General features: G+C 33.7%; 2 protein-coding genes across 5 annotated transcripts; one reads left to right on the top strand and one right to left on the bottom strand.

The window, feature by feature from the left end:
• The first annotated feature begins 16,195 nt into the window (after nt 1-16,195).
• LOC129285367 (uncharacterized) lies at nt 16,196-40,262 on the top strand. Of its 4 annotated transcripts, none has more exons than XM_054921023.1 (4): nt 16,196-16,315; nt 16,433-16,532; nt 17,465-17,533; nt 39,693-40,262. In XM_054921023.1, the coding sequence occupies exons 1-4, from the start codon at nt 16,236-16,238 to the stop codon at nt 39,738-39,740; spliced, it is 297 nt and encodes a 98-aa protein (XP_054776998.1). In that variant the 5' UTR covers nt 16,196-16,235; the 3' UTR covers nt 39,741-40,262. The 4 variants fall into 4 exon arrangements, 2 of the variants coding, with proteins under 2 accessions (XP_054776998.1, XP_054776997.1); XR_008587172.1 differs by adding an exon at nt 16,657-16,703 and having other exon boundaries at nt 16,198-16,532; XR_008587173.1 differs by having other exon boundaries at nt 16,198-16,624.
• A 22,875-nt stretch (nt 40,263-63,137) lies between these two features.
• Nucleotides 63,138-65,803, bottom strand: LOC129286781 (peptidyl-prolyl cis-trans isomerase CYP95-like). The gene is made up of 9 exons (XM_054922819.1): nt 65,594-65,803; nt 65,265-65,369; nt 65,122-65,179; nt 64,894-64,984; nt 64,312-64,336; nt 64,047-64,085; nt 63,833-63,950; nt 63,639-63,749; nt 63,138-63,551 (listed from the first exon to the last, which is right to left on the bottom strand). The coding sequence occupies exons 2-7, from the start codon at nt 65,358-65,360 to the stop codon at nt 63,864-63,866; spliced, it is 396 nt and encodes a 131-aa protein (XP_054778794.1). The 5' UTR covers nt 65,361-65,369; nt 65,594-65,803; the 3' UTR covers nt 63,138-63,551; nt 63,639-63,749; nt 63,833-63,863.
• Between the last annotated feature and the right edge of the window lie 6,286 nt (nt 65,804-72,089).

Genomic DNA, 72,089 nt, shown 5'->3' with positions numbered 1-72,089 from the left:
TCCTTTGCCTTTTATTGATCAAATGCTTGAGAGATTGGCTTCCAAGTCCCATTATTGCTTCCTAGATGGGTTTAGTGGGTATTTTCAGATTCCTATAGCTCCTAGTGACCAAGATAAGACTACCTTTACATGCCCCTTTGGTACATTTGCCTATAGGAGGATGCCTTTTGGTCTTTGCAATGCACCTGGTACTTTTCAAAGATGCATGATGTCCATATTTTGTGATTTTATTGAACATTGCATGGAAGTCTTTATGGATGATTTTACTGTGTATGGTGAGTCCTTTGATTCATGCTTGCATTCTTTAGATAAAGTGCTTGGTAGGTGCATTGAAAAGAAGCTTGTGCTTAACTTTGAAAAATGCCATTTCATGGTAGATAAAGGAATTGTTTTAGGCCATTTGATTTCTTCCAATGGCATAGAGGTGGATAAGGCCAAAGTAGATGTGATTGCTTCTTTGCCATATCCTGTTTGTTTGAAAGATTTGAGATCATTTTTGGGACATGCAGGCTTTTATAGGAGATTTATAAAGGGGTTTAGTGAAATTGCTTTGCCTATGTCTAAACTCTTACAAAAAGATGTTGATTTTGTTTTTGATGATGCTTGCAAAAGGAGTTTTGACACTTTGAAAAGCATGCTCATTTCCCCTCCCATTCTTAAAGCCCCAAATTGGTCTTTGCCTTTTGAGTTGTCATGTGATGCTTCTAATTTTGCTGTGGGAGCTATGCTTGGTCAAAGAGAGGGCAAGTTATCATATGTGATTGCTTATGCATCTAGGACCCTAGATTCAGCTCAGGTTAATTACACCACAACTGAGAAAGAGTTGTTTGCTATTGTTTTTGCACTTGATAAATTTAGATCATATCTTCTTAACTCTAAAGTTGTTGTGTACACTGACCATGCTGCTGTGAGGTACTTGTTTAAGAAGACAGATTCTAAGCCTCGCTTGATTCGATGGGTGATCTTGATGCAAGAATTTGATGTGGAGATAAGGGATAGGAGTGGTTCTACCAATCAAGTAGCGGATCATTTGTCTAGACTACCTCATTTAAAAGCTACTATGGTAAACTCTAACCCTACTATTCCTTGTGATTCATTTCCTGATGAGGCATTGTGTGCCATTTCATCTAAGCCTCCATGGTATGCCTCTTTTGCTAACTATATTGAGTGTAGAGTCTTGCCTCCTTGTGCTTCACGTTTTGCCATTGAAAAATTGAAAAGAGAGTCTAGATTTTACATTTGGGAACCACCTTTGATGTGGAAGATTTGTAGTGATAAAGTGATTAGGAGGTGTGTTGATGATGTTGATGTGCCTTCTGTTCTTGAATTTTGTCACTCTCATGCATGTGGTGGTCATTTTAGCTCAAATAAGACAGCTAGGAAGGTTTTAGATTGTGGATTGTATTGGCCTAGCTTGTTTAAAGACTCTTATGAATTTTGTAAAGCATGCTTGAAATGTCAAAAGGTTAGTAGTTGGGGTAAGAGACATGAAATGCCTCAACAACCCATTTTATTTTGTGAGATTTTTGATGTTTGGGGCATTGACTTCATGGGTCCCTTTCCACCATCCTTTAGTTTTGAGTACATATTACTTGGTGTTGATTATGTTTCAAAGTGGATTGAAGCCATTCCTACTAGAACTTGTGATGCTAAGATTGTTTTGAAGTTTCTCAAATCTAATATTTTTTGTAGGTATGGAGTTCCTAAGGCCTTGGTAAGTGACCAAGGATCCCACTTTTGCAATAAGATGATGAAGGCTCTCTTGGCTAAATATGGGGTGCATCACAAAATCTCTACACCATATCATCCCCAAACTAATGGCCAAGCCGAAGTATCAAATAGAGAAGTCAAGAAAATCCTAACCAAGGTGGTGAACACAAATAGGAAGGATTGGTCTTTACACTTGGAGGATGCTTTGTGGGCTTATCGGACCGCTTATAAGACTCCCATTGGCATGTCTCCTTTTCGATTGGTGTATGGAAAGGCTTGCCACCTCCCTGTGGAGATAGAGCATAGGGCCTATTGGGCCATCAAGAAACTAAACTTGGATTTCCATCTTTCGGCTAAGGAGAGATTTCTTCAAATGCAAGAACTTGAGGAGCTTAGGTTGGATGCCTATGAGTCTTCTAGAATCTATAAGGAGAAAACAAGGATCCTTCATGACAAGCTAATCTTGAGGAAAAAGTTCCAAGAAGGAGATCAAGTCCTCTTGTTCCAAACAAGGTTTATTCATAAGCATGCCAAGTTGAAGTCTAAGTGGGAGGGACCATATCTAGTGACCAAGGTGTTTCCCTATGGGGTTTTGCAACTCTTGAATAAAGCCACGGGTTCCACTATGCAAATCAATGGTCACCTATGCAAGCTCTACAAAGATGCCAAATCACTTCAAAAGGAGGAGGACTTCTCTCAACATGTTTTTGAACCACCATGATAAGGTTGTATCTCTCTAACCTTGAGCTTTTACCTTCCTTTAATTGATATATTTAATGATAGGTATAGTTCAAGTGTGGGGGAGATGAACCTAGTAGGAAAATTAGAGTTTATTTGCTTTATTTGACTTCTTTGTTTTGTGTTTTAGTTTGAAAAAAAAAATATCTGCACCACACTTTTGTTATGCATTCATTATTGATCTCACCTTATTTTATCACTAGTCTATACATACATTGAGGACAATGCATGATTTAAGTGTGGGGGAGAGAAATAAACATTTTGTTTTGTTTGTTTGGTTTTGTTTGGTTTTGCAAAAAAAAATTCAAAAAAAAAATTTCTTTGTTTTGTTTTGTTTGAGGTTACTTAATTACCTAGCTCTTGAATGGATATTTTGATTCTTGAGATGTGGTAATTTTTAGGATTGAATAGGTGTGAAATGAACATTCTTTTACCTTGAATTAATGGATTAGAGTGGCATATTACCCATTCATGGAAGAGGCTAAACACTCATGTGTGATTAATTTCTTAGTGATGTTACCCTCTAGAATTTGTTTCACTTCTTAATTAAGACCATATATCTTGCACTTGTTTGATAGGAGATGAGAGATGGCATTCATAAAAAATAGCCAAGAGCCAAATAGCCAACCTATTATTATTTATTATCCTTTGTTAGCCACTTTGAGCCTTTGGTTTGATTCTTAAAAAAAAAAAATATTCACCCTATTTTTCCCCAAGGAATGCATGTTACACTTTTATATGTCTTTTTAATATTCATTGCATGTCCTAGATCAAATGAGTGGATGCCTATTATCATTTCTCTATCCATTACTTCCATTATTTTCAAAGAGTTAGGGGCAACCAAAAAAAAAACAACAAAGATAGATTTGAAAAAAAAAATATAGTCAAAAAGAAAAGAAATAAAGTTGCTAGAAAAAGAAAAAAAAAGAAGGAAAAAAAAAGAAAAGAAAGAAAAAAAATAAAAATAAAAATAAAAAGTTGCCTAGCTCATCCATTCCATTTGTTTTATTATTTCTTATCATTTCTTTTAATCCTCATTGTGTTAAGGTGTTCACTCAATTGAGTTAGGTTATGCTTTGCATATTAAGGGAATATATCTTGATTTAGCATTATTTTGATGCTAACCCTATTTTTTTTATATACATGCATTTCTTAGACATCCTTTCATTACCTATATCACAACCTAATAAAGTCCATTTGATTCTTGATTGCAAGTGCTATTTAGTGATGGAGATGTAGAAGGGTTACAAATTCATAGTAGGGTTTATCCTAAGAAATTTTGAGTGAAATTTAATACCTTATACACTTTGAGTGATGAGAGCAAACACTTAACCTAGAGAGGCTTACTCTTTGACATTGATTCTTGGTAAGGGTTTGTTTGTGATGTGCATAATTCTTTCGTAATTATTGCCACATTGATTGATAATTTGTAGAAGTTCATGAGCTAGTATTTTAGTGACTTGAAACAATGTTTTTCTCTTATTTCTTTGTCTTATAGTTTCTTTTGGGACCTTTTTCACTTGATTTTGCCCGGAGTGCAAAAGCTAAGTGTGGGGGAATTGATAGAACACATTTGTTACCCACTTTTATTTGTCAATTAGGACCATTTTATTAATGATTTATCACCTTCAAGTGCACACATTGCATTAGATTTGGAACTTTGCCTAAGTTTCTAAGATCAGTGCACTAGGGGCATTTTGGTCCAAAAAATGAACTTTTGAGAAAATGTACAAGAAAAATTGACAAAGTGCATTTTATGTCCAGTTGATGAATGGTGAAATTATATTTTTAAAATTCATTTTAGTTTGAGAGTAATTAAATAAAAAAGTCAACACTTTCTTAAGTGTCTTAGTTTGTCCTAGTTTTTGGTTTGCCTTTGTGTGAAAATTTTTATATAATTTTGTGCAGCCTGAAACTTGGTTAATTTAATAAATTCTCCCTTCTAATTATGAATTTAATTCTGGACATGAATTAGATTTTATTATATCATATGCTATTTAATTGAATTATGTGATTTATGTGACATAGGTGGCATGTGACTTGTGCATCAATTGGGCAATTGAGGTCAACACTCCTTGAGGACAATGGCTGATGGTTTGCACGTGAATTATGATTATTTTGAGGGATTAGATCAGCTAAAATGATGTGGATGACACATGGGAAATTAGGCACACATTGGAATCATCTACAAACCAATAAGAAGTTGCCACCTTGCAAGTGTGACAAGGCTCCCATTTACATTTTAATTTCTTTTTCCTTATTTTAATTAAGCTTCAGCTGATGGGAGACACCAAGGAGCACGCCATTTTAAGTCCCAAATGGGATCCAACACATATCTCATTCATCTTCCACATTCTCTCTCTCTTGTTCATAGTGTTCTTCATTTTCTCTCTTTTGTTCTTCATTTTCCAGCATCCTAACCTCCATTTTCAGCCACCAAACCTCCACAAAACTCATACCATTCTTCTCCTCTCTTCATTTTCGTTCCATCCCTTCCATTTTCACAAGGATTGAAGCTCATTTTCATCATTCAAGAGCTATGGAGTTTGGCCTTCACAAGCAATCACTAGGGTTCTTGAAGATGAAGATTGGCTAAGTTTCTTTGTGGAATCCTAGAGAGATGAAGATGGAGGATGAGTCTTGAGCTTCAAATTGGCTAAGTTCTTTTGTTTCCTATCCTCTTCTCTTTTTACTAGATGGTTAGATTCCTTAATCTAGGGTTTAATCATCTTAGCTTATAAATTCTAATTTGAATTTGATGTTGATGTAAAGAGAGAGGATTGTTTCATTTAATTTCTTCCTTGGACAGCCATGACTGAATTTTGCCACTCTTTGTTTGGCACATAATCTTGTGTTTTTCAATTAGTGAATTTCTTGTGTTAATATTGCATAATCTTGTGGTGTTAATGCTTGTGTTGTTGAGTAGCTTGACATAATCTTGTGGTTGCTCAATTTATGTGTTTGACTATGGCTGTTGAGAGAGGATTTTGAGTGAATCACTTGGCTAATGTCTTCACCAATTGGTTAATTGAACTAGGGACTTTAATCTAAGACCTAGGGAGGTTAGCTAATTAGGTTAATTGGCTTAGGATAATTTTCTTAAGTCATGACAGCTTTAGTCAAGAGGAAAGGGAAGTTAAACTTAGCCTAATCATGAGAAGATAATGAGTCCAAAATCAACTAATCTCTAGGGTTCCATTATTGTAAAAAAGGAAGTTCATTTCACTCACTTTCACTAGCATTTTAATTACTTGCATATTAGGTAATTAGTTTAGATAATTAGCTAGATAACTAAATTCCTACAAACTTTGGTTGATTTATTTCACTAGATAACTTTCAATTAGACTTAAAACCATTCCTTGGGAGATGACCTAGGGTTGGCCCTATATTGCATTAGGGTTAGCTTTAGTGTAATTTTGAGGATAAGCGACTAATTTTCTATCAGCCCTCTTCTAAGGCTATCCAAGGATTCAAAAACTAGATTAGTCTCCCATAAACCTTGCTAAATCAATAATTTATCTAAATTGACCAAATTACCCTTGAAAACACTGATAATTACTAATGAGGAAACTTAAGATGTTACACTTTACCACTGATTACCCCTCATTTCAAGCTTTAATATTTCTAACTAATTTTCTCTCACTACTCTCTCTAGATTGGAGCAAATCTTGCCTATAGCTTCAATACTTTATTGTTTCGACCCAAACTAGTCACAAAGTACAAGTTTAGCTTTGAAAAACCTTTCTATTACTATAGAGTAAAAAATCAACTGCTTAAAACTCCCGAATTCAATTTCTCACTAATTAGAACTAAGAGAAAATAGGGTAGATTCGGAGGTTAAGGTAGTATGTGACTTACCTGATAAGTAACAAGTCGAAAACACCTTCCTTGCTCCTGATTTGGCTTGCCCTAGCACATGCCCCACTCTTCTCCATGCCAGATCTCTTCTCTCATGCTCTCCCTTTCTATTTTCATGAGTTAGCATGTCCTTATTAATTTGATTTCTACACCATGGGCCGCACACATCCATCCCCTGCCACAGTACGTGGCACAGTAAGGGAAATTCTCACTATGCTCACACACTCTGCTTGGGGACTTTGCTCTTTTACTCATATTTGTTCATATAATATCCCAATAGGTCAACATAGCACTTCACTATTAATAACCCTAATCTCACATTAAATCACTAATTCATCTACTAATTAGTCATTAATACCGGATTAGAAATTCAGGATGTTACATTTAGCTTAAGTTTTGATGATGACAAATATAGATTAACTAAATATATGCACGCATGACATAATAATGTTTATATTTATTCCCATGCATAGTAATACTTGGACTAACCACTTTGTTCGTGATATATTATTGAAGGTTATCCAATGTGAGTGAGCATGAAGAAGAAGCCATTGTTATCATTAGCATGCTTCACTCAAGAATGAAGAACATAAAGATGAAAAGAAAGATGATCTAAAAAAAGCTTAAGTGAATGAAGACATACAAGCTTGGATTCATTATAGCCTTGATCTTGATGGGTATAATATCTTTAGGCTTTCTAATCTTTATGTTAAACTTATTATTTTTATTTATATTTATTTTAAATATCTTAACACGCATTTTTATTTTAAAATAAATGGTGATATATAACCTTAATCTTGTTTTTAATGAATTATATCTCATAAGATTTGAAAATATTTTCTCTTAAATATTATTTGAAAACAAACTCCATAAAGTTTCTTAAAAGTTATATTTACTCAAAAGTGAAGTTTTGTGTTTAACACTTGAAGTTTATGCTTTGAGCTAAGAGTTTTAGAGATATACTTTTTTTTACCTTTATTCAGTATTTTCTATATATCTCAATATACAAATCCATTTAACGTGAAACTTCTTTTATTTAAAAGTAGACTTGTGAATCTTCCAAATATGTCTATTTCATTTAGAATGGATTTTATATGAAATTGTTATGAGTTTTCAAGATTGGCCGTTGAAGCTTCCAATATATCTAAAAACGCTACTGACCTTTTCTCTCCTTTTTCATCATATCTCTTTATATACTTTGAATTTTCAAGTATGTTTATTTCGTTGAAAACTAGACATCTAGAGATTTCCAACCATAGGTCATTTGCCTAATTTGGAGTTACAATGAAGAAGTTATGACCGTTAGAAATTGACCCATATTCTATTCCGAATCTGTGTCTGTTATTCCAAAATAGCAAGCCTTATTTAGGAATAGCCAGTCTTATTTGAGAATAAGCAATGCTCTATTTCGCACATGAATAATAGGGGATCTTGAAACTCCTTCCAATCCTTATCCTTTCACCTTTTGAGTGTTGTGTTTACTCTATAACCTTTCTCAAATCCTTTTAAACACAACTTTGGTTAGGATTAAACTCTTAAAGCTTTTTTATCATCCCTTATTCCTAAATAGCCAAGAAACACATGAGCTTTTCTTTAATCTATTCATATTGTGTTTCTCTCTAAAGATTAAGAATTTGACTTGATCTTAATTCCTTAAGGACCTCTTGTATTGCTTGGAAGGTGTCTCAAGTGGACTTAGAAACAAAAATTCAAGAATGAGAGGCTTTTTCATTTTTCTATATAATGTTCCTTATTTCGAAAGAGCTTCCTTATTCCAGAATAGCTTATTCCTGTGTGTATTCTTTATTCCTAAGTAATCAACTTTCTTGCCTATTCAGAATTAGCTTATTTAGAAATAGTTATCCTTATTCCGGAATAGTGGCTATCTTCTTCCAAAACTATTCTTGCTATGTCATTCTAAAGTTTCTTATTCAGCAATAGCTTATTTAGGAATGGCTTCTCTTATTCCCAAATAAATATTTTTAAACCATCGTATGCGTAAATTTCTTTCAATATAAGAGTTATATTTTGAAAGAACCAATCCTGTGCTTCTCACTGTTCTGTTCTTCACCATTTCAGAATAAGCTTGTTTATTCAGGAATAAGCATGAAGAAACTTGCTTTGTTTTTCACATCTGTGATAGGAGAATTTTGATTCTCTCTCTAATCTCTTTCTTCTCACTTTCGAAGAGTTGTGTTAGTTATTTAATCTTCCTAGAATCATTCTAAACACAACTTCGGGTTGGATTAAACATGTCTTCATTCTTCCAAATATCCTTACTCCCAAATAGCTTTCTTTCTTTCAATATAATACTTAACGATAATATTCTCAGAGCATTAAATGTGTGAATGACATTATGTTTGCTTTTGGCTCCAACATGAAAACCCATTTGAAAAGCTACCATTTTCTACTATTCTTTTTGGGTAACAATACCATTGCAAAGTAACAAACCTGTATTTATATCTACAACATCGAGGATCGAAGAGCAATAAAAATTTGATTATGTCTAATGGATACCTTACAAGATATAGGAGAACTCTATCGAAAGCAATAAACAAACTTATACTTTATGAAGAAGATCATAAGAGAGAAGGAGACTATTCCAACGGCTGTATTAATGAGTCTAATGGATCACTTATCAACTCCAACTATAAAAGGACTTATTTATAAAGATCGAAGAGAGAAGTAATGGTGTACAAGCTATGATATTCAATACTCTCAACTACCTCTGTTTTTATCTTCAATATTTTTATACTTCAATATAGATATCTACTTAATGAGCGAGTTTGTATTAGGATCACTTTGTGATCAAATTCTCTCTATTATTTATCTGAGCATACTTAAGATCAGGGGATCTTAAGTGGGCGCTAAAATTACCTCTAGAAAGGTGAGAGAAATAGACTTGTAAGTCTAAGAGATTGTAGGTAGCTTTACAAGTACCCAGATTGAACTTGTGGGATTTTTGTAAAGGAGAGTGATACAGATGTTAAGTTTGAGATTGTACTATGGCTTCACAAATGCCCGGATCAAACTTGTGGTTATAGTGCAAATCTTAGGAGGTTCCTAGGGATTGGACGTAGGTCAAGTGGATTGGGCTGAACTAAGATAAATTCCCTGTGTATTACTCTTTATCTCTCTCATCTTTATTAGCTCTATTTATCCTATCAACATTTATATTCCAAGTTTCTTGATCAAGAGCTTTTGGTGAAAAATCATAGGACACCTAATTCACCCCCTCTTCAGTGACTAGCATATCTTTTATGAACCTCAGGGTGTCTCATATGTGTTTTAGAGGGTAAGAATATGCAACCTATTCTGTGTGACAAAACTTGTGTGTGACCCTTAGGTTCTCAAGTGTGATTTGGCTAGCAGCATGCCAATGCCAAATCTATGTGACAAAAATCATGTGGAACTAATAGACTATCACACGTGGAATGGCTTATTACAAACCTAAACCATTTGGGAAGATAAATCATGAGTGGAACACTGCAATACTCATGCATGAAATGGCAAGTTGCAAAACTTAAACCATTCTATAAGTCATATCACGTGTCAAACCATTATGTGCCCAAGCAAGGAATACATGATCAAAAGGATTTAAAATAATGATGACAAATCATGCAAGTGTACAATGTTGAAATAGGCTTGGAATAGCTTAAGACTCAATTTGGTAAAATTTATTCATAAGATTTAATGACATATCACACATGGTTACCTTCTGTTTCACGTGTAGAATATGCAATGGAACACAAGATGATATTTCAAGCATGCGTACCTAAGGTTAGCTTGCGTGAATGGAGCACAAAAGCAATGTCAAGGCATCACACAACTATAAGTGACAAATCATGTGTGGATCACTCTTGATTTAGGCATGAAATGTCAATTGGTATGTCTAACATGACAAATCATGTGTGTGACCAATCTGAATCATGCATGAATCATCAAATAATGAAAAGATCAACTTTTATGGTTTAATAGAGGCTAAAATGACAAAACTCACAAGCTTGAATGTACTAAGATGAGTCTTAGGATGCATGAATGAGACTTATAAGCAAAGATAATACATTCATTTTAATGATAATGATATGTAATTAAGATCTCAAAGTTTTCATATTGAATCTAAGAGAATTAAATAACTTATCCTATAAATCTTCATCTTCTCTTGATTCTTCATACTCTTGAGGTTTTATCTTCATTCATGATTCTTTATGTATCTGCACACATAACAGATACATCTTCTCTTAGCTTTGTAATCATCAAAACATATAATCTAACACATCCTTCTTTTCTGAGCATTGAGAAGATGTATCAATAGTGTGTATAGAGACATGCTCAGGAGTAGGCATTTAAAGGTAGTTGGGTTTGAGCATTATGTTGATTTCTTTCAATAAATCTCCAATACTGCTTACTTGAGCCTTAAGCAACTCAATATCAGATTTAAGATTTTGCAACTCAAATCTGTAACCTTCAACCTCCCTCTCTAAATATAAAGTAAACACTATAGGTAGGATTTTAAATCTTCTATCTAGCTATGTCACAGCATGAGCATCAATGTTAGGAAGTGGTTCTTCTTCCTAAATAGCCCTTAAGGGACCATGCATAGAGGGATCAACTCTTCTTCTTTCACTGGCAAAAGGTTGTACAAATGAACTAGGGCCAGTTAAAGCAATAAAAGATGAAGCTTCACCTTGTCCTTCTCTATTTGCTAAAAGTTGCATCTTCTTTAATGTAGTATGCCCCATGATATCAATATGAACCACTTTCTTCCTATTCTCTATTTATTTGATCTTTTGATCATCCAAAATTTTTAAGATGAAAGATCCAAACAAAAGAAACTTGCTAGCTCTCTTGAAATCTAGTGAGACAAGTAATCTCATTTTCTCCATACTTATAGCAGCTACATTGATCTTCATGCCTTTGATCATGACAGTCAGATAAACAAATTCTTCTTGAGTCAAGGTATTTAATCATGTCTTCTTCCCCAAGATAACTCTGGTTAGAATATGGTGAAGAATTCTATGATCTAGAGGCATTTATAGGCTTGGTTACAAAGGGATCAATTGGTTCCCATGAGGAAACTAAGGTCTTCTAGCATTAAAACATCTGTAAGAAATTCTAGTAGCTCAATAAGGTACTCCTTTGTAATGCCAAACTCTTGGTCACAGATTTTTGCCCTTAGAATCTTTCCATCATCAAATAGGTAAATTGAAATATAGAAAGATCTTACAACCTCATCACACATGGGGTAATTAAGTCAGAGACAAGTAAAGGAGTCTGGAATTTACCTTACAAGCCATTAATATGTATTTATTAAAATTGTAAAACATATACTTCTCTCATTTTGTTATCATCAAAGCTAAGGTTCAACATACAACAGTCCAAACATCTAAAATGTCAATTTACAATCTTGAATCATGGTTAAATTAATTAATCCACTAATATACTAAGTCACCTTGAAATTAGTAATTAGCTTTTGGATTAAAAACTTGGGATGTTACATTATTGCATTATCTTTTGTCTTCCTATCGATACACTCACTTTTCTCCATCTTGTAGTGGTGCGTCGCTAGAAGCAGGTTTGTGGGTCTCATCTATTTTACTTTAATGTATAAATTTGAGTGATATTGTCTACATAAATTTTAGGTGCCATTGATCTTCCATTTGATTCAGTGCATGTTCCTTAGTAGAGGTTTCCTCATGGGAAGTTCCGGTGTTTCATCTCAATAGTAGGTATATACTTCTCCCTCCTTTAACTTAATTTACTAATTTCATGTTTATTTACGAATTCCAATTTTTAGTTTATGTTAGACACAAAAAGTTTTGCCATTCTAATAGGTATTTACTTTATGCTTTTTGGTGTAATGGTATCATGTGATTGATTTAGAGCAATTGTTAATGCAATAATATCTCTTGCAATAATATCTTTGATTGGTATCTTTCACTTATGCAGAGTCATCTATACTTTCACTTATGAACAACTATGTTAAGATGAAAATTCATTTTTTTCTTAAGATTATTGCAGTTAACTAGAATATTTGAGGTGATTTAGAACAGCTTGCTAGTATGTTTTGCAAATATTATTAATTAATAAGTTTGTATAGAATATTTTTTATTAGGTAGTGGGGGAAGGTTAGAGTCATAGAGACTTGCACGCTAAGACAACAGAAACATGGGCACCTTTAAGAGTTTGGAGATTATGTTATGGTCTAATGTGAGTATTTAACTATTAATTGTGTTGAAGCAAGTTGACGAGTTTATTTGGTTTCTTGAGATTTGCTTCATTGTCCAGTTAAGCTTAATTCTATTCAATTATTTTATTTTGTTTTTTCATAGTGACATCTACTCAATTATTTTATGTTTCCAGTAAAATATAGCTTCGATATTTGAGAATTCAACAAGTTTACAAGTTTTTCTTTATTCCTATGATTTTGTGTGGTTTATAATTAAGTTTCTAGTAAATAACATGTGTATGGAGAATGGAGACTACATGTGTACACATTAGTTGAGTATTTTCTAATAAATAACTTGTATATATTATAGGTTGAAACTATTTGATGATTAGCTTTCTTGAAAAAGTTGCACAAGGTAACTTTTATATTTGTGTTTTCTTGTTGAGTGGGAATAGGAAATATGAGGCCACTCTTGTATATGTTTTTATTACTAAAAATCACAATCTTGTAAGCATAAGTCAACATATCTATAATATTTCCCTCAAGTTTTTATTATTTACATGGTGTCCTATTCATGACATTTTGTACCGTGTCAAGTTTGTATAAGAAGATACAAGACTGCATTAGAGTTCCACATGTTCATTTACAGAAATGGGCCATATGCCATCTAGATGACTATTTACTTTTAATGATTGTCCATGTCATTGCATAGGTGCCAAATCCTCTATGGAAGGCCTTCCACTGTTCATTTATGGAATCAAAAAGTTTTTGTTGACCTTAGATTTGAATTTACATCTTAGATAACATTACCATTTTAGCAAGAGGTGATTTGACTGTTGATACATGATCTGCTTTGCTAAGTAGGTTAGTATGAAGTAGAAGCCTTCAAAGGAATGTATGTAATAGTTTATCTGTTTTTTAGGATTGTATTAGCCTTTTAGAAATTTCATTGGAAGAGAAAACTTCCCCTCAACAAGAAATAACTGCTGACCTTTATCATCAATATATTACTAAAATTTATTCCACTAAAATATCTCTTCTGAATAGTAACAACTTCATTTCAAACTCCATGATGAATCTCAGCATTTTATCGCTAGGCTTGAAAGGGATTGGAGATATATATTGTTTAGAAATAAATCCATTCTTAAAAGAAAAAATTATTTAAAAGAAAGAATTTTTTTTATAATAGTGACATATGCTATATGATTTTTCTCTTTCCCAAAAGAAAAAAAAACTTAGCCCAGTTTCACGTTAATTTGATTTTGCTCTTTCTCCCTTTCTTCTTTGTTCTCTTGCTGACTTGACTCACTACTTTCCACTTGTCTTTGTCAGTAGCACCATAAAGAGAGACCTATATCCGTAGCAAATGAGAGGAGAATGCCATATTCAGCACCATCCACTGTGGTGTCTATGATGCTCAAGACATTAGGTATGTCCCACCTTCACTTCACCCCTTCTCTATCCCGCCTTTGGTGATGATTTTTGAGCTAATATTTTGTGATTTATGCTTGTTCCTTAGAAATCAAAGTCCTTTTGTTTTTTCTACTATTGCGATTATAGTTTATTCTCAATCGATTCAGTAAAATTATCACTTTGAATTTTCTGATGGTCATAGGAGATTCGTCATTTTTGCCTTTGCTTCATCTTCCTCACCATTACTCGCAAGTCCTCATTACTGTCGCTCTCTCACTACTCTCAAGTGCTTGGCACTCTCACTCTCAGCTTTGTCTTTGTCATATTTTTTTTAGTTACTCTTTATCTCTTTCACTATCAACCTTCTTCTTCCTTGCCAATCACCCTTTTTATCTTCTAAGATTTGATCTTTTAATAAACAAGGGAAAATGCATACCAAAAAGGGGAAATGAAGAATATATTTATTAGCACTGAAAGTTCACCTAAAAGGGGGTGAGTATGACTTTATAAAAATTTGGCTAATAATAAAATTAAAGAAATGAGTTTACAACGATATCAGTAAGGAAAAAAAAGCTTGTAGAGATATTTATCCTAGTTCAACTCTAACCATTTGAGCCTATGTCCAGTCCTCAAGTATCACTTAAAATTTTCCCTATTAACTCCACCAAGATTAATCTGAGGTCTTGATAGTCTCAAAGCAATCCCAGACTCATAGTAGAGTTTGAATCACTCCCCTTTACAAAAGTAATGATATAATCCTCTAAAACTTCCCAAGTTTAAGATATGCTATTTCAAGATAGAAAAACATAGATGAACAGAGTAAGTTCAAGAATGAATTATTACTGTCAAATACTCTCTCTAAGAGTTGATATATAATCAATGAAGATCTCTCGTAATAAATGTAAATTCAAAAAGTTGGTAAACAACAAATAAAAATAACTCATGTGGTTCGTTCGTCTCTTATTCACAGATTTCATAAAAGCTTTAATTTATAGTGGGGCTTCATAAATGATTTGTTAGACTCATGAATATAGCCGTTAGAGTAATTGTCTTCTTTCCTTTGAACTTTTTTTCTAAAATGAGACAACATAACAATGCTTTATAATGGATATTTCTCTCTCACGGCAAGTAAGGAAAGTAATGTCTGCATTAAATGTTCCAACAAGATAAGTGAGAGACTCTTTTGGAATAAGGATTTTCAGAATAAGATCAATAAGTATTTAATCCAATTCAAAATTGTGTTTAGAATGACTCTAGAAAGATTAAATAACTAATATAACTCTCAAAAAGTGAAAAGAAAAGAAGTAGAAAGAGTTTTGAATTGCCCCCATTATTCTCATGAAAAATAAAGCATGTAATACTATGTTTATTTCAAAAATAATGTTGCTTGTTTTGAAACAGTGAAGAACAAGACAAAGAGAAGCAATGGATGATTCTTTTGGAATATTGCTTTTATATTGAAAGAGTGTTACGCACACATTTATCCAAAATTCTTTATTAGAAAATAAGTGAAGCTATTTTCAAGTATGCTATTCCTAAATAAATAGCTAGGAAGTTACACATCAATAATAGCTTGAAGGAAGGAACCAATATTCCTTAATAAAGGTAGTTATTTTGAAATAGGCTATTTTTGAATAGGCTAACGAGAGGATATTTGGAAATAAGAAATATACACATGAATAAGCTATTATGGAATAAGTACGAATTTACAAAAGATGACAAAAGGCTCTTAGAATTTGCATTTTTGATTCTAAATTCATTTGAGATACCTTTCAAGCAATACAAGAGATATTTAAGGAGTTAAAATCAAGTCAAATACTTAATTGTAAGAGGGAAACAATTTAAGAAAGAATTAGAGAGGTGTTTAAGTATTTTTTGGCTATTTGGAAATAAGAGTGTCTATATGGGAATAAGGTTGAGAGTTGGAATTTTAAAGCAATGAACATGAATTCCCTTACAAGACATTAATATATATTTATTAAACCTGAAAAATAAAAACTTTGCTTATTTTATTATCATTAAAATCAATATTCAACAATGTAAGGACCCAAGAAAAAAATTAATTTAATTATGATAAGGTGTTTAAAATGTATTTTTATTATTTTAGAGTAAATATGTCAAAATGGAATTGTGGTCTAGTGAATTTTATACAAACTACATGACTCACAGGTGCTAAATTGGAATCTTGATGAGGCCAAAAGTGGAAATTTATTTTTAACTTTAGTTTAAAGTAAAATTATTAAAATACCCTTATGTTAAAGAGAGAGAGAGAGAGAAAACAGAGCAAAGCATGTTTCTCTTCATCATTCTTCAGTCAATTTTGTTCAAGAAGCATCGAGAGAGAGAGATGGAGAGAGAGAGAGCTAAATCAGAGAGCTCCTCGGCCATCTTCATCTTCTTCATCCTTCGTCGTCTTCAACATCGCTGGTGCGTGTGTGCACCGATGAGCTTGAGCTTTGTCGTTCTTTATTTCCTGTGGCTGAAACCTTCTCTCTTTGTTGTTGTGCTGCCGTGTGATGCCATCGAACCTTCCCCTCCCTTCAGTTTCTCCCTTGTCCATCTGCTATTAATGGCCATAGCAGAACCTTTCCTTCGACAGTGCCACGATGTGCCTGAATCTGGTTTCTCCTCCCTTGTACAACTCGTGAGCCCTACCCCCTTTCTCTATTTCTGCTATTGTGATTTAAGTCTACTGTGGATAATGAAGTATAAAAGAGGATGGGTTGCTTGTCGGAGGTCCGTTAGTGAATTTCTTTTTCCTTATGCAGTATCGTAGACCCCTTCCCTTTCTTCTCCTCTGCTCATGTTGCTGCTGGTATGTTTTTTTTTTCACTGTTGATGTTGTGCGTGTGAGTGTTGGAATGGGTGAAGTTGTGAAATTTCCTTCCCTGTGTTACTGTTTGTGGTTGAGCTTGAAGGAGTGCAGCTTTTAGTTGAGAGAATTATGATTATGGCTTGAGATTGTGAATTTTTCCTTCATTTTTTTTTACTAATTGCGTGGAATGTAAAGTTGGAAATTTTATTTTTTGAGCATAAAAATTTATATATGCTAAAAGATTTAAATTGGAGAGTTGGATTATTTCAATTATTGTTATTAAAAGATTTGGAAAATGACAGTTGAAGAAAAGGAAGTATGGTATTGGTTAAAGGATTCATGCCCATAAAGTGTTCGATAAAATGCTAGTTAGGAGAAGTTTGTTTAATCTTGCATTTTTGGAAATTTCATTGGTTCTTCGGAGAAGTATGTTAGTGTGGGTTTTATTGATCTATGAACTAACTTGAAGGTTGTAAAGGAAATTTGATTGTAAAATTAGCTTGTAACTATGAATTCTTGAGATTGGATGATTGTTGATAAATTATGTGACAAAAGGTTTGATTATTACAAAGCCTCTTGAGTGAATTGGGAAATTAGTTATGTCCATAATGAAACTTTCACGTAAATCTTGATTCCACAGTTTTAAATTTATAATCATCATATATATATATGTGTGTGTGTGTATGTATGTGTTGATGTTAGAAGAGAGTTTTTGAACATAGTTAGAAGTTTATTGAGGCCCTAACATATTCCATATATAGGGAGATGGGAAGAAGAGAAAATCAATTAACGTGGTAAGAAGAGAACAATGTACTTTGAAAGCACTTCAGGTAAGTGAATAGCACCTCCATTATTTTATCAAATAAGAGTATTTCATTTTTGAAAATATTACATTTTTATATAAATCATTTTTAACAACTATGATGATTATTAAGTACTTTAGTAATTAAATTATTTTGGTTTTGGAAATTATAGAATGATGATGAATGTTAATTAAATTATAGTGTGTGTATGTATTTTCCTTAAGAAATATACTTTCAAGATTGAAGAAGGCATCTTTGTTTATTTTCCTCTAGAAATTCTTAGTTACTTAACTATTGCAGGCTTGTACATTAGCTATGAAGTATTATTCTGCCAAACTTTGAGATTTGAAACAATTCATGCGAGTTTGGCATTGTGAATGAAAATTTTATTATAGTAATGATTATTTTTCTCGCATGTTTGAAATGTGATTTCTAAGAGGATTTTATACAGAACACTGGTTGCTAACGACAATTCTGTTAGCCCTTGGCGCACCTTAGTTAATGACTAGCTAATTTGAATTTCATGAGTTATGTTCTCACATTTGATATTGGTAAGTCTTGTACTTGCATTTGTTTTTGTGGCTTTGAGCCACGTTTGGTTAGTATTACCCTTGTGGACTATGTGTCCATATTTGTTTTCGTGGCATAAGTTGCGTTTGGTTATTTTACCCTCGTGGATTGTGTGTCTATTTTTATTTCTTGTTCTGTTAAGTCCTCAAAATTTTAAGTTTTCAATTGACTTGTATAAATGAAATTTCAATAGTTTCAGTTAGTGTACTAATTTGATTTTACATATTGATAGTTTGTTTTCTTCCTGTATGATAGAATAAAGTAATTTCAATTCACTCTCATTTTATGGTTATGAATAAGATTTACAAATTTATTAAATTTATTATATTGAATAATTATCCTTTCAATTATTTTACCTAGTATTTGTTTATTATTATTATTATTATTATTTACTCTTTTAAATTCTATCTTTAGGGATACTATTCATTGGTAAATTATTTTGATCTCATATTCATTAGTTGACGCTGAATCTCTTGTCTATCATTGAAAGGCTAGCTTCTATACTGGGTAGATATTTATTTTAAGAACGTCTTTTCTTTTGATGTGTATATATTTAATTATGTGTTTTATTTTGAAACTATAATTAAGGTGCTCCAAATTAACTATAGATGTAATTTTGATTTGTAAATTTATATTGAATGTCTGTTGTCGAGGAGTAAAGCTCCGTACCATTAATTTGTTTGTAAATAGTGGTTGTAGAGATTCATAGGGGTCCTATTTATAGAGAAAGTTCTACGAAAATCCCTGCATCCAGTTTAATAATCTTTTATTTGTATGAAAAATGTTACTATGATTTCCAATCCAATTTCAAATGAATTAAGATATTAAATTAGAATTTTCTTGATCAAGGCTTAAGAGATGTGTGTTTGTGCATATATCTTATGTCGGTCACATCTACTTTTAGGGATGTGACAAACAAGCACTAGAATAACTAATGGAATGCTTTATCAATTAAGACCGTGGTTTGTATACAGAATGTCTTCATTGGTTGCTCGATCTTCAAATATTGTATATATTCTAAGGGGTGGTTTTTAATAAGTTGATATATTAGGCAAGGCATACTTTACAAGTGGTTTTAGAAGAGGGCACCATTTGTCAAATCAAAAAGATATTCGATCCCCTTTACCTACCTTCCAGCCCACTTAGGTTGTGAATTGGTCCCAAACTCTACATATACTAGACCAAGTGTAGGAGCAAGAGTTGGTTTTGCAAACCATAGGAATGGTAGGGTTTTGACATTTATACTTATCACATAGAACTCAAGCCTGGAGACAATAAGGCTTCATAATGATACCCCAGCAAAGCTTCATAATATATGTCATGTTTTGACTTTTCAATTTTTTGAAGTCAAGGCCACCATGCTTAGTTGTGGCTTCTTGGAGCCATTAGTAGAATCCTAATGGAAGTTACGAGAGTGAGTTTCCATATCAGATAAGATATTATCAGGTAAGAGCATAGTCTGCATAGTATAGCTAAGAATAGAGGATAGAATTGATTTTATGAGAACAGCTTTCCCAGCAATATTGAGATAGCAACTTTTCCAATTAGATAGCTGAGAATTGATTCTTTCAAGAAGGGGAGTGAAAGTTCGTTTAGAAATTCTTTCATGTGTAATAGGAATCCCTAAATATTTCTCAAGGTTTCTGGTCATTAGGATTCCTAATTCTTCATTGATCTGGATGACTTTATTGATATTAACATGCTTAGAGCAAAAAAGCTTGGATTTGGAATTGTTGACTTTCTATCCTGAAGCTTTACTAAAGTTATCAAGGCATTTTTAGATGATCCTTGCTTGATTAAGGGATGCCTCTATAAAAAGAAATAAGTCATCAGCAAAAAATAGGTGAGAGATAGGTTGACCATTAGTAGTTAAGCTAATTGGCTTCCAATCCCTTTTGTCAATATTACTAAGTATGCTATGACTCATTCTTTTGATATAAAGAAAAAAGAGATAACGTGAAAGAGGATCTCCCTGTCTAATTTCTCATGTCGGAGTGAATTCATTATATGGTTCACCATTCCAAAGAACTCTTATACGAGTGGTAGTGATGGTTGTTATAATGAGTTTTCTAAATTTCTCATTTAGCCTGATAGTATGAAGGTATCATCAATAAAATCTCAAGAGAGTCTGTCAAAAGCTTTTTCGAGATCAATTTTGAGAGCTAAGAATCCCTTTCTCCTAACTTTTTTCCTTATAGAGTGAATGATTTCTTGTGCGATGATGATATTGTTACTGCTCTGTCTTTCTTGAAGAAAGCTACATTGAGTGTCCCTAATTAAATGACTCATACATTGTCTCAACCTATTGGAGAAAAGTTTAGTAATTATCTTGTAGCTGACATTGCATAAAGATATCAGACGAAAATCCTTCATAGAATTTGGCTTATCATTCTTAGGGATGAGGGTTATGAATGTGTCATTAATCTCACTAAAGCTAGTTGGATCATTAAAGATCTTCATAACCAAATGTATAATGCTATCTTTGAGATCGTTCTAGTAGCATTGAATGAAGCTAGCATGAATACCATCAAGATCGGGAACTTTAAAAGCTCCAATATCAAAAGGAGTATTTTTTTATTTCTTCCTCAATAATATCTCTATGGATAAGATGCAGTTGATGGGAGTTTAGAGGTGAAAAGTTCCTGGCAGTCATTAATTTAGGTTTGTCCTAAGCATCCTCCTTAAACAGGTTCTCAAAATAAGAAGCAGCTTGATTTGGAGGATGGAGTGATCTTGGATCCAGTTCCCATCTTCATCCTGAAGAGATAATACCTGATTCCTTTTCCTCCTAGTGATAGCAATAGTATGGAAGAGTTTAGAATTTCTATCTCCCCATTTTAGCCATTTGCATCTTGACTTTTGGTACTCGAGGAGTTCTTCTCGGAGAAGAGTTTTATTATAATCTTCCCAGAGAGATTTTTCAAGTTTTCTAAGAAAGCAACTGTCTTTAAAATTTTGATTGTGATCAGTTCCTTCCAGTTGTAACCTCTCTGAGGTTAAACCACAATTTACTCCAAAACATTGTTATCTGAAGTGTTAAAGATGATTTCACAAAAATCATTTCACAAGAATCCCAATCTCAACAGTTCAAGTCTCAAACATAATTTAGGGATTCCAAATTAGAATTTTAAAAACAAAGTGAAAGCTTGAAAATCAATTGGGACCCAAATAATGAGTTTTAGAACTCAAAAATCATTTCTGTGTAGAAAATCACATGTGCGTCGCGGCTTACGGTTCGTGTATCGTGGCGTGTCTTCTCTGTGCCATATGCCGTGGTGTATTGCATGAAATTTGACAGATCAGTGCTGTCATTTGACAACCCGAGAGGCAAACTTCCGACGCATTCCAAATCTCTGTCTGACATTCGATTGAGGTGGTTTCGGTGTCTATACGGAGCTTTCTCCTAGCTCTAGCTAATGGCATAGTTTTCATATTTAAATTCCTTTTCACAAATAAGTTGGACACCAAAACTCATTTTGACCACTCTTTCACAAAATCTCCCAAACAGGGTGTCCCAACTCAAACACACATGCTAATAGCCTACACTAATCCTCCAACTACACTTGATGGACTTATGCAGACTTGTGCAACACACCATACACAATCAAAGACACTTATATCACAAAGTCACCACTCAACCTTAACTTACACAAAACATAGAAGGGGAGGAAAAGTTGCATTAAAACAACCCTTTCATTTATATTTCTCAAAAATACATATGTTCCTACTTGCACAAGTATTTTGGCCCTATCCACGTGTTCACAACAATAACTCACTAACCCAGGGCACAAAATATACTAGTTAAATATAGAATCATGTAAGTAGTGCACCAAACATGACAATTAATTCTAGTTGGCAATTATATTAATAAATACACATGTAAATAGCAAAAGCGAGGGATATAGAGGATTTACTCCACCAATCCTAAGCCTCAGTATGTTTTCCTTGACTTGGATCCGATGAGCTAGTCCCTGAAAATATTGAGAATTGAGGGGTGAGTACAACCACTCAGTAACCAAGTTTCACTTAACCCTTACAATTACATATTAATTGTAAATAGATGCAATTAGGCAATGAAAAACATATTTGACATAACGTTAGGCCACGATTCATAAAACTAACAACCATGTGACCGGGCTTACCACAAAACACCATATCATGTTATTTCACAAAAACATAACATAGGGTCACAAAAGTAATAACCATGTGCCCTTAACACGTGCCAGACCACAAAACTAACAACCATACAGCTGAACTTATGTGCATGATCATGTGCCAAACTTATACCCTCCTGTTACCTCCGACACGAAACCGGTGACTATCATGTGGCTATGTCCTTCACGGACTAACTTAGCCTTCCACTTGTAAGGAGCTACTGGGTTATGGTTAACTCACTCACTTATGTGATTTGGTTTTCCCCAATACTAACAACCATGGAGTGTCGTACCTCTAATTTAGCCTCCTCATGAACCGATAGAGACTAGTTAGGTTCAAGTCCCTCGTAGAATAAGTGGGACGGTTTCGAATTAACCATGGGACAAGGGCTACCTCCCAATTCTAACAATCGGTGCCAAGGCTAGTTCCCGATTCTAACGATCACTGCCAATACCAGTGAATTTGTAACCAATCTACTCCTCTCACTAGGCAAACTCCCGCCAATGATCATGTTGTGCACATTTCACACATAATATGCATTTCAACATGCATTACTCAACACATGAACTCACATAACACATATACTCCGCATTTTAACACATCATTCATCACAATTCTCCACTCATAGTAATAAATCATAATTAATTTCATAAAATATCAAGGGTGGTAGAATTAAGGTTTTCTTTCCTAAAATCATTTGACAATCAACACTTTGCCTATATGCATCATCAATTAAAACTCATAAATCACATTTAACATTCAATTATAAAAATTAAGTTTTCCCTGATTACATCTAACCTTTAACTTGTTAAAGGTTTACCCCTTACTATATCAACTTCCCAAAGCTTCAACAAGCTTGAATGGTGCCAAAATGAACTTCTCTACAACTATATCACAAGGATATCATCATCATTTAGCTCTTTAAGCTTTATCAATATGAACTCCTCATATACTATTTTTATCAACTCATAATCAATACCCATTCTTACCCAATGGGCTTATTAGATTTCATTAATGCACATTATCATTAATAACACCTCAAACCATCATTAATGCACATTAATCTTTCCCAACTACCTATAAATACTAATTTTTAGACATTTAATGCTCTCATGGATCAACCACTTACAAAATCATTAATGTGGTGTTCTAATACATTAAATCACTCTCATTAATCTCATTTTAACTAATGGAATCGGACCCATACTCTTATGGACCGAAAATTCATCTCCCAACTCAAACCCTACCATAAACAATCATAAATGAGGGAGAGAAAGGAAGATGAAAGCACCACAATCTTATCTTGAGTGTTTGGGAGCCTCAATAGAACCCAATGTCGTGCCCTAATAGAGTCAAAATGAGCTCTTCGTTTTCTTCCTCTTCTTCTTCTGTTCTTTTTACGCAGAAATGAATCAGATATATCTGATTTTTGGCCATGCGCTGCGGCGCATGCTGCCTTTCGCCGTGGTGCATGGCACAGAGGAGCTTGTTACGTTTGAATTGCCTCGGTGCGCTGCGGCGTGGGGCACAAAACACAACTCTTCACTTTTTTTCATCCTCTTTCCTTACCTAGGTGGTCCGCCATCGATCCGGACCCACTTTTAGGGCTGAAAACATAACAATTTTTAGCAAGTTAAGCTCCTCTGGCCACATACCTCATTAACTCACTAACTACCCTCATTAGGTTAATAAATCAGGGTTAAAATTTCCCGGATGTTATACCAGTCTTCTTAGAATCCTTTTCTTATTTGTAGAGATGTTGCCTATATTATTTTTATTCCATAAAGTGGCAGAGGTGGCAAATTTAGAGGCACCTTCAATCCAGTCTTTTTGAACCCAAGAATCTTTGACTATAGATTGAAAGGAATCTTCGATCATCCAAGTAGTGTGACATTTAGAAGGCATTTCTTGAGCCCTGTAATTAGCTGTATCCTCAAGTTGGATTCTAATCGGGCGATGTTCAGAGCCATATTTAAGGAGATGAAAAGAATTAGCTTGATTAAATTTTAGTCTCCATTCTATATTATAGAAGCACTAATCGAGTCTTTCTTTAATGTTTCCTTTCTCCCAAGTGAATTTATCACCTTTATAATTAAGTTCAAGGGGATTGGATGAATTGATACATTGTTTAAATAATTTCATAGACCGCCAATTGTATTCGCTTCCACCACACTTATCATTGCAAGAGAGGTAAGAGTTGAAATCACCCATGACAAGCCAGGGATCAAAAATAGTATTAGCAAGATCAATTAAAGAATTCCATAATTGATCATGATAGCAAGGATTAGGATCGCCATAGACACAAGAGAGAAGATAAGTTGAGCATTGGAATATATATAATTGACAATCACCACATCATTATTCCAAAGCAACTAAATACCACCAACATAACTAGTGGCTTCAATGCAAATCCAGTCTTAGAAACCAAGCTTCCTAACAATGTTATCAGCTCTAGTACCACTAGCTCTAGTTTCAACAAGAACAAGAATTTAAGTATTATATTTATTCATTATTTCCTTTATTCATGAAGGAAAACTTTTGGCACAAGTACCCCTGCAATTCCAACAAATAATTTTCATAATTAAATAAAAAAGAATAAGTTAAGAAAGAACCTAGGACCAATGAAACATTGGATTCAAAAATGGAGTCATCACTGAACTCATCATCTTCCATATCTTTATTTATAGGAATATGATCATAATCTTCAGAGAGCAGATTATCATCATCACATTTCTCAATAAAATCAACCTCCTTTGTGTTTTCATAGCTTCTATGGAGAACAATTTGATTATTAATTTCGATGCCATTTTCAGCATTGAATTATGTCTCTTGGACAAATTCAGGTGATATGTTTGGGTCTGGAGGTTTATTCTGATTGTGGATAGAAGAGTGATTAAGGTTGGGGTTTGTAGAATTGTTTATAATTGAGTTTGTAGTATTACATTGATTATAAATGTTTGTATCAGGTGTATACAAATTTGTGGCTTCGTTTATGTTCTTAGACCTCAAGTTAAAATTAACATTCTTGGGCTTTTGAATAGGGCCTAAATCACGTTTGTTTCCTTTTACCACATGATGGCTGCGCTTAATGGACTTGCTTGCAATGTAATTAGGCTGATCCACATTATTTCTCATAAAGTTTTTATCTAACGTGCTAGGGCCTCCCCAATTAAAGCTTAGCCCAAAAGAGATTATCTTATTCCCTTTGCTCGCTTCATCTGATATTCCTTTTGCTTCATCTGCTTCTTCGTGTGCGTTAGCCCTTGCTCGCTTAGAACCTAATAAATCTTTCTTCCTCTACACTTGCCTGACTGGTTTCGGATTAGGCAGATTCGTAGGTGTAACATTGTGTTTTCTGAGCACTCTGTGTCTTTCGCTGCCTTTGCAGACTTGATCAAGATAGCTGTACCTCAATTTGTGGTTTGGGCAGGATTGCCATCGACCAATCCATATCGATAATCACATCCAAACCCTTCATAGGAATCCGAATCAAATCGAGAGTGGTCGAATGATTTTCAAATCTCACTTCCACATTCAAACATGCTTTACTAGTCATATCGGATGACTCAGATGGAGTAGACACTTTAATCACATAAGAATTCATGCAAAGGAAGTCTCAACCTCTACCATTCATGTCAAATAAACGAATGTGTAGCACCAAAATCAAACAATGCTTCAATTTTCTGCTTGCAGATGGAAATAATACCTTTCATCAAATTCGGTGACGCTCTTGCCTCCTCCTGAGATAGTGTGTAGACTCATCTTGGAATGGTAGATCTCTGCTCTGCCATCTTCACTCTTTCCTCGGGGCATTGTTTTGCCAAATGGTTGGGTTTCTCACATTTAAAACATGCCCAGCACTTGCTAGGATGTGACCGCCCACACTTAGCACATGGTGGTGATTGAGCTATACTCAAGGTCGGGGCAGGGATATTAGAAGCCTGTCAGGATAGTTGTGGAGTACTATAACTTTTAAATTTACCCTACTAAAATATTCCTCGAGTTTGTGATCCTCTAATAAAACTCTTCTTGCCCGATGCTATAGAACTATTTGGGCCGTAACCAGTCTTCTTGGAGACTCCTCCAGAAGGGCTTAGGGAGGATGAGAACCTCCCATGATTATCCCATCTCCTTTCTGCTTCTACTTCCCGACTCCTTCTTGCTACAATTTAGAGCCGATTACACATGTCACCATACGTGGTTACTCTTAGCAGAGCAATCTGCTGTCTATAGTCAAGCCTTATCTTTTCTAGAAGCCTCTTCGCCTTCCACTCGCTATCATCTGTCTCATTCAGATAAGTAGAAAATTTTGATAGCTGATTAAACTTCTGAATAAATGCTTCCTCATCAAGATCTCCTTTTTGAAATGCATGAAACTCGACCTCCTTCTCATCTTTGAATGTTGGAGGAAAATGATGATCAAAGAACATTTCCTTGAATTGTTCCCAAGTTAGCTGACGTCTATCCATTGGTCTTGCAAAATTCCACCAGTGTTTAGCATTCTCAATCAGATACATTGTAGCTATGATCACCTTCTGTCCCGTAGAGCACGATATCACCTCAAAGATGGTTTCAACTCTCTCTATCCATTTCTCTGCTTCTCCTTCCTTCATAGATCCATTAAAAGTTGCAGGGTTAAACTGGGAGAAAGTCCTCCATGCTCGATTAATAGCCATCCCCTGAGCATCTCCATCCATTCTAGTCCCAGAGGATCCAGGTCTACTATCGAAACCATAAGATGGTCCAATCTGCTCTCATGAGCTTCCTCTTGTCTCCTTTGTTCCTCCTCATGACCTCTATTACAGAGCAGAGCGTCGTGGTCTTGAACAGTTCTCTAAATATTCCTCATCATGTCTCGCATCTTTACCCTAGGACCTTTGTTGCTGCTCTACTTATATCTCTGGCTATACCTCTAGTATAGGCCTATTATTCTCTGGTAAATTTTCAAGTGGATTGCCATCATTTCGGGTGCTTCTTCTAATCATTTTTCTCCCCTCTTAAGGAAGAAACCAAGTAGAGAAGGGGAATTAGTGGGAAAATAAAGGAAATGAGACAAAGGGAAAGAGTGGTGTACATCTTGCCAACTAATGAAAATGAATGCAATGGACACATCACCACAAGAAGATCTCAAAACTCAAGAAACTGATACCAAAATGTAATGTGTACCTTGACATTACCAAAATTCACCACACAATCACAATAAACAATCGTAATTAGGAGCAAGGATTGCTCCTAAGCTCATATTATATATATATATATATATATATAAGGGTTAAAACTAATAATCTTTTAAAAATAATTGTGAAATATTTGGGATCCCATAAAAACCCTTCAAATTTGTATTTTGAGCTCAAACTTAATGATTTATAAAGGTATTGGAAGCATAGAAAATTTTTGGGAAGCAAAACGCTTCAAAACAGGGCCAAAAATGTCATTTTTGTGTATTTTGGTCCATGTGCGGCGGCTCGTGGTCCATGCACCACAGCATGTCGCACAGAAAGGCAAGTTTAGCTACTGTACTGTGTGCCATGGCTTGCGCGCAATGCGTCGCGATGCATGTGTCCATGACAGTAAAATGTTGTCATGATAGCTTTTAGGGACGAACTTTGAACGTATGCCATTTTCGCATCCAATGTTTGATTGGAGTGATTCAAGTATCCATGTGAAACTTATTCAATAAGCTAACTAATGGTACAATTTTCATTACAATCCAACACCGTATGAGAATTTTAGATGCTCAGATGCAAAAGTCAGTTTTTAAAGCGATTTTCAAGCATCCAAGTACCCAAAACTCAAAACTTATACCATTAACTCATTTTAAGGCTTGAACCAAGTCCAATGGATCAAAGTACACCTGATTGAGCATTCAAACACACCAAAATATACCAAACACAAAATTTGGCCACTTAATGCCAATTTCACCCAATATGACCAAAATACAAAATCAACACCACATACACTATTTGGCCTCTATTACCACATAATACACCACGTATACATTGTCATCACATATATAAAACATTCCTTGCTCTTATATTAGTATTTTAACCCATCACCACAAAAATTGCCACATATTCACATCATATACAATATTAGGCTAAAATACAAAATAACATAGTATGAAACAAGTGCAACCAATCAAAATGCTATGAATTCCTAATTGGCAACATATAATATCATTCATATAAGTTTATGTGCACAACTCATAATAAAATCAGGCTTTATAATGATAAAGTAGCAAATATGCTAGCTCTTACCCAATTCCTTCCCTTGTTCAGTCTCAGTAGTAGAGCATGTAAAATGACAACCACAAGGTGAGATAAAAATCTCAGTAACTAAGATAATCTACATTATCGATTAACATGCCAAGTGATAAAAAAGCCTTAAAATAAGCATAATAAACATACCATATAAAATCATCACAAGTTACATGCATGATCACTAACCATCCAGTCCTCGAATACTCCCGACCGAACCAGTAGGCTATTTCATAAAACCAAACCACATGTATGGTCCCCAAGCTCACCATCTATGGTAGGACTCCCCGGCCAAGGTGTCTTAAACCACTTCTGGACTACTAGTTCCCCCTATTACAAATAATTGGGATGTCGTTACTCCAACACCGCATCCTACGAATGCTAAGGAACATATTCTCCAACTCCGCACCCTTTTGGGTACTAAGGAGAGTAAGTCTTCAACACCACACCCATTTTCAGGCCCTAAGGAGAAATATGAGTTGCACCTAGCGTCTCAGGGTGCCAGCAGTATCATATGGACTTAATCTTCACTAACTCTATTAGGGTAACCTCCTACCTTCTAATATGCCATATTTCCCTACATATCTCCTCTTGACCATGCATAAACTTTCTAAACAAATATAACAAATCTTACCACTTCAAAAATAGGAGTTTCACAAACCAATACTCCACTCATTTTCTAAAATAGTTAACTTTTACCAAAATTCATATATATATACATGACAAATCATAGAAAAACAACTTGAGAATAACTTATATAAGGTAATAAATAATGCAAATTATTTAGTTAACTCAACTCTTTTGTCACTAAAAAGGATTACTCGTGGTACTAAATCTTTTTTTGTGTCAATGCAAATCTTCCCATACCACAATCTACAATAACAAGTACTATATGTCAATTTTCAATTAATACAAGTACTATTAGCTGTCAATAACATCCCAATTCTCTCACTTCTCACTCATATGCTCAACAAATAGGCTTGTCAAGATTATAATTTTCTCACACAATCCCTTCAAGCGCCTTCTAATTCTATCACAACATAACATTTGATATCTCAACTTGTCACACCTCAAAACCCTATAATCAAGCTAGGGCTTTATCAAATTTTCACTAAACAACAACTTAACTTCATATTACCACTTATCTTCAAAATTCTCCCAAAATGATGCCTTAGCAGCGCCCAAAGCTCCCCTTCATGTTCTAGGTTTCCCACCATTAAAATTAATTTTTTTTGATGATTTTTGAAATTTTAAGTTGTTTACTGTGTTGTGCGCCATAGCACACGCCACACAAGCTGCAGCTCACGACGTAGTAAGAAAATGTTAATTTTTCTCCCCTTGATGTCACCCAACTTGATCCGACTTTCATCCTAACTCAATTTAGAGCCAAATATGACTCAAAAAGCCAATTAGCAATTCAAAAACATAATTAAATTAATTAATCATCTTTTTAACTAATTTATCCCTTAATTGGTCAATTTTTTCATATTTAAAGTTTTCGGATGTTACAAAAGACAAGGGAACCACCACAGGATTGATAGAATCAAAATTCAATATTTCTTAAAAATTTCAAACTTTAATTATGTCTCAATATAAAATTGAGGTACCTAACACGTCAAGAAATTTAAAAAAAAGAATTTATAAAATACTTACCCTGTATTGTAAGGTATTAAGAATAACATACTTTTTCCAACTTCTACCTTTTCTATGAATATTTCTTTTACAAGATTTACTTGTTCAGATCCACTCAATGTCGACCCATGACTAATGTCATAAGGACTAATAAATGAAAATCTATTCTCTGTCTCCGTGTCTTTCAAAAAAGATATATACAAGTGTTACTCCCGAAAAATGCGACGTGGACGACACACGAGCTGAGGTTCTAACCTTCGCTACGGGAACCAGATGGAATGAGGAGTCGCCACCAAGATTTTGAGAGAAATCTTGAGAAACCGTTTAAAAAGAGGATAAGGATGATATGCGAAAATAGAAACTAGGTTCGGGAGTCGATTGAGTGTGGGGAAGGTGTTAGGCACCCCATAACACCCGTTCGTCAGAATGGTTACCTAAAGTTTGTTGTGTTCTTTTAATATAGTTTTATAATTATTTTAATTATCCCTTTTATATTTATGTGTTTCAAAAATGATAAGAATTGAGTGAGAAATATTTATTTATTTACGAGGGAGGACTTGACTCAGAATCTGACTCTGAGGTCTACGTATCCTGTGATGGGGATCAAAGTCCACATAGTTCAGGCTTGAAAATTATTAGTAAAAATATTTTTTTTGAAGAGAAATTAATTAGAAATAATTCACCATTTTGTAAATAAAATAATTTTTGAAATTTTGATATGTGTGTTTTAAATTGTAAAAAGTAATTTAATTTCAATTATCTTCTGAATTTTTGAATTTTTGAAATAAAGAAAAGAAAAGGGTTAAAAATTATTTTTCTTTTATGTTTTATGATTGGGAATTTTAACTTCTATATCTGCAAAAGCCTTATTGGTTCATACGGTAATGCAGTTGTTCTAAATATCTACGGAGATTCTAAAATCTCACACGATAAAAGAATTTAGTAATTTAATTTATTTATATTTTTAAGTGTTAGTAATAATTGGTTTAAGTATGTATATATATGTTTTCAAAAAATTTTAATCATCATTCCTATAAAGCCTTATTAGCTTGTACGGTAATATGATTATCCTAAATATCTGCTGAGATTTTAAAATCTCACATGATAAAGAAATTAAATTTATTTAAATACATTTTTAATGTAATTAATTTAACATATAATATATATATATATATATATTAAAAACTTAGTCGTTATATCTTCAGAGTCTTATTGACTCATACAATAATACGATTATCTTGAAAGTCTATGGAGATTCAAAAATCTCACATGACTGAAAGATATAATTGGTAAATATGATTACAATTTAAATACATTAATTTAGTTAGTTAATTTTCTAAATTGTGTATTATATGATTATTTACAAAAAATTATTTATTTATTATAAAATTAAAAATCACTATATCTGTGAGGACTTATTATCCTACACGATGATGTGATTAATTTAAATCTCTACGAAGATTTTTGAAGTCTCACATGGGACTTAAATAAATTATTAATTTGGATTATAAAAGAAAAGTTAATTTTAATATATAAGTTTTTCTCTCATATCTGTGAAATCTTATTGATTTACACGACACAAGATTATCTTGAATATCTACAGAGATTCAAAGTCTCACATATTAAAAGGATTAAATAATATTCACTTTGAATATATTTTAATGTGTAATTATATAACACATATTTTTTAATATAGAAATCTTAATCGTTATACCTGCGAAGCTTTATAGATTCATGCTGTAGTACGATTATTTTAAAGGTCTACGGAGTTTCAAAAATCTCACATGACCAAAAAATATAATTGGTAAATATAATTATAATTTAAATTCATTAATTTAATTAATTAAAATTATAAAAAAATTTATTTTATTTAAAAAATTCATTTATTTATTTACCATATAAATTGTAAATCACGATATCTGCGAGGATTTATTATCCTACACGATAATGTGATTAATTTAAGTCTCTACGAAGATTTTTGAAATCTCACATGAGACTTAAATATTTAGTATAAAGAGAGAATTAATTTCAATAATGGGCAATATATACAAATTAATGATCATGACATCTGCGACCCCAATAGCAAATAACAAGCAAGAAAAAATTATGCAGGGCATGTAAAAGAAGAAATCATAACATTGCAATATGACAAACACAAATAGTCACCATGGAAATTATGACTGTAACGAAATGAAACTCCAGGGCCACAGGTAGTAAAAATTATCACTGCAATTATAATAATTGTTTCATCACAATCAATGGGACATAAAACAAATTAATAATTGTAGAGACAATAAAGTTGAAAATAATAATTTGTGATCCAGAGTCATGAAGTGCATTATTTAAAAACTTCAAAACAAAATGGCACTGAAAAACCATTAATCTGAACCACCATAAATAATCAATCACAGTTAATTAGACCATGAAATCAACACGAAGCCACTTTTAATTTTTATATTCAATTACTAAAGTAAAAGCGAAATAATAACAAGTTAGTCCAAACCTTCATAGATAGCAGAATCTCACTTGAGGACGAAGCCATAGCTGAACGCCACTAATGCTCGGTCTAAGCACTCCTATAAATAATACCTTCACAGCTTCAAGTGAAAACCGCAAGAAAGGAGATGGTGGTGACGTTAACGAGATCCTCTTCCCCACAGCATGAAGCTCTGTATCGTAGCTTCCTCTTCACCCTCCGTCTCTATTTCTCTCTCTTGCTCTCCCTCCAAATTCTCAGTTCTCTTTCAAGCTTCTTCTCTGCGTCCCTGGCCAAAATGTTTCTCCTCTCATTTTTTCTCGTCTCCGAGCTCTTCTCTCGGTCTCACTCTTTTTTTTCTTTCCTCCTCCTTGCTGCGTCTGTTCTTCGTCCAACTTCCCTCTATCAGTCTCTTTTTTTTTCCGTTCAGTCTCGCTTTAGTTTTTTCTCTTCTTCCTCTCGTTTTCGTGCTCTGTTTTTTCTTCCGTTTTTTCCCTCCTCCCAGCAAAAATCTGGTCTCTCTCTTCTCTGTTTTTCTGGCATTTTCTCGTCAATTTTTCTCTCCTCCTTCTCTTCCTCGGTCTTCCTCTTCCCTCCTTTTCTCATCCATTCCTCTCCATTTTCATGCTCTGTTTTGAACGTTGTCCATGCTCTATTTTTTCTTCCCTTCCTCGGTCTTCCTGTTCTCTCCTTCCTCAAGTTTTCCTCCCACTTTTGGTCTCTCTCTCTCGTTTTTCCCTCTCCGTGATCTCTCTCTCGTTCAGTTTTTCTTTCCTCTGTCTCCTCATTTTTTTTTCAGTTTCAGATCCCCCCTCAACACTCTCGTTCTGACGTGCCTTTTAAAGCAAGAATAGGGAAGAGCTTGCATGTGAGGAGCGAGCTTACGTGCTTCACCTTTCTCACTCTGCTCTGCTGTGCATGCATGCGTCTGATCTCCTTCTGCGTTTCTGTCTTTCTCTGTGTTTTCGTGTGTGCATGCTGTTGTGTGTTTTGCTTCCCTTTTTTCTGTCGTGTCTGGTCTCTAATCTTCTAGTCTTGCATGTGTGGTTGTGTGGCTATCTATTCTACTTTTTCTCTGTGCCGAAGGTGTGAAATTTTTTTGTTTTGGCTGTCACCAAGCCTTACATTTTTTTTGTTTCTAATTTCTTTTCTTTTTCTTTTTAGATTAACACACACACATATATGTATATTTTTTTTAAATGAAAAATAAGATTTAAGGAGAGAAATTTAACTCTCAAAAGTTGACTCGTAATATTTTTGAATGATTGGGATAATTTGGAGAGAGATTTTAAAAGATTTAAAAAGATTTTTTTTATTTTGTTAAAATATAATTCTAAAAAGGATTAAATTTTATTTTTGTATTTTTATATTTTTTGGTTATTTTTAATGAACTAAAAGAAATAAGATCCTAAGCAACAAAAGATTATCTATGTTAAAATAAAATTAAACCCTATTAATTATTTATTTTTTTTGAAAATATAATCCTAAAAAGGATTAAATTTTATTTTTTTTTTTTTTATTTTTTTGATTATTAAAAAAATGCCCGGATAAAATATGGTGTTCACAACAAGTACCTTGATAAATAACAAAAAAAATGTATTAAAATCAATCACAACAGGAAATAAAATAACCAATATTAAAAGATGTTATGAAACAACTACGTTATCCAGGTGTTGATAGTAAAAGCACTCACCCATTCTTGATTAAGTATTTTTACTATAGTATTACTATTAAGATATTCTCAACTATCTTTACAATAGATTTCTTCTTTAAATTTTATTCCAATTGTTTGGCCATTAGCAGTAAGCTTTGGCAAAAGAGATCGAAGAGCTTCACAACAATTATTAGGCTTTTTCATTTTTGAACCTCCATGAGATATACTTTTTTGTTTATGCATGGACTTAGATTCCTTAGAAATATTACCATGCGCTTCAATTATGTTCTTATTTTTTGATTTTGATTGAGTCTGTGAAAAAAAAATTAAGTCATATAATTATAATTACATTAAAATATTATAAGGAAGTGTGAAATATAATTATCTTATCAAATGACTCAATGAGATATAAAGGCCACACAACAAAAGTGCCCTCAGCATCTTTAACCAATACAATATCCTCATTAAGAGGTATTGGTAACTTGGCATCATCATTAATGTAAATGTCTATAGAAACTCACAATGTATCAGGGTGTAATGGAATTGTATGTAAAGTATCTTCAACGAAATTATAAACAGTACCCACAGCAACTACATTTTTTAAGAGAATTTTTGTGTGCAATTTGCATTTTGATTCTCCCTAAAACAAATAAGATATCTAGCGATTTATATTGTAAAAATGATAATAACCTTAAAAGTTATTTAGAAAAAGTATTACCAGAGGGAGAGTGGGATGGTTTGACATGGAAGTGCAACTATTTCTCAAACTAGGGCTTTCAACTATTGGAACCCTCATCAAGCCTTGCTACATCATAACATTCATTTGCTCAAATAATTTTTTATTTTGTTCTTGTAACTGATGATATTGTTCTTGATAATGTTGCTTGCGCATATTTTGTTTCAATATCTGTTGCTGAAATACATTCGTTTTCTCTTTCAATTTGGCAATGACACTCTTGTTTAAGCATCTTTGACCCCTGAAATAAGTGGTTTGGGTAATATCAAAACCAACCCCTCCGACATAACCAGGGACTTTTGGAGCATTTAATGCTCTGCTAAGGATGTCTTCATGACAAAATTGTTGTGCTTCTTTAGGCCTTTCTTATGACAAAGTTTGCTGTTATATATGAATCATAACAAATTATTTATAAAATGAAATCACGAAAATAAAATTTTAAATGTGAACTAAATACTAATACGTATATAAGTTTACTAAACTTGCCTCATATCTTCATCTTTAATTTCACCTTTTGAGTTTAATCATCCTTTGACCCACACTTCATGACATGTAAGTTGTTCACAATTTAAATTGTCCTTTTTTATCTACATATTAAAAAACAATTAATTGAATTTATAAATCACTCAAACAAGTGTAATAGTTGAATGTAATAATTATTGAATATAAAACATGTACTTTATCTTGTTCGATGAATGCGTATCCTTTTCTTCCCCTTCCGAAGCGATATTTTTGACTTTCAGCTAGTTGATGATATCACTTTCTTTTCACCTATTGAAATGCAAATTGAATTCATATTAATTTTATATAAGTAAAATTATATTTAATTGACAAAACCCAGAATTATTTACCTTAAATTCTTTCGTTGTGTGTGCTAGAACAATTTGATCCCATTCTTTTTGAGATATGATCCCATCATAAAGCTCCGGTGGGTGTTCAACGATATTTTTATTATCATCTATTAAATACCACTTGCAAAGATCTATATGAAATTTTCTAAGAACAACTCTGGCTTTTTTGAGGACATATGTTCTATGAGTCTCGTCAAGATTTTAAGAAAGGAAATAATTTAGATTGCAATAAGTGAAGAAAAAAATAGTCAAAAAGATCAAATATTAATGAATTTTTATAACTTGTTCCCATATGAACTCTTGTGCTCATTTGGCACTTTTCTCCAATTAGTAAATGTAATAGGCACATAGTCTCAACCCACAATCCCAATATAACTAATTAGTTTTTCTCCATTTGGTTTTATTGGCTGACCCTTAATATTTCAACCAACTTATAGCTTTATTCCCATGCTTCTATTTCTAATTAACTTGGCCATCACGGTTTTACCATGATGAACATCTCGAAACATTTTCTCCTTTATTACTTGAGGATCATCGTCATTTGAACTAGCGTGAGGCTTATCATCGCTATGGGAACTCATTTTCTTGCAAGTTGAAATCAATACATCAAAACATGCATAATAAGAAAAATGAAAAAAATTAAACCAAGTAACATGAGAAATCAAATTACTTTTTTGTTTTTTCTTTGTTTGATTTAGACTTGATAGGTTGACCCATATCTTATCTTATGATTATCTCTCATGTACAAGTGCTTCTCTTCAATTAAATCATAATCAAAAGATTGTATTGTCCCATGAAAAGCTGACGCTTTAAGATTCATATCTTTATGACCTTAAGCTTGATCATCATCTTCATGTTTTTTGTTTGATAAAAGTACAATAGACCAATTCTTTCACTTGTTGAGCTTGTTCAACTAAAATAAAAGGGTTATCTCTATACCCAACTTTAAATAGATCCACTTAACTAAATCCAAAATTCACTATAACTGTTAAATCACCTACATCTAAAGACAGGCATCCTAAGCATAGAGTAATCCAACTGCCATATATGTTCAATGACACTAAAGTATGACATTTCTGCATAAACAAGATTAGTATCTTTTGAACTGGATACATGTAAACCATTGGCAATGAGCGTTACTCCATGATGATGCACTGTACTTTAATCATCTTGTTCTTTGGTATAGAAAGTGTAACCATTGATGACTTAACTAGTGTAAGATAAAACTTGTAAACTCTATCCTTTAGTTAGCCATCTCAATTTTTTAGAAACATTACCTAGATACTTCTATGACTCCTCAAGGATGCGACTTTTAAACCACCTTACAAAGCATCAATTGTGTTCTTTTATTCCAAAATTCTCATTTTTAACACCAAACATGTCTTTCAGAATATCTTTGTGTTCTTCCACAAATGGCTTCACTTCTTCAATATTATGCAAAACATATAGGTGAAGGTGTTCACATTCAATTGCTGAAATGCTAATAACTTTATTTCCAATTATTTCTTTCCCTGATCTTCATCCATCATGGCAAAACTTTGGAATTCCTATAACATCAACGTTGGATAAATAATCTGTACACAATTCAGTTGCTTCTTTGACTATGTATCGTTCAACAATATAACCCTCAAGTTGATATCTATTTTTCACATAACCTTTTAAAATTTTCATGTAATACTCAATTGGGTACATCTATCATAAATAAGTTGGGCCACACATTTGAACTTCTTTAACCAAGTGAATTATCAGATGAACCATGATATCAAAGAATAAAGGTGGGAAATAAATTTCAAGTTCACATAAGATCAAAATAATTTGCCTTTGTAGGGCTGGCAAATTTATAGGATCAACCACTTTACTATAAATCATCTTGAAAAACAAGCATAAATTTGTGATGGTGCATCATACTTTCTTAGGCAAAATTGATTAAATACCAATGGGTAAGAAATTTTGAATGAGTATGTGGTAATCATAAGATTTAAGACCTTGTAACTTCAAATCTTTCATCGATACAAGGTTATTCACATTTGAAAAATATCTCTCTGGCACTTTAACACTATGAAGAAACTCAAGAAAAGATTTTTTCTCATGCATGGATAAAGTGTAAGCTGCTGGTGGTAGATAAGTATGATTTCCTTTCTCCATTAGACCCAACTCTTCTCTTATTCCTATAGAGACCAAATTCAACCTTAACTTCACACTATCTTTACTTTTTCCTGAAAACTGGAGCAATGTCCCAATCATACTGTCATAAATATTTTTTTCAATATGCATCACATCCAAAAAATGCCTTACATGTGAGGACTTCCAATATGGTAGATCAAAAAAAAATTGACTTCTTCTTCCAACCACTTATCGCAACCTTTTTTACAAAAAGTTTGCCAAAATGGTTGTCAAGGTCTTTCACTTTTTCAAATATATTCATGCCTGTCAAGGGCCTAGGCAGTTTCCCTTCTTTAGAGTCACCATTGAAAGCTTTTCTCCATTTCCTCCAGTGGTGTGTCAAAGGTAAAAATCTACGGTGTCTCATGTAAACATTTTTCTTACAATGATCTAACCATATTGAATGAGTGTCCTTTTCACATATAGGACATGCAATATGTCCTTTGATGCTATATCCTGAGAGATTGCCATAAACAGGAAAATTATTAATTGTGCTAAATAACATGGCTTTTAAATTAAAACTTTCTTTTCTATACCCATCATAAACCTCCAAGTTGGTATCCCACATTAGTTTCAAATCCTCTATCAAAGGAGCCAAATATCCATCTATACCATTTTTCAGTTGTTTAGGCCTAGAAATTAACATAGACAACATTATAAACTTGCGTTTCAGGCATAACCATGGAGGTAGGTTATAAATTATTAATATTATCAACCATGTGATGTGGGTACTGCTTTGAACATTGTGTGGTAGGGGTGAGCATTTTACCCATATACCCGTGTACCTGCCCATACTCGCCTGACCCATTCTTAAAGGGGTTAATCCGTACCCATAAAATGAAAGGAGGAAAATGGGTATGGCCGGGTGGCTACCCGTTTATCTATAAACTAGTGGGTGACGGGTAAGGCCTCAGGTGGCCCACACCCACCCATATATACTTATTTTTTTTAGTCATTTTTCTTTAATCAAAAGTTAGAACCCTCATACTCAAATTTCAGTCACTCACCATCTTGCCCTGTGTTGTGTCCTTATCACCTAAGCCCTAACTTCATCAATTCATCAAATTCGATCTCCTCCTTCACTGTTCGATCTTCAAGTTGAGCTTCACCTATTCACCTCCCCTTCGGCTCATATTGATAGCCCATATCCTATAGTTGATTCCGGACTGTCCCACTAGTTCTACGAGGAACTCAAACTTAACTAGTCTACACCAGTTCATGAAGAGGCTATGTTAGGGGTACAGTACTGGGAAAAATTAGATTACATTAGTGAGTGAGTTAACCCTAGCCCGGTAGCTCCTCACAAGTGGAAGGCTGAGTTAGTTCGTAAAGGACGTAGCCATATCATAGCCACTAGTTTCGTGTTAAAGGTAAGAGGAGGATATAAGGTTGGCATTTGATCATGCATATAAATCCGGCCATATGGTTGTTAGTATTGTGGTCCAGTTTGTGTTAGGGGTGCATAGTTATTATTGCGACCTCGTGTTGTGCTTTACAAAATAACACGATTATATGTGTTTTGGACCCGGTCACATGGTTGTTAGTTTTGTGAATCATAGCCAAGTTCCTCATATGTATTATATAGTGTGTTTGCCTATTTGCATCTATTTACAATTGATATGAAACTATATAGATTAGGTAAAACTTGATTATTGAATGGTTATACTTACCCCTCAATTCTCAATATTTCAGGGCTTAGCTCATCAGAATAGGGTTGAGGAAAAGCACCCTAAGTTGTAGGATTGTGGTGAAATTCTACTTTCATGCCTCTTTACGTTACTTGTGTATTAATGTAGTATACTTGCCAACTAGGATCACATATAATTATTTTTGTACTACTTGCATTATTATAATATATAATCTGTGTATTTTGTGCCCTAAGTTAGTGAGTTTTGGTTATAAACCCATAGGTAGGGTCAAAATACTTGTGCAAGTAGAATATGTGAATTTTGAAAGATTTAGAATGAAAATGATGATTTTGTGCAACAATTTTCCTCCCCTTATGTTTTTGTGAAAATCGGGGTTGAGTAGTGAATTTATGATATATGTGTTTTTCATTGTATGTGGTGTGTTGGATGGGTCCGCTAGAGCTCATTGAGTATGGTCAGATAGTTGGTATAGGCTTTTGGCACGTGAGATTGAGTTGGGACACAAAAGTTGTGAAATTTTTTGAAAAAGTGGTAATATAGGTTTTGGTGTCCAACTTTTTATAGAAAAAGAATTTGAGTGTGAAACCAGTGCCATTAGCTAGAGTTAGGAGAAAGCCCCTTGTAGACATCAAAACCACCTCAATCAAACGGAGATTTAGGACACATTGAAAGTTCGTTCCCTATGCTATCAAATGACAGCAACTGATGTTGTCAAATTCGTGCAATGCGCCATGGCGCATGGTATAAAGAAAGGTGAGTCACAGCACATTTGTCACAAGCTGTGGTGCACATGTCATTTTCTGCACGAAATCCTATTTTGAGTTTTAAAACTTATTGTTTTAGGTTCTATTTGATTTCCAAACTCTCGCATTGGTTTCTAAACTTAGATTTCAGTATAATAAATATTGATTGAGATTTGAAATGTTGAATTTAGGATTTCATTGCAAATGACTTGAGAAATTTTCTCTTTTATGAAACTTTTCAGGTTTGGCAATCCTTTGAGAGTTAATCCCTTAATTACCTTGACTTTGGAGTTAAACATGGTTAAGTAAGGGAGACCTTACAGGTCTTCTATGGCAACTTATTTACATATATATACACAAGTTTTTAGTTCATTACACAATTTCAAAGACTTTCCATGGCAACAACTCCACTATACTAGTCCTGTCTCTTTTTCTTTGCCCTGATCACTGCTTTATCCTATAAAAATGTAACCATAAGGATGAGATAATAATCTCAATAATGAAATAACTCACTACTATTGACTATCACATGTAACTATATGAAAGTAAAGCATAATATACCATTTAACATAGCACATACCATATATTCCATTCTAAATCTCATCAGTATAGCACATTTTACCACTTTCACTACTTTTCACCACTTTTCTAACATAAGCATAATCTCTACCATCTGAACCTCGAAATCACTCTGACTCGAAATCATAGACTCGCCTTAGACCAATATACAATCTCATTATTCTTGAGCTCATCTTTAGTGCTAGAATCACCCGGCTAAAAGTGTTCTATCTCACTTCTGGACTATGGTTTTCCCTAATACACACTAAGATATTGTTGACTCCAATACCATATCACACAGACACTAAAGAGTCCAAATCTCTAACACCGCACCTTGTTAGGCACTAAAGAGATCATCTCCAACACCGCACCTCAAAAGGCATTAAGGAGGTATAATTCTCCAACATTGCACCCTGTTGAGCACTAAGGAGAATATGCTATATGGTCTTATCATTACACTCTACATGGGTGAACTCTCACCCCTATGATCATACTTTCTGAACCATTCATAAGTTCTCAATCACCACTTTACATGTTTTCCAATATATAACACATATATATATACACATAACACATGAAATCGCATATTTCAACACTTCTATTTGATTAAAAGCCATTTCATGCATCATTCACAAAATGCCATAAATCATGCTTAGTTTAAAACCATTTCATACACTAAATAGCATACTTACACACAGTTATAATAAATAGTCAAACAAAAGAAGCTATTTGATTACCTCAACCTTTGTATCACTAGAAAGGTTATCCATGAATTTCAATTACCACTATAGCTTTTCACAAGCTTCATTTCTCAACTCACACGAGCGATATGCCAATCTAAATACAATTGACATAATTTAGTCAATTAGTGTAATTTGACCAAAAGCACATAATTACTACTTATGGCTACATTTAGCCATCTATTCTTTTTTATTTATCCATTCTAAGTCTAATACTACTTAATTACCACTTTACATTACCTCAACTAGTATCATTTCACTCAAACATGATTTTCACCCCTAAAATCTCAATGAATTAGGGCCAAATTGAACCTACGGTTCAAAGCTCTATTGTTTAACCCTAAATCAGTTGCAAAGCTCTAATTTAACTCTTGAGAACCTTTTTATTACTATTGGGTAAGAATCAAACTCCTTAAAATTCTCTATAATTCATATTCAGAGAAATTTAAGTAGAATAAAAGATAAGGGTTATACATAGATTGCCAGCTAAGTTACTGATCATAAGCACCTTTCATGGTCCGAAATAGTTTGCCCTAGCACACCCTTCACTCTTCTCTTCTCCCTCTTGTGTGTTTCAATTTTCTCCCTTTTGAAATTCATGAAATGTCACGACTTAAGGGGTCATTTTCTGGTCCATGTGTCACGGTGTATGAAACATAAGCCATGGTGCGTGGCACAGTGAGAAAAATTCTCACCACGCACACTTGCTTTGACTCAAAACGCAATCTTTTCACCCGTATCTGTTCATACAACATCCCAATGGATCAAACTATCAAGTAATCATCCAAATTTCTAATTCCCCATACTAATAACTACTTTACCCCTAATTAAAAGCTAATCACGGGATTTAAAAATTCAGTTATTACATCAGCGATAAGATTAGCATCAACAAGTGAATCTGAGATCAAAATAATTTTTTTAGTAAATAGCATCCCCATAAATAACATTTAAAAGAGTAAAAATAGTATGCTAAATAATCATGTTCAATAATTGAAAAGGGAATAGTTCATTATCACAACTAAAAAAATCTAAATTTTTAATCATAAATGAGAATAAATAGGAAGCATTTTATTATATCATGCTTAAAGAAATAAATTATTCATACTTAAATCAAAATAACACACTTGCTAACCAAAGTGATTGAAATTTTGAAAATACATGTTAATCAAAATTTAGAATTGTGAGAACTCAACAGAATAGGTAACAAATGTGGACATACAGTCCACAAAGGTAAATAACCAAATGCGGCTTATGCCATAAAGACAAACATGAACACATAGTCTACGAAGGTAAGTAATCAAACACAGCATGAGCTATGAAAATAAATGTGGATACATAGTCCACGAGAGTAAGGTTAACCAAACGCGGTTCAAAACCATGAAATCAAACACAGGTACAATACTCATGAATAACGATTGTGAGAACAAAGCTCACAAAAACAAACTAGCTAATCATTGACCAAGGTGTGCCAAGAGCTAATAGAACTGTAGTTAGCAATAGTATTCTGTTTAGAGTCCTCTTAGAAATCACATTTCAAACATGCGAGAGAAAAATAATCACTTCTGAAATACAATTTACGTTCTTAATATCAAACTTGCATGAGTCATTTTAAATTTCAATTTAATACTTGTCGAAAATAACATTTCATAAATAATGTGCATAATAGCATTGATTAAATATTCAAAAGTTTTCAAAATAAACAAATAAAAATAACACCATAAATTTTAAATATCATAAATCTAAAAAAAATATAACTCATACATATATATATATATATATATAGGCATGCCACCTCTTAGTTATCCTTTGCAACCATTTATATTTTCTTCTTATAAAATAATTTCATTCGTAACATACCCAACTTACCATAGCACATAACTCTCTCTCTCTCTCTCTCTCTATACTCTAAATTGATCAAAGAATGAAAGAAAGAAGAGTTAAAAAAATTCGAGCGTGATAAGGATAGTTTGGTAATTTCATAAAGTAACAAAATAAAATAAACTCTTGGGCTTGATTAGATTTGAACTTGAGACCTGATGGAATAATACATGTTCAATTGCCACTACATCAACTTTTTTTTTATCATATTTATTTCAGAAATTAATATAATTACTATTAAAACATAAACTCATAAATATTTAAAATTTACTTTAAATTCCTGGGTCCACATGGCCTTCGTCAACCTCAGGCCTGATTGCGCAAAGATTATAATTAACATCTTATTAAATTGTAAATAAATTAGTTTTATATCAAAGTTATCAATAATAGGAGAATTAATATTTTTTATACAAGAGAAATACTAAGTTACTGCTCGATGTTAATAGTTAGTACATGAAGACGGAAACAAAATAAGTTTGCAACTCCTATTGGATAAATTGGATAGGTATTGTGAACATTGAAATTCTTATGCCACTCAACAGTCTTAGCCGATAATCTTTTAGACCCCACATTATTTCAACTCAAATGTTTTTCAAAGCACATTTGAGGATGGCAAGTTTGCATAAACATGGGTTCTTAGCTAAATTTGTATGGTCAGCACAGCTAATTAACAGTGCTTTCATTTATGCACCCCTTACCTGACTTCTATCAACTCATTGAATGGGACAAGAAGTTTCACACAAAAGGGGCATGTGTAACAAAGCACAGCGCAATCGACAAAAGTGAGAACAAAACAATGAATAAACATGGCTCAGTATCGTATTACTTCTGATAGCATCAGGCTGAATGTATGTTGGAAGATTCCAATTACAAGTAAGTCAAAATGAACTGAGCAAAAGAGAAAATGACAGTGGTAAAATAAGGAAATATAGAGCAGAGCAGACAGAGGAAGAACAGAATCACGGAGAAAGAAAGAATAGCATACAAAGGGAAAATTAGCTAATCAATAATTCCACACCCTCGTTCCTTTCTTCCCTGAGCTCATATACCTTCGTTCTCCCTCACTTTCCAGGAGCTCTTTCTCTCTCTCTTGCCTTTTCTAACTAACTAAATTGTTGTTTCTGCTGGTCCAGGATCTAAAGCCACGTGTTGACGTTCACCTTGATTTGCTCCATACACCTTGTTCACATTTTCAACCTGAACAACCACGTCAGCATTATTTTTGCCATTCATTACATATCTATCCCCATCAGAAAGGACCTTGTCCTCAAGGTCAAAGAAGGGGTAATGCTCTCTGATATGCTTAATAAATTCCCAAGATGAAGGGACATCCGAATCCCACTGCACCAGCACTTGTCGTCACCATTTGCCCAGGACTTGGACCTCTCTCTGCTTCAAAATGGCAACTGGAGAGAGTAGTTGCTGTTCATCTAATAACAAAGGCAGGGGAACATACTGATCATCTGGTGAACCTTCTCAATTTGTTAAGTATTGGGACATGAAAAATAGGATGGATGCGTGCTGTATCAGGTAATTGCAATGGGTATGCCACGGAATTGATCTTTAGTCCCAAAGGTCTCATTATCTATCTCGGTAGAAGTCAGTAGAGCAAGGAGGCAGATTTGACTAAAGAAAATCTATCCGGAAAGAAGCACTGGATTTAGTTAGGTTTGATTGCTCCCTCTACTGATAAGCAACGGATCCGGATTTAGCTAGCAAAAGCCGGGATTGATTGCAGGAGTTTTTCTTTGCTTCTTTGAATTCATTAAGAAGAAGGTTTGGTAAAGATTGAACTTCACTGATAAGCTTAGGAATTAAGTACTGAATGAAGATGAAGGAACAAGCACTAGCAAGAAAACTTAAGGCGTTAGTACGCGCAACAAGCAACAGAATTAGCGCCCTAACGTGAAAGCCCCCACTTAGTTTAAGGCTTTAGTATGCGCTTTAGTTTGATTGCTCTGCCTCGTTTTCTTGCTCTGTTTTCTTACCTAGTTTGATTGCCCCGTTTTCTTGCTCGTTGCTTGTTCCTCTCGCTTCGCCTTTATCTGATAAGGGCGACCCATTAGATTAGAAGGCCTTGCTTCCACTATAAGAAATAGCCCAGAGTATTTTAATGCCAGCTTCTGATTACAGTGTCGTTGCACTGATGACTGACGATAGGGTTGTAATTTAATGAATACATAATCACCAACCTTGAAGTGAACCTTAATGTCTCCTATTCGCAAATCTCTTCATACAGTTCTGAGCTTTAGCCAGATTAAGCTTGAGTAGGGCCAACACCTCATCTCTTCGTTGAAGCTGTTATTGAACATCAAAAGACACATTCGCTGGAAATGAGCATGGAATGAGTGCAGGGGGATCACGCCCATATAGGACCTTGAATGGCGTCATCCCTATAGAGGCATGATAGGGGGTATTATACCAATATTCGACCCAAGGTAAATATGTGAACCATGATTTTGGAGCACCATGAACAAAACACCTCAAGTACATCTCTAAACATTTGTTCAATATCTCACTTTGCCCATCCGTTTGAGGATGGTAAGAAGAGCTTAATTTCAGATTGGTACCCTGTAATTTGAAGAGGTGCTGCCAGAATTGGCTTAAGAAAACCTTGTCACGATCTGATACAATTGATTTAGGTATACCAAGCAACTTAACCACTTGGCAAATAAATGCTTCAGCTATTGTTTGACTTGTATAATTGTTACGTAGTGGCAAAAAATGTGCAAACTTGGAAAGACGGTCTATTACCACTATAATCACTAAATACCCCTTAGAAAGCGGCAAGCCCATGATAAAATCCATTGCTACATCATCCCATACTTGGGTAGGGATGGTAAATGGACTAAGAAGTCTACTTCGATAAGTTTGAGATGTCTTGGCCCTTTGACAGATAGAACACTGTTTGATATATAGTTCAATGTCCTTTCTCACAATCTTCCAAAAAAAATGAGTGGCAATGCGAGAATAAGTCCTGTAAAAACCAGCATGACCACCTAATAGGGATGCATGATATAATTCTAGCAACTGTCGAATGATATCTGTCATAGAAGATGGAATGTAAAGGTAATTTTTCCAATACAATAAATCATTTTTGACAATGAAATCTGGTTTAGCCCCTGGATCTGTTTTCCATTTAGCAACGAGGGATTTAATCTCATCATCCTCCCTCAATTTTTGCAGTAATTCTTTAGCTAATAAAGGTACAGATTCGGACACTGCCATATAACAAGATCTTGAGAGAGCATCTGCAGCTTGATTAGTCTTACCAGCCTTGTATTCTATGGTGTAGTTATATCCAAGTAATTTAGGCAGCCATGCTTCTTGTTCTGGTGTTTGTATGGTCTATTCCGATAAATGCTTTAAGCTTTTCTGGTCAGTTCGAATTATGAAGAAATGACCAAACAAATAATGTTTGAATTTTGCAACTGCTTCGGTTATTGCATATAGTTCCCACACAAATGTGGATTGTGCTTGCATCATAGGGGATAGCTTCTTAGAGAAAAAAGTTATGGGGTGCCCATCCTGAGATAACACAGCGCCAACTCTACATCCTGAAGCATCAGTTTCTACCACAGAATTCTTAGAGAAATCAGGCAAGACCAGTATTGACACCTGCCTGATGGCATGCTTGAGCTGTTCAGAAGCCAACTTAGCTTCTATACTGCAACTGAAATTGTTCTTCTGCAGCAAATTCGTCAGGGGTTGAGCAATATTAGCATAGCCCTTTATAAACCTTTAATAATAGCCTGTAAGGCCCAAGAACCCCCTTAATTGGGTTACAGTAGTTGGTATAGCCCAAGATTCAACAGCCTGCACTTTTTCTCTATCCATCCCTACTCCATTTCTGGATACCACATGGCCCAAGTAATGCACCTTAGTCTGGCCAAATGAACATTTTGTGATTTTAGCATATAAGTGATGTTCCGTAGGCAATTTAACACTTGTTCTAAATGCTATAGATGATTCTGCCAATTCACATTGTACACCAAAATGTCATCAAAGAAGACTAACACAAAGCGTCTTAGAAAAGATCTAAACACCTCATTCATTAAGGATTGAAATATTCTTGGAGCGTTGGTAAGTCCGAAAGGCATCACCAACCATTCATAGTGGCCATGGTGAGTTCAGAATGCTGTCTTATGTTGATCCTCCTTCTTTACTAGGATTTGATGATACCCCAAGCATAAGTCAAGTTTTGAGAAGTAGCTAGCACCCTTGAGTTCATCTAGCAACTCATCAACAGTGAGAATTGGGAATGAGTCTTTAATTGTAACAGCATTGAGGGCTCTATAGTCTCTGCAAAATCTCCAAGTCTCATCTTTCTTTTACTAGCAAAACCGGGGCTAAAAAAAGACTAGCGCTAGGTTGAATAATTGCGGCACTCAACATCTCAGTCACCATCTTCTCTATCAGATTCTTCTGACTAAATAGGTATCGGTAGGGTCGAACCTTCACTTGGCCTACACCAGATTGTAAATTGATGGCATGATCATGAGTTCTATGAGGTGGAAGGCCTTGTGAACTATCAAAAACTTCCTCAAACTGATTCAGCAACTTCACTAATTCACTAAGGGTATCTGGCGGTATTCCTAACTGTTTGCTGCTTTCCCCTTCTAATTCTTGCCACTGTACCGTAAATAACTCACAAATGGAGTCAGTCTCTTGAAATTGGATCAAGTGGTGTAATTGAGCCATAGTGGGCACTATGGGTTTTTCCCCTTGCAACGTCACCCATCCATCATCAGTCATGTACTTGATGAAAGTAGAACTATAGTTCGCAATGTGAGAGCCCAGTGTCACAAGCCATGAAGACCCTAGAACAACATCATAGCTTGTAGCAGGAAGCACTAGGCAGAAACTTGAATTTTATGGCCTGAATCATTAAAGGTAAGTCTCTAACCATGCTGTCACCCTTCAAAAATTCACTGTTTCCCACCATCACTCTGAACGGGGATACTTTCTCAGCCAATAACTTCAGATGACTTACAATTCTAGGTTGCACAAAATCATCTAAACTACCACCATCCAAAAGAACAGATACATCAGTTCCTAAAATATTACCATAGAAGCGGATAGTACACTTACTGGGAGTGCCTTGTAAAGCATCCAGAGATAAGTGATGAAGTTCTATTATGTCAACCTCCGACGTTATCCCTGTATTCACCTCCTCCTCCACCATTTCAGGTGGAACTTCTTCTAGCTCATACTATAACATCATGTATTGACAATTGGGACATTTATGGCTCGCCAAAAATCTTTCATCACAAGTATAGCACAGACCCTGCTCACGCCTTAATTGCATTTCAGCAGGAGTTATACATTTCACGAGAACAAGAGGTTTGGAGTTGGGCTTCAGCAATAATGGGGGAAGTGAAGACTTGCTCACTCTTGGTGAACTGTAACAAGGTTGCTGATGGTCGATTTACCCACTGCAGATGTCGAGTTCGTTCTCCCCTTCAAGAATCCCACGCCATCATGTTCTTCTCATCTAACAAGCGAGCTAGCGCCACCGCTTTAGCCAGTGTTGCAGGTTCTCATGATAAAATCTCTCGCCCAAGTTCATCTTTCAGTCCACTGATGAGGCAATCCAGTAAGGCGTCGGACGATAAGCCCTCAACTCGATTAGCAAGTACCATAAACTTGGTGTGATATTCTTGGGCTGAACCCTGTTGAGATAACTTTAATAATTGGGCTCGAGGATTTTCATATTGAGTCAGGCCAAATTGCTTCTCTATTTCTCTTGCCAATGCTGCCTATGTGGGAACCTGGTTCATCTTTTGTAACATCTGAAACCAAGGGATAACAACACCGTCCATGTTAGCAGAAGCCAAAACTACCTTCTGTGATTCAATCATCTCATTGTATCTAAAAAATTGCTCTGCCCTGAAAATCTAATTTAATGGATCTATGTTGTCAAATCTAGGGAAATCAATCTTAGCATGTTTTACTAGTGCCAGCTGATTGTTGTTATAAGACTCCGGGACTTATGTTTTGTTGCCCAAGCTCGAAGACCCCATGGTTTTGTTCTTTGTTAGATTGGCAACGTTCTGAGACAACTGGGTTAATGCCTTAGCAATTTCATCAAGACTACTTTCAAACTTATCCATTCGAGATGAATAAGAAAAATCTCATTGCTTTCCAAGTTCTTGCAACTTCCTCATATCAGCTTGAAGATCCTTCAATCGTGGGTTCTCTACCATCGGCTCTCTCAATGGAAGCACCTATGTAACAAAGCACAGCCCAATCGACAAAAGTGAGAACAAAACGATGAATAAACGTGGCTCAGTATCGCATTATTTCTGATAGCATCAGGTTGAATGTATGTTGGAAGATTCCAATGACATGTAAGTCAAAATGAATTGAGCAAAAGAGAAGATGACAGTGGAAAAATAAGGAAATACAGAGCAGAGCAGACAGGAAGAACAAAATCACAGAGAAAGAAAGAACAGCATACAGTGGGAAAATTAGCCAATCAATAATTACACACCCTCGTTGCTTTCCTTCCTGAGCTCATATACCTTCGTTCTCCCTCACTTTCTAGGTCCTCTTTCTCTCCCTCGTGCCTCTTCTAACCAACTTAATTGTCGTTTCTGCTGGTCCAAGATCTAAAGCCAAGTGTTCGCTTGATTTGCTCCATATACCTTGTTCACATTTTCAGCCTGAATAGCCACGTCAGCATCATTTTTGCCATTCATTACAGCATGTTACGTTCCTTATTGGCATATGAAATCATCTTCTTGTAATAAAATGTGTATGCAATTGTTTGACCACTATAGGGTCTATTTGGTTCGAGGGGAGGGAAGGGGAGGGGAGGGGAGGGGAGGGAAGAAGAGGGAAGGGAGGGGAGGGGAGCTCCCCCCCCCCCTCCCCCCCAATTTGGAGGGGAGGCTTTGGAGGGGAGGGGAGGGGAGGTGCTCCCCTCTTCCCAACCAAATGAGGGGAGGGAAGAGGAGCCCCTCCCCCTCCCCTTCCCTTCCCTCCCCTCCAACCAAACAGGGCCTAAGTTCTCTCCTGTCCAGGTGGAAGTGGCCACACACATTTTTTTAATGAAAAGAAAATTATATTAGCAAATAAAAGGAAAAAAATAGCTACAAGGTTAACATTAAAAAAGTGGCTACACACATAAAACCTTGTAAACATCGACTTAAAATTATTACAAATAAAATATTTCTTGAAGTCTTATTGGTCAATGCCCCCTCCATGGAAATGCTGATATAACAACCATACCAAAGCCCCTAAAAGATAGAAGGTGGGAAGGGATCTGGTTTTATGCCCAGCAACGGTGCTCATCAGCCAGAGAAGATCTGGGTCATTCCAGATTTTTTCAATTTCAATTTTATATTTATAAAAATAAAAATTTATAAATTTTTTGATAAATATATTCATAATCAATCTGGACAGTACTGATTTAATTTAGATAGTTCAATTTAATGTTATAATTTTTATAAATTGACTATTTAGATGTATTATGGACAGTCTAAATTCAATTTTAAATTTTTATTTGCAAGGTTTAGATTTAAAGTTTTTATTTTTATTTCATATAAATAAAAAATTATTAAAAACTTTAATATTGAATCTGTCTTGTCTAGAGTACATCTAGATAGTCAGTTTATAAAAATTATAATATTAAATTGAACTACCTAGAGTCTCAAATTGAATTAGTACTGTCTAGATTGATAATAAATATATTTATCAAAAAATTTATAAAGGTTTATTTTTATAAATATAAAATTAAAATTGAAATTAAAATTAAAAAAATCTAGACCATTTAGATTTTTAGTCTAGATGGCCTAAATCTTCCTTGGGTGATGAACACCCTGATTGCAAAGCACCGAAACCGAACCCTAGTGGGAAGAAGGCTATCACATGATAAGCGGGATCCATTTCCTTTCCTTTCTTAACACCATTTGGGATCCTTTAGCTATTCTTTCCTTTCTCTATGCCACTTGGGATCTTTAAAGCCTATTTGGATTTTAGTAGGCTATAATTAATTATAAAAAAATTAATTAATATGATTAATTTTGATTATAATTAATTATGTTATAACGTGATCATGTTTGAATATTATTTTTCTAAAATTAATTTTGACATAATTAAAAATGTTTGGATAATATAGTTAAAATTAATTTTAAATGTATAAATTATATAAAGGACATTATTTTTAAAAATTAAAATATTGATAAAATTATATATAATGATGTTAAATCTTTTCAACTCATTTAACAAGTAAAATATATTATTTAACTTATATATACACCTGACTAATTATATAAATTTCAATTATATTTTATTGTAATATTAATAATTTAATGTATGTAAAAAATAAATCAACATATCTAAGTTTAAATAAATTTATATGATATTTAACATGTATGATTAATTATGAAAATTATATTTAAAGATAATATTCAAAATAAAAGAATCTTTTATAATTTTAGTAATTAATATTCCATTCATCTGAAATTATAAAATATTTTTAAGAGAGATTTAGATTTTTAAAATATAAAATATTGTGAGAAGGTCAAAATTTTATTAAATAAAATTATTTTAATATTATTTTTTTATTTAATAATTAAATATAAATTTAAGATTATATTATAATGTTTTATTTAATGAATTTAATAAAGGAAAGCAAGACTACAACTCTACAAGTGCACACAGGGGTACGTGGGGCAGCTAATATTTCTGACAAACAATAAATGAAAGTAACAGTAAAATTGCAATTGATGGCTGCTCAAGGCAGCTTAAAAGGAAACTAAGTTTAACGTCCAATAATCGATAATGGGAAAATAGAGGTGTTTCGGTTTTTTTTTTTTTTTTTCCCTAACAAAACCATGGTTTGAGGGTTCAAAATCAATTATTTCCCTTATCCAAACAGGGCACTTATTCCATGAGGATGAACTCCCGAATTACCAGCATCTGCTTGATTCAGATGAAAAAAATAAGACTGAAATGATCGGATGCAACAAAACTTGATTTTATTACCTTTTATTCGGTTCTTTTTTTTTTTTCTAGATCTCTTGATGGCCATCCTTTTTAAATAGGGAGAATGACAATTAAGGACCCCCTAAGGACATTAATTTCAATTAGGGACCATGGTCTTTAATTGGGATAAAAAACAAACATAAGTTTACAAAATTGCCCCCCACTAAACACTGAAAGGTACAGGAAAGAAGCTCATCTCACGTGCTCTGTTTTCTTGTTTTTCGGTAGAAAAAATTTGATGGGATGTGCTCTCGTCCGCTGAAAATGTTTAAGGAAAAATTAGTGGAGTGTATAATTGTCTTCTAACAGGTAATTACATGCATTGCTTCTTTTACATTTCGTTCTTTGCCATGCACGTAAGAGAAATCTACATCTTCTTCTTCCATTTCTTTGTTTTCTTTTTTTACACACGTCCTCCATCATGCATGCACACAAAGAATGTTTTAGTCTTTGCAAATGCTGTCTTGCACCATTTCTCTTTGTTTTATACCTAGGGAAAAAAGTAATCTTTTTAATAATTAATAGACTATATATATAGACATGCGCAAGAAATGATTTCTAAGAACAACATAGTTGAAAAGGTTGAGGAGTGAAAAACAAGAAAGATATAACATGAATGCTGAATTTTTCTTATCTGTGTTGAAAAGTGCGTGAATGTTGAAAAACGTAACATGGATGCTGAATTTTTGTAGTCAAGGTTGGGATTATGGAATGGATAGTTGTAAAGTACTAAATTTGTATGTTGCTTGTACTTGTTCTAGGTTTATTTCCCATATGGCAAGTACTTCGGCAAAAAAAGTATGTTGTTATCTTTATGTTGATGGACATTTTGTAAAAAATTCACAAAGAAGATGACCTATGAAGGTGAGAGATTAATTTCTAAATTGATTAGAGAAGGCATAAATCATGAAGAGCTATTGAGGATAGTGTCATTAGTGATAGGAGTTGAAATTGGTGCAACTGACTTGAAATTTACAGTGAAATTTAGCGAAAACACATACGTAGATCTGTTAGACGATGAGGGAGTACAACATTTGATAAAGTATAATGATGAGTCAGCACATATGTATGTTAAGACAAATGATAATGAAATACATGGACCAATGGATTATTCGATGGAGTAAATTGTTGTTCTTAGTTATTTGTATGTTTAATTAGTTTAATCACCATTTATATTGACCTGTGAGTAATTGTGAATGTAAGATGAAGGATTTGTTACCATAGTTACTACCAGGATCTCCCTGTAGACAAGAGCTTGAAAGTATATTACCTTTTTTGCCATGTTCAACACAAAATGCTCTTGCACCACTGCCTAAGGTTAATTTGGTAAAATGGAAGGATTTATTTATGGGTGTTGGCTAGATACTTGATGATGCAATTATATTCAGAAAAGCACTATATAAATACAGCCTTGCTCATAAGTTTGGTTACATATTTGTGAAAAATAGCCCTAAGAAGATGATTGTCAAATGCAATATTGATGGCTGTAAGTGGAAGATATCAGCTTATGCTTTTAGGGAATTTTACAATAAACACATGCATTCTGCTCAAAACAACCTCCTATTAAAGTAAAAGGCTAACTCAAGATTGACATCATCAATCATCATTAATGCTGTGAGGGAGAATGTGGAGAAAACTTCAAATGAGATTAGACAAAACCTCTACAAAGAGTATAGGTTAAATCTCACATATCGGCAAGCTTTGAGGGGAAAAGATAGAGCATTGGAGGAAATACATGGACTTCTACAACAATCATACATGTTGATCCCATGGCTTTGTAAGAAATTGAAGGAGACGGACCCAGACACAGTTGCAAAGTGAATTGCCTCAACAAATTACAGATTTGATAGACTTTTTATTGCATATAGATGTTGCATCAAAGGGTTTTTCTAAGGTACTCGTCCAATTTTGTTTATTGATGGAAGTCATTTAAGTGATCCATATAAGGGGACTTTGCTAGCAGCTTCTGCAATTGATGCAAATAATAACTTATTTCCTTTGGCTTATGCAATAGTGGATGGAGAAACATATGATAATTAGCTTGGTTTCTTGAAAATGTGAGAGAGATCACACACCAAGTTCAATTGACCATAGTGTCAAACAGGCATAATGCTATTGTTGGTGCAGTACATGCAATATTTGATGGCAATCGACATGCTTTTTGTTATCATCAAGTCAAAGAAAATTATAGCTCCGAATTTACAAAAATTAATAGAGGCATGCAAAGGATTGATAGGGTAACCAAGGAAGATAAATTTAAGTTGTTGGATAATATTACATATGTAAGGTTGGAAATAAAATTTCATGTTGCTATGGGTCATTTGATGGTTTTCTCCCTATAGTTGGCAAGATGGTTAGAAATAAATAGGGATATAAATCGTTAGCAAGATTTTAATATCATACTCATGTCCCTAATTGGGTGGAATAGACTTTGTATAATATTGGTAAACTTCTTTCTCTGTACATTGTCCTCTTTCTTCACATCCTCTTTTTGCCTTCCTTCTATAATCCAAAAAGGGTGAACGAATAGTGCTGACTATTTATCGTTGTGACCTTCTTAGTGTCATTTCACCCTTAGAAACTTGTTTTCTAATTGGCTTTTCTACTTTTTCTTCTTGTGCACCCGATTCTCCCTCTTTTTCATTTTTATCTCCTTCTGCTTGTCCTTCTCTTCTTCTTTTTCATCTTCTTTGGATCCCCCTTCCTCTTCATTTTCATCTCCTTCTGCTTGTCCTTCCTCTTCCTCCTTCTCATCTTCTCCGAATTCTCCCTCCTCTTCATTTTCATCTCTTGTCTCTTCTCCTTCCTTTTCTTTGTCGTCATGTTCCAACTCTTCCTCCTCTCCCTCTTCACCATCATGTTTTTGAACAACTTCCTCTCCTCTTCTTTTACCTTGGAGCTTGAGGAGTCTTTGTGCAATTCCACGTGTAAAGGTCACAACATCTCTGTATACCTCTTTTATGTCCTACACCATATAAAATATCATATGTTTAAAATTATATAAAAAATAACTTTGCTAATTAACAACCACCATTTTGCCTTTACCGGATTGTAAAATGAATTCATTTTTGGAAGCTCTACTGAAAAGCTATCATGTCCTCAAGAAGGGTAATACAAAATGCCGTGATCACTTACCTTCTCAAGTTGAACTCATGATGTCACTCTCTCCTCTGTCCAATGTTCTAGAGCATCTTCTTGCGATGACACCTCAATTGGCTCCAATGGAAACATTTGAAAGTAGAAAATCTTCATATTTACATCTATATCATATAACCCACAAAATTTTGCAAAATAATTAACTTATAACAAATTATATCTTAATTTATCCACATACTTCAAGAAGAAATAAGCATCCTCTAACAGTTTTTTTGTGCCCATCCTTCTTCTCCCATGCTTTATATTCGACTACCTCCTTTCCAAGCTCAGAGAGTATAAAGGATGACCAATCATAACATAAAGTTTTGAAATTTAATTCGGACATGACCTTTAATAGTTTATCACTTATTTTAGAACTTGAACTTGGACAAAAAAATTCCCTAAGCAATAGAGAATGAAGAGAAACTCAAACTTATCATTTTCTTTCCCTGAGAGTATCCTATCCTTTATTACATTATAGAATACTTTTTTAAAGTCCTTGTTAAATATTTTAATTTATTCTTATCCCTATTCATATCAATCATCTCCCCATCATTAGGCAAGCAAAGTAAGGCATGAACTACTTTGCTATTGATAACTTTCCTTTGACCTCTAATGAAAAGGGATGATATAGGAGGATCAAATGCCTTCATCACTTTGTCACATAAATCTCTAGGCAACTTGTGACATTTAATATTTAAAAGCTTACCAAAACCTATTCTATTAACCCTATCCCTCAAAGATTTTTGCTTTTTGATATAATCAAAAACTTCCTTTATCTTTGTCGGAGAACACCTTATCTCAAATGAAATCTATCTAAGAAAAACAAGTCAGTACCATTACTTGAATTCATCACATTTTTCATGCTTGAGGTCAAAAACAACGTATCTCGTAAGCTTTTACACCAGTGTTTTCCTCCTTAGCCAGACACTTATAGTGATCTTGTTCTTCTGATGACAACTTTTTTCATGTTGCAACTGCTTCTTCGTTGAGTTTCTTCAAATCATTTCCCTAGGTTGTATACTTACCACGATACGCCTCTTTAAACTTGCTTAAGCCAAAACAACTTTTTTGCCTTAAAGGATTTCCTTTTATTTTAGCCATTATCCTGCATATAAATAATAAGGGTAAAAAACAAACTACTATTGAATGTATATAACATCACTAATGAATACACATAATAGCACTATTGAATTTACCAAACATCAAATTTGAATTTTCTCCATAGAATAAGGGAGGGCCAGGGAAAGTCACAGTCACAGCCTCCCTAACCTTTTTTTTAATCCCCTTTATGAGATAAAGGAGTTATATATTTTTGGGTAAGTAGGGATGGGATCTTAAACACCCATTTCCACAAAAAGCAACGTCTTTTCAATCTTTGTAATACAATATAATCAACTAAAAATTAACTTGGGCTTTCCCACAAACTTTTTCAATTCTGGAAAAGATCACATCACAAATAGAGAAAGGAAGGGGGCACAGAGACAAGCTTAATGTGCTGTGTCATTATAGGTCCCACCTTCGTTCCTTCTAACTCTCTCTAGCATAATCATTTCTTTGTAAACTTAATCAAACATATTTAAAATGCTAATATTAAGGGAGAATTTGTAGAGCCAAATGATAATAAAGAATGACATGTGATTACAACACTAATGCTAATCTAATAAAAACTCCTCTACCCATATAAGCAGTTCATTCCTCTTCAATGACATAAACCACAAAACAAACAATTCTATTGTCAATACTTAAGATTATAAATACCAAAGGTCCCATGCCAATTATCACAAGATAAGCAATTAAACCATTAATCATACACCATTGACATGTTAAAAGCATTTGGCAAAAGAGTTAAAGCAAAAAGGACTAAGCTGAGGCTGATTTGCATAACAAGTCTTACTATGATATCATACTAAACATTGGATTAGTTAGAAGGACAGGGCACAAACAATTTTAGCAGACAAAATGAATTTTCACCAAACTTAGATCCTTTGCAGTGGTTTGTAATGCCGTAGGGGAGAGTAATATTCAAAAAAAGGAGAATATAGAGCTCATTTCATTTATTTACATGCATCCCAATCTGCTTGCCTATGATTTAGCTTTAACCTAAAAAATACCACTTTTGATAGGTTGGAGCTAAAGGTACCCAACTCTCAGGGGTTCAAAAGCAGCAAATTGCATTGGCTCGAGCTACTAGCAAAGATCCTAAAATCCTTCTATTGGATGAACCTACCAGTGCTCTTGATGCTGAGTCAGAGTCTGTGGTCCAACAAGCTATTGACAAGATTTCTGCTAGACGAACAACCATTGTCATTGCTCATAGGATAGCGACAGTAAAGAATGCCCATACTATTGTGGTTCTTGAAAATGGTTCTGTGGCTGAGATTGGTGATCATCGACAGCTTATGGTAAAGGCAGGTTCCTACTATAACCTTGTGACGCTTGCTACAAAAGCCACATCAAAACTAGTGTCTAACAGCATACGAAAGGTCAATGACTTTTTTGTCTCTGAGAACTCAATTCTTGATATATCAAGATCAAGAAATGCTTTAGAAATCTCAACGTCTAAGTTCTTAAAGTCCATTCAAGATGAGAAAAACAAGCTGATATGGAAGATGAGCAATAGAAGAAGCCCAGAAATTTTCAACTTTTTGAGATATGAAAACTACAGAAACCAGCGTTTGTGACACTGTTTTCAGGATTTGTTCTCAATGCTTTTCTATCCCTTTTTCCATTGATTTTAGGCCTAGCTCTTGAAGCATACTTTAAATAGGACACTTCAACAATGAAAAGAGATATTAATCATCTATGTTTAGTACTTGTTGGGGAGAGTAGCGTAGGGGAGAGTAATATTCAAAAATGGACTCGTTATCCTCTAGTATTAAAACAATGTTACAAATTTACAACAAAATAATAGGAATCAAGTAAAGCAATAACGCTAGCCAAGTTAATTTTAAGTTGATTGCGAGTATCTAAGCTCAGCTAGCAAAAGAACAGAGGGACGGGGGGAGAGAGAGAGAGGCACTAACCAAGGAAGAAGATAAGAGATGGGTAACACAGAGGACGCACTATGAACTGGACGCACACCGAACTGAGAACGTCACAGAAATGCGAAACACTGGAGGACCTCTCGTCGGCAACTACACAACTCTCAAGCTAATATGGAGAACCCGACGAACGATAACGACGTTAGACGAACCACGATGAGAAGCGACAACTGAGGGAGACACTAAAACAGAGCACAAATAGGGCTCTGTGCGCGGGCATATTTCTTTTTTCCTCTTAAGGGCATTTTCAACAATTGACATTGTTTTTTTTTTATCCCAATTAAAGACCATGATCCTGAATTGGGATTTCTATATTTTAGGGTCCCTAATTGGGATTAATGTCCTTAGGAGGTCCTTAATTGTCATTTTTCCTTTTAAATAGGTTGATAATGAGGTGGAGCTATATCAACCGTTGGTCAACTTCATATCTCTAGAATTCTACCAAATTCTTGCATGGGCCCAACTTTAGAGGCACAACCCTCACATGACCCTAATCCTCTTTAGGCAGATATACACGTGAGACAGCTCACCCTGGTAGGCCTCGACTCACATACAGCCATGCAACGTCTAGTCCCACCCACCTCAGGATTGCTCATGCCCCTCTTAAGTAGAGTTGGAAAACGGGCCAGCCCGACCCTAAAGGACTAGCCCTTGACGAGCTCGAACCTAAAAGGGTCAAGCTTAAAAAGCCCGTTTTTCTTTTGAGGTTTCAAATTGTAGGGCTCGACCCTTGAGATAATGGGCTTAGGGCCTGCCCTGCAGGCTTTAAGCCCTATTTTTTTTTTTTTTATTAAATTTTTTATCAAATTAAATAGTAATACTCCATTTCATTACATAACTCAAAAATCTCATATCAGTATATAAATCAAGAGTACAACCATATCAATAAATAAAATGATAGAAATCAAAATAAAACAACTAAATAAACCATAAACACAAACAAAGTGATAGCATTAGAATGAGCAAATGAGATAAACTATAGTCACAAGTCTAACTAAGATCGAAATTGAGAATAAGGAAAGAACAAGGAAAAGCAAATCAGACTATAATTCTATTCGAGCAAGAGGAAGACTTGAGAGATGCTATCATTTAAGTCTTTGAGCTTCGCGAAGCACTATCACAAACAAAAGAGCACAATGAAGCATGGTCGCAAATAGAGGAGCACTGTTAGGATTTGGGAGATGCTATCAAAAAAGAGGAATGATGAGAGACGAGCACAACTCACATGAACAAGAGATAAATCGTAGAGGGGCAGAATCGGTGAAATGTAGTTTGGAGAGTTAGGAGATTTAAGGTTAGCTGTTATTCTTTTAATGTTTTTTCTTCCTTGCAGATATAGGCTAACATGTACAGATAGATCATGCTTAAACTTTTTTCAAGTTCAAGTGTCTATCAAAAGTTAATCATTTGAATAAAAAAAACATTTGAATACAAAAAAAAAAAAGTTATGCGAGCTTAAATGGGCTGGCCCTCGACTCTTTAGGGCCAGCCCGTTTAAGGCCAAATTACATTTGAAGGGTCCTAATTGCAAGCCTAGCCCTCCAATTAAACGGGCTTAAATGGGTCAGCCTGACAGGTTGAGCCTGTATTTTTGGCTCTACTTTCAGGCTCTCACCCTTTTTGATTCAATTCAAACCCCCTCTCACTTCATTCATTGCTTGCCCTTATCAGTTTTTTAGGTTACTACTACAAAAGCAACAAATAAGTGAGAACCAAAAGGGGAATAAATTAAATATCAACGGCGCATTCATGTTCGAAAATCAACATCCCTATCTCTCTCTACTACCTCTTCATTTATTCCAACGGCTCCATTTCAAGTTTCAACCTTCTGGCCAAAAATGCCTTACTTCCATCTAAAACTTTCAATAAATTATAAAATAGAAAGTTGATTATTAAAAAATAATAATAATCATTTTTGTTAAGTTAATTATTATGTTCTTATTTTTTAAAAAAATAATTTCATAATATCTTGAAGATTGGGCAAATATTATTTCCCAACCTCCTTCTCTCTTTCCAAATAATACGTATAATGACTACTATAGATGGATAATTACTTTTAACAAATTTTCTTTTAATATCAGATTCTTCATTCTAACTATTATAAAAGCAAAAAAACAAAACAATAGAAAACACATTTGAATGCAGCATATCATCCAAGAAAAAACTCTAGCCACCTTTCCATTTTCACGACATTGTTCCGAGCCAGGCGTGAGGCTCGCAATATTAATTAAGGGCAAAATGAAAAAGACTTTTAAGATTCAAAATCTCACCCCTCTCCTTCTTTGCTCGTGAACAGGCTCTATTTTTTCATATCTCAAAAATCCCTCAAATGTCTCTGTCAGAGTGGGGGCAGTGTCGCAGTGATACAGTGGTCAGAAACATAAAGAAGAGGCCAATAACTCTTTAAGTCTGATCAAAAGAGAGATCTGTTTCCGTTTTCAATCTCTGGGTCGTCGGTCACTGTAGTTCTTAGCATTTCTCTCAGCTTTCCCTCCGTCTCAAATAACAAAACAGCATGAGGTTGGGGTGAAGACGAATAAGGTTGCGTTTTCTGTGGTTGGTATGAGTTTTCAAGGTTGAATTCTCATTTTGCGTCTCTTTCATATATCAAGTTTCTATTCCTTTTTAAGGAATGCAGATGCAACGGTGAGAAAGGGTTGTGAAAACGGTTAGAATTCCAACGATACAACTTTACTGGAGCAGCAACAATTTAAGTCTCAAGTTGCTTTATCTTTCATCCTCACATTGTCCTGGTAACTTGTTTCATTCTGATCAGAAACTAATTATGAATCTTTCTAGATCTCTTCGACTTCCGAGCGTACCTACGTATTAATACAAAAACCAGCAAGAATAAGATTGTTTTTTTATTTTTGATTGGGGTACGCTCCTCAGTATCTTTGCATACTGTCGCTATCACATTTTCTCGTTTTCTAGCTTCTTCGTTTAAAGTCATCATTTTTATTTGTTCCCATAGAAAGATTGAACTCTGGAGAAGCTTAGGATTTTCAATTTCTGTCTTGCCCTTTTATTTTGATCAGAGCAAATCTCGAGACAAAGATATGAGGGGGAAAATACCCCTTTAGAGTTTTGCATTGTCACGTCTCTTGTATCATAATCTACAAATTATGATGATCTCAAGGAGATGGAGGATCAAACCGTACATTAACAGATCTTTAGAATATGCTTTATCCATATAATTAAAGTTTAAACTACTCATCCTCTATCCATATTACCATATATTGTCCTTTAAGGAACATTTAAGCGGATTTTTTTTTTAAAAAAAAGAAAGGACAACTTGAATGCATCTGACTTGTTCTTCCAGCTGGCATTCCAATATCACATACAATGTAATCATCAAGTCCAAGCTTTTCCCGAAAACATAAGAAAGAGTAGTAGAAAGAGTGATATAGAAAATAGGAAAGAAAGTAGAAGAGAGATAGAGAAGCAAAAGAGAATTGAGAAAGAATGAGGAAGAACAGAAGAGACAGACGGAACCACAGAGATAGAGAGAGAGAGAGAGAGAGTAGGGAGACAGATTCTGATTAATAGACTTCCATCATGTTGATAGACTATTTACAATTGAGGAAGCGTCCTAATATTTATAAGAATGCTGAGCAAAAGCATTAAAAGACAGTTAAACGACCTAACTACTCTCAACAGTCAATCACCGTCTAAATGATATATACTTTTATTATTTTCATATCAAATAGACCCGCAACATAATTCATTTCATCATTGACGTCCGGTAACAAAATACAAACAAAAAAAAGTGTACCTTTTATTATTTTAAATACAGTTATCAATTAAGGTTAACCTGACTTTAAAAGGTCAGAACTTAAACGAACTAATTTTAATAAACCTAATCATGTTTCAGGGTTCAAAAATAAGGCCTAATCTTAATTCTCAAGGTTAAAGGGCCAACCCTTGAGGGCCTCGGCACTTTTTATTCTTTTTTTTACTTTTTTTCAATTTAAAATTTTAAAAAATATATTTATAATCCTAAAAAAATTATTATACATAAAATTAAATTTTAAAAAATAAATTTAAATCAATTCACACCACAATAAATAAAAAAACTTAAACATTCAGGTCTAATATTAAATAGTAACGTCAAAATTAATATCAATAAAGATTAAATTTGACTAATATTATTAACTAAATTTTAATGAATGAATAAAGGAGGGACAAATGAATCTAATACATTCATTTCTTTTGATTATATATTTAATCTTCTATTTTTTATATTATAATTTTTTTAAAAAAAATAAAAGCACTTAAAAAGACCGACCTTTTTATTTTCAAACTTAAAAGGATTAATTTTTTTAAACTCAAATTATTATTTTTCATTCTAAAGTAGAAATCTGACCCTAGTGGAGCCAGTCCTAATTTACAGCGCTAATTGTGAATCATATCATAATAGTTATTAAAAGTCAGCAGTGTTCATCGACACTGAACAAAGTTATCAGCTCTCTAGATCGTAGCCTCTGTTAGCTCTGCAACGAAGTTATCACTTCTCTAGATCCTAGTCTCTTTTAGCTCAATACTTTAATGAGTCCATGGGATGTCTGCTTCTGTAAACATGTTCAGCCAATCAATGGTCATCTCACCATATTGTTCATTAAGTGACAAAATGCAATTCTATTATCTTTGCTGGCTAGGATTCTCACGGCCCAAAAAAAATATTGGTCAGACCCTTCAAAAAATCTATTTTAGATCCCAAAAATTCCTATCCAAACAGGTTCTCAGTTTTTCATTCTCCTCCAACTTGCCCTTCGAGAAGACTGAGCTGGCTCTGTGCAAGGCTTTGCTTTAGCTGTAATAATAATAATAATAATAATAATAATCAAACAAATTAGCCAAACAAAATGCATATAAGACAGAAGGGTAAAACGAGGCTTACCTTTATATTCGCCACAATTGGTGACTCGAACTTTTTTTCCCAAGATGCGCATTTTGAATATTATTTAGCGTATCAAATCCTTCCAAGAGCTTCCCAAAAACAACATGAAACCTGCACAAGATTCAACAAAACAAGATTAGCAAATTATACAAGAGTTGAACGTAAATACGTACGAGTTAAACATATGAACAAACCTCTCAATTTCGGGATCAGCTTTCAATGTGATTAAAAAGTGAGAACCAATACCATAACGATCGGTAATGGCCATGGACAAAAGTCCCCGTTTATTATGTTTAAATGGGGTTCTTTCATCTGAAATAAATCATAAACACAATATAATAATTTGTTTATCAAAATAAATAGATAACATTTTGTACAATAACTTAAAATTATGATTTGCATTCTCACCGGGAAAGTTTTCGCCATAAATGCTCTCTCCACAAATGCCTGCAGAAATATTTTTTAAAATTAAGATGAAGAGGTGTAGGAAACAAAATTGAAAATTATACAAAACGTAGCATTGGAGAATATGAAACTTATACTTAAAATTAACATAGTGATAGGACCCAATCTAAAAATGATGAAAACCTAACTCCATAATTGATATTCAACTTCCAAACACAATCCCGAGTGAGTCGAAAAGAAAAGCAAAGAAAATATGGAGAAGACATACCAAGTTTACTGAAAAAATCTCCCCCCTGCACAAGGAAAACCAGCTATCAATATACAGTCAAGATACCACAATGTTGATAAATACAAAACAGGTTTGGACATTATGAAACTTACTAGTATTATATGATAGATAACTTAGTAAACACAAGCTTATACCATTAAACTTATGATACAGGTTTATAATTCTGTATGATAGATAAAGTAAGGAAGAATGGGGAAGATTGAGAGAAGAACAGAGAAGGTAGAAGAACTGAGAGAGACTGAGAGAAATTAGGAGAAACAGAAGAAAGTACAAAATAGTTCGCAAGGCTATATAATTGAATTGTAGGATATTTATAAGAGTAGTAGCCAACGGCTATAAGCCAACTAACAACCATATCCTGTAAACAAAATATAACTATCTAATGTCAAAATTATGATAACATAACACCTTATATCCTACAACATAAACAAGGATAATTGGCTTGAGAAGAGACCACTGAGGAGCCATGTTTATCTTCAACCACAACAAGATGGATAGATCTACATTATAGAAAAATTAATCATCTTATACATAAGACCAGTTAAAAAAAAATAACATTACTTCACATAAGAGTGGCCACTCCAAATCTGATAAAAGAAGGAGCCCTTGTAGTGCAGCGGCATATCAGTTACGTTACCAACGCCCTTTTCTCCTGAACAATGAGAAAAATTAAATGAGAAATGGGGAAACTATATCATAAGCCACAAAATCTAAATAAACTAGCATATCCAAGGGCTTAATCAATTAGCCAGATTGTAATTAGCTAGAATTAAACCATCACATTGTTACCTGTACATAGCCGCGCACGGAAATTTTCAACAGTGGTAGGGGCAGCCTCTTTGAATAGCTGGGAGGACAAAAAAATTCATTTAGATCACAGTCTCCTCAGTCAAAACATTTAACTACTAAAAAAAACAAAGAAAGGAAAAAACCTCGAAAATCATTGTACCCGCGGGGACCTTGCCTACAGAGACGTCCATAAAAACCCGGGGATTGTGTGAATCCGCTGTAGTCTTTCTTTTAGGCATAACTCAAGCCTGTATAACAAACTCGAAGGACTTCAAAATTAATCCGCCGGCTTTGATAAGGAAATGTTACGGAAACAGTCATGGCGGGGGTAAACCCAACATTAACTACAGCCGGACAGTAATTTACATGCATAAATATACATAACACATAATAATGTTGAAGATCGCATTTAGATCAATATTAGATCCATTGATAGATTTGGCCAGAAACTTAAAAGAACGCGACGGCGCACCTGAGAAACGCAGAGCGCTAAATTGCGTTGCCTAGATGAGAAGCTCGGGTGAACTTATGAAGGGAATCTAGTTATATATACTTATCTCTCACCGCCACCGCCGGAGAATGAAGTTACCGACCTCACCTGGGAATGATCTGTCGAAAGCTCCTTGAATCGTCTCGCACCACTCTAATAACGTCTAGCGCGACACGAAGGCCAGGTAAGTATGCGTAAAAAAATATTCGACCTAGTTTTTTTTTCCCTCCTTTTAATTATTTTTAATAAATCTGAACGTGTAGAAAGTGGAAACCTCCCTTAACCCCTTTTATCAAATTCGACCCTGACAATTTTCGAGCCCACGCACCATAATATCCAATTTATCCGCGATTTTTTTAGGTTTTCTTAGGATAGTTTCAATTTTTATTTTAAAACTAGATTTTTATCCTCAGAAATATTTACTTTAAATTTCAATGTAGGAAAATGAAAAAGAAAATATTTTTTTAATAATTTTGGTAAAATTTTTAAAATCTCTCATCTCTTCCATCATTATATATATAGAAGTAGAATTTAAGATTATAAAAAAATATCACGTATTTATTTTTAGATTTGTTATACTTCTATGTTCTAAGATGTCTTTCCTATGATTCTATACCTTGAAGTCAAGATAGGAATTAAGTTTGAGATGATTATATTATTTAGGTTTAAAATTAGGTGCGGGATAAATTATTAATTTTTAAATATATATAAAAATTATTTTTTATTATTTGAGATTCAAATCTAATCATATTTGAATTTAAATTAATATCTATCTATTTAAAATTTCCATACACAGTAAGAATATGTCAAAAATCTATGTTCATATGATTGAGTGTACACACATATAAATGTTATGAAAATTTTAAAATCTAGGTTTTATATATATATATATATATATATATAAAGAATCCTCATCATTTCCGAAAATTTCAACTTATCCTAAAGATATTTTGAAAATTAAGCTTCATAAATGGGTTGGTTAAAAGAAAGATTTTAGATTTTAAAGGGAGTATTATTTTTTATATTTATTTGAATTCCAAAGTTATATAGTTAATTATGCAAAGTTTACCGTTTATATATCAATCACATGATAAATTCAAATAAAAAGTTATTGACCTATCTTTGTAATTTCTCAAAATTTTGATCATATTATAAAGTAATATATATATATATATATATATACACATTCAAAATTCAAAAAGATAATTAGTTATCGGGCAAATAGATAGTTTTGAAAATAAAATAATGTATGTGTAAAATAAATGAATGATTATTGACGGTGCATATTTTATTTTCTTTTAACTATATTTATCCATTCAAAATTCAAGTCGAATCATATCAAAAGGAATAATCAAATTATTTTCTATATTCATACAATAATAAATTATATTTTGTTTATATTTTGGCAAGTCCAGTTTGAAAAATAAATTATTATATATATATATATATATATATAATAAATGAGTGGTTACCGGTTCTATATATTATATTTTTTTTATTTTATTTGAAATTCAAAATAATAGTTTTTATATTAAGATTATAAATTGATGACTCAAATTTCAATTTCAATTTATATATATACAAATGATCTCCTTAGTTTAGTTGTTAATCAGTTATTTTGTTTAAATTTTATTTGATTAAAATTTTAAATTTTAAATTACCTCCAACACTAACCTAAGTATTAATCATAAATAAAGTCGACTAGATATGTCAATATTGATTTTGATTCTTGTATTTCATTCATTTTTTTCAATTACTTTATATTTAGATGCCTCATCATTTTTTTTGTCTCTTAATTAATTTATATAAGTATTAATTATTTCTATTTTCTTAGCTTGAGTTGTTCATTTCGACAATGTTATTTGTGCTATCGATCATGGTGTGACTAGCATCTCATAGTTTAGGTGATTCATTCTTGAAATATGTCCGAATGAACCTCATGAAACAATTCAACAAGTTTTGAATTAGTTTTACAAGATATTAATGTAAGTTTTTGTGTCTATTATCTTTTTTAAAGTAATATCAAATTTTGCCATTTTATTTTTATCTCATAGTCATACATCTTTTATGTAAGTAATCAAATTTTTATAATTTTTTGGAAGTAATTTCTGAAATATTTTGGTTAAGAGGTTACAAGAAAGAGATATATAATTTGTAAATTCTGAGTTCATAATTTGCAAATGTTAGACCCCAAAAATTAGGTGTGACCGGCACGAGATATGAGCATAAAACTCACATCCCTTAAGCCTTGATCGAAGAAACTACAAAGCTAATACTTTGAATACATTATTAGGATGATTAGAATTTTTTTTACAATATTAAATCAGATATTCAATCTAAAAAAAATATGAGGTCCTACCTGTAGTCTACATGGTGCAGTTAAGGCCATACTCTAACATAAGGACAAAGTTTAAAATTTCATCAAATTAGGATTTGTCTAAAATAATTCTTCCGCTTCAATTTAGTAATAAAACTCCTCAATGGAAACTTCGAGATACAAGTTTAGCTATACCATCTGAGACCGAAAATGAATTTCTGGTGAATAGCATCCTAACAATAAATAATTAAATGTGTATAAAAAGAAAATTTAACATAATTATGTGTGCTAGAAATAATAATTTTTGCAAACAAATATTTAATAAATTTCGTCACAAAAGGACTTTATATAACTTTAAATAAATTCTTGATTCATTAAAGTATCATATGAAACATCATTATCATGTAATTTTAATAAAGCAAATAATTGCTTAAAATAATTATAAAAATATCTCATTAATCAAAACCAATGAAAAATAGATCCATCAAATAATTAAAAACTCATAATTATAAGGTCTTATCAGAACAAGTAACAAATGTAGATACACAGTCTATGAAGATAAATAACCAAACGCGACTTATGCCAAAAAAACAAACGTGGACACACAATCTATGAGGGTAAATAACCAAATAAAGCCTGAGTTATGAAACAAACGTGGACACACAGTCCATGAGGGTAATGCTAATTAAACGCGGCTTGAAGCCACAAAATTAAATGCAGGTATGAAACCCATGAATAACAAACGTGAGTGTGATACTCACAAAAGTCGAACAAGCTAGTTATAACCATGGCGCGCCAATGGCTAACGGAATTGCCGTTAACAATCAGTGCTCTGTGTAAGTCCCTTTTAAATCCAATTTCAAACATATAAGAAAATCATCGATAATAAATAAAGTTTTCGTTTTCAAAGTCAAACTCATATGAATCATTCTTTGTATCAATCCAATATTCAATAGAATGAAATCTCATAATCCAAATCCAAACTTGTAGTTATTAATCAATTAAAATTTCAAAACTGATAAAGGTAATTTCACAAAATAAAAAAGTTTAATAAACAAACTATTTAATAAACACATCATTGTTATTAAAACAATTTGCATAAAAAATGTACTATTTTAGTAAAGGAAATTTTTATTGAAAAATCAGTTGGAACGCTACCCACTTACCCGAGACATTCTCAAATATATAATTTACTCCTAATTATCTATTTTTTTATAATATTGTCCGTGCCTTAATTCCCTAATGTCCAAAGGGACATTATTGTTATTTCTTTTATATACTTTACAAATCCAAAATCTTCAGTTCAAGCAAATTTGTAGAATTGACAAGGAAAATCTCAACATCAACATTTCACAAATAAGAAGCCATATTGAATTAAATGATAAATCTTCAACAAACACATATATAAATAATATTCAAAGTTTTCAAGTCTACTTATAGAAAATAAACAACTTCTATGATTTAATCAATATTTATCACTCAAGTATATCTAATTTCATAAACTTTCTTCACTCAAACATTTCATCTAACACTTTATATGTACCAAAAATCTAACATAAGAACAACAAACTTGAACATATAATTATTAACCAAATTGCTTTTTCCAAAATTTTCTACCTTTATTTCCCACCTTTCATTATAGAGAATAATTATCTTCTATAATAATTTAGTTAACAATACTACATTTCTCATATTTATTTGCTATCATAGACTAAAATTCTTCTGTCAAACAATTTATCAAATGCCTTATGTGTATTCAAATCAAACCATACAACCATCATCCTACTCTTTAAATATCTCTTCCAAAATTTTTCCAATCATCATCATCATTTAAATTTATTATGCTTCTCAAATTCAAACATTGACAAGAATCAATCTTAAAAGAGGAGTACAAACACAGCAACCCGCACTATACTATAAAATAAAATACTAGGCAATATGATAAGAACAAAAGCACTTGGCACAATTAAATAAGAAAATGCAATACAGCTTTAGCTAAAACTTCATTCAGTCACTAATACGTGCATGAATCCCTACCCATTTTTTTTTTTTAACCCAAGAAAGCAACTACAGTGGAATCGTTTATCAAAGTTCATGCTCTTTAGACTTAAATTTCAGTTTTCCCGGATCCAAACTACTCTCGCATTTACGCAACAAGCAAGAACAATGAAGGAGAATCAGTTTTTCTATTCTGTTACAATAATCCATTCAGCAACCACAGCCACATAAATCTGAAACAAGGGAGGGAACAAATGAAACTTGAACTCACCAACAAGCAAAGGAGAAATGGAAAGAAAGAATCCAGCCCTTCCACTCACCCAAGACAGTAACAACGCAGACAGAGATAGAGAAAAGGAAAGCACGCAATGCTAAAACAGAGGAGGAGGAAGAAATCGAAAGCTTACAGAACCCCACACAACGGCGGATAGCACACCCGTGATCGCCAGCAATAGATGATCAAAAGAGAGGATGAAAGACGGCACACCGAGCTCTCACTCTCTCCCCTTCGTTCTGGAACAACCGCAAATGGGGAAGGAAAATGTGAAAGCTGATACGTGTTTGTATCAATGCCATTTTGGTAATTTCTAGAGGTTTAGCCAAAATAAATAAAATGCTTCACTTGGGCCTAGAAAAAAAAAACCCCCCAAAATACTAAGGGCATTTAGCAAATAAAATCACCACTAAATCTTATCAAATCTTCTCCCAAAAATTAATAAAATATACTTAATTACCTTACTATTTACTCTAACTTTGTGAATATATTCTAAGCTTTAAAGTAATTTCTTTTAATTGTTAGCCCCCATTATTTATTGTATATTTAAAAATGGGGCAATGACATTAAGAGCCTTAAAAATAAACTTTATTGCAATTTGGGCCTAAATAAATCTGATATTGCTCTGTAGGCCTTGGGGCCTTTGTTGCCAATTTTCTTAAGGCCAAAAGTACAATTTTGCCCTTTGTTTGATTTGAATTCAGAAAACTTGCGTGAAAAACTTGAAGCAATAGATTCTGTCTCTTCTTTCTCATTTCTTCAGTCATCGCTCTGCCATTGTTGACCATTGACGGCGTGGACGAGTGTAGAAGTCTTGGCTGTTAATACTTCAACCACAAATCATGATTTTTCATCTCTTTCCTTGCATTGAGTTGCTGTTGATTGCTGTTGATCGTTGTGACCCCTGGAATTCAGCCCCTTGCTACCGTTGGAGGAGGACTGTGCTAGTCAGGATCTTCCTCTCCATTCATTCTTCTTCCTTGTTCCTCCCCTATTGTGCATTCTCATCAGTTCTTTCCCTCATTTTCCCTACTTCGCATATCACCAGAAAAGAATGCTAACACTTAGTTTTCCCTCTTTCAACTTATGTTTTGTGCTAATAGACAATAAATCTTTGCTTTGTATTAGCCTAAAGTAGAAATGAAGCTCTAATATGCTCCTCGTTTTGAACCTGAAACCCAAAACCTGTGATAGTTCAAAACAATATGACTTTCAATTGAGAATATATGAACCTTATGTTGTGCATAGTAGATATTGTGTTGTATATTGTTTGTCTAAGTTGAGCTTTTTGTTAAGCCTAGCCTGATGATAAATTAGAATCGCATAGACTTTCAGTTGAGAATATATAAACCTTGTGTTGTGCATAGTGTATATTGTGTTGTACATTGTTTGTCTAAATTGAGCATTTTGATAAGCCTAACTTGCATAGTATATATCAGACTTGGAATATTATGTCAAATTTCATGTGGGCACTTGTTTTAGTACCTAGGCTAATACCAATATGAAATTATTCGTATATGATGTAATTGTCCTTCTTAATGTTGAAAATGCATAGACTTTCTGTTGAGCATGCGTGGACATCATCTTGTGCATAGTGAATGTTGTGTCGTGCATGGTTTGCCTAACGTCATTTTGTTATAGCCTAAGCTAGTGAAATACTGAAAATGTATGAATTTTTTGTTCAGCACACGTGGACATCGTATTATGCATAATGGATGTTGTGTCGTGCATGGTCTGTCTAGTCATTTTTCCTAAAGCCAAGGCTAGTGAAATACTTGAAATATATGGACTTTCTGTTGAGATGTGTGGACATTGTTTTGTGCATAGTGGATGTTATATCGTGCATGGTCTATTTCATTATTTTGAGAGTTCATGTAGGTTATGAATTC

The sequence above is a fragment of the Prosopis cineraria genome, unplaced genomic scaffold (genome assembly GCF_029017545.1).
Source record: "Prosopis cineraria cultivar Desert tree isolate PC_DT_omini unplaced genomic scaffold, ASM2901754v1 PC11, whole genome shotgun sequence".
NCBI classification, from domain to species: Eukaryota; Viridiplantae; Streptophyta; class Magnoliopsida; order Fabales; family Fabaceae; genus Prosopis; species Prosopis cineraria.
The sequence above is the reverse complement of the archived record's forward strand: the minus strand, read 5'-3'. Positions and strand labels throughout refer to the sequence as shown.

Bases quoted from the DNA above. Each gene is read 5' to 3' on its own strand.
- LOC129286781 (XM_054922819.1), bottom strand. From the start codon at position 65,360: ATGCCTAAAAGAAAGACTACAGCGGATTCACACAATCCCCGGGTTTTT. The intron at 64,337-64,893 runs GTAATGTTATTT...TTCCTTGTGCAG, and splicing joins AGTGGCCACTCTTATGTGAA to GGGGGAGATTTTTTCAGTAA. The intron at 64,086-64,311 runs GTATGTCTTCTC...ATATTTCTGCAG, and splicing joins AGATTTTTTCAGTAAACTTG to GCATTTGTGGAGAGAGCATT.
- LOC129285367 (XM_054921022.1), top strand. From the start codon at position 16,236: ATGGAGAGAGAGAGAGCTAAATCAGAGAGCTCCTCGGCCATCTTCATC. The intron at 16,533-17,464 runs GTGAGCCCTACC...TTCCATATATAG, and splicing joins TCTCCTCCCTTGTACAACTC to GGAGATGGGAAGAAGAGAAA. The intron at 17,534-39,692 runs GTAAGTGAATAG...TCAATATTTCAG, and splicing joins GTACTTTGAAAGCACTTCAG to GGCTTAGCTCATCAGAATAG.